Source organism: Orbicella faveolata, unplaced genomic scaffold, assembly GCF_042242905.1.
Source record: "Orbicella faveolata isolate gen_17 unplaced genomic scaffold, um_ofav_v1 contig_47, whole genome shotgun sequence".
NCBI classification, from domain to species: domain Eukaryota; kingdom Metazoa; phylum Cnidaria; class Anthozoa; order Scleractinia; family Merulinidae; genus Orbicella; species Orbicella faveolata.
This window is the reverse complement of record NW_028301577.1, coordinates 23,782,408-23,843,355: the sequence shown is the minus strand read 5'-3', so window position 1 is coordinate 23,843,355 and position 60,948 is coordinate 23,782,408. Positions and strand designations below refer to the sequence as shown.

Genomic DNA, 60,948 nt, shown 5'->3' with positions numbered 1-60,948 from the left:
GAGTTTTAACCTGGCACTTACAAGTGACTTATTTATTACTGATCTAGTTTATTTCTAGGTATTTAGTGATTTACTGATTTATTCCGCTTACTTACCGTTCAGTTATTGTTTATTTCCTTATTTTGTCTCCTTACTGCTCACCCTTTTTAAGCTTTACTGCCAACCAACTTCTTTACATAAATACAATTTAATTTCACTCAGCTCTATTAGCTTTTAAGTTATTCTAGGTGAATTTACCTAATTATCTGTTTCAATTATCTCTTTTTTGTGTTTTTGTTTTTTTATATTGGTAATAAAGAGTGTGATGTTGTATGGACATTTCATCTCATGGAGACTTAATTATGAGGAATTTATACTGAGTCTGGAAATTTCAATTGCCTCACACGTCGTTTTGCTTTATGGGTGATCTCAGCTGACTCCTTCCCAATTTTGATCTCTTCATTGATTTTGATCTCTTCATTGGTTGTTTTCCATGCCGCATGCTGAAGGACCAGATCTCATACAAGCATGCCGCATGCATATTATGAGGAGGTTTTGGGTGTAGAGTTGCATCTCCAGGGCTTTAAATAGACTCAACTTAGTTCTCAGAGCCCAGTTCTTCTCCAGTAGAGGAGGAAATATGGCGGCGGGTCAGGCTACCACAAAAACATCCACTATCGTGCCAATTCTGCATCTTGTTTTCACAATAGTCTCGATTGCGGTTCTCTCGTACAAAGTTTACCACCTTGAGAGTGAATTGTCGTTTATTCGAGACGAATTACCTACTCATGACAGAAGTGATGGCTTCACTAAGACGCTTCCACGTTCTACAGCTGAGCCAATTAGCCAGCATTCCCGCAGTGATAGCAGAAGTGGTCGAAACCGTCGACGTGACCAGCGAGACCACAAGGAAGGCGCCGCCTCTCGTCCTAACCAGAAGAAACCTGAAAGAACTTCAACAAAGCAAAATATAGACGCGGATTGTCTTCAGAAGGCGATAAAAAATTTCCAGGTATGTACAAGTCATTCTCCGCTGTTCACGATGCGTAGTTGCTGTCTATTCTGTCTAGTGTGCAAATGGTGGTCATCCAAAGTGTGGCAATTATTAAGACATTTATTAACAATCTTTATTGTGTACTTAAACTATTCTGAGGTGGTTCATGTTCTTTCTTTGTTTCTGAAGGCTAAGAACACTGCGAACGGAACTGATAGGATTGTCTGCATGAGAGGTCAGTACAGATCTATTTCTGATCCCGAGCAGGGTCAAATGACTGTCATATTTTACAAAAATCTGGTTCTGTTTCAAGAATGTCGAAAATTACTGAAATTGTGCCAAATGCTAATCACATTGAACTCTTTAAAAAAGATTCGAAGATTTGGTCGAGATATGTTCCTGACCATAGGTAGATAATAAGTTAAATAATAAATGATGTAAATAGATAGAGGTAGACGTGAGGTAAATAATAAATGGAAGGAAGGGGGTTGAGGTGTGGGGGGTAGTGGACATGCAGGATCATCTGAAAGACACTAGCCTAGCTCCCTTCCAGGTCTCCCAGACGAAGTGGCAAAGTGAAAAAAACCTTTCGCTCTCCCTAAAATCCGTTTTTGTAATATTTGTTTATTTGTTTGTTTGTTCATTCTTTTAATATTACTTTAATTATTATGATTTTTTTTTATAATGTACTAGTAAGTCAAGGTGACCCAATATTCTAAACACGGTTATTTTAGGTCCGCCGGGCCCACCCGGTGAACAAGGGTCCCGCGGACGACGTGGTCGTCCAGGGCCCTCTGGCAAAACTGGGCCACCTGGGAGAAGGGGTCCTCGAGGGCCTCCAGGAAAGAGCACCAGCGTCAACGTGACAATTATCGAGAAGCTCGCCAAACGGTTAGAGGCCTACACTGAAAGAGAAATGACGAAATCTGGTGAGTACCTGTCTAAACTGAGACCCTCGCTTGAGTACACTACAAACTAAGGGAACCGGAGGAGAGAGAACTTGAAAATATTATTATTAAAACCTGGAGTAAGTATAATCATCCTGACCGTGGCTATTCATGATCAACTTATTCCTCGTCTATTTTACTTAATGTAGTTTTATCACCTGTGGTCTACTAGAACGTTGGAGTAGTAAGTAACAACTCAATAATTTTCTTATTTTTTTTTGTTTGCTTAAAATGTCCAGGATCTTCATTCTCTTTACCCGCATGTCTTCTTGTATTGTTATAAAAGTTTAAAGAGAAAATATATAGAATTTAATCGTTCGGCCAGGCCTTGCGTGCACTTGCGCTGACTTGCGATGAGTTTCACTCACTTTCGAATTGGAAGAAGAAAAGAAAGAAACAAGGCAGGATAAAAGAGTTCGAATGTAGGCTATATTTATAAAGATGTTCCATCGGCCCTTTCTTTAACAAGCGCCATTGTTCCTTTAATGTAACCCAACCTTGTCATGAATTACTATCGTAATTGTCGAGGAATTGCTCTCGTCTGGTCTCGTAGCACGGTCGGCAGAGCAACGGTGAGCTAATTCAAAGGAAATGCATGGTTTGATTTTTCATCGCTCCAAATTACTTCAGAGTTAACATTTCGAGGTCTTGTTTCTTTTTAAGTTTTAATATGGAGAAAAGTTTGGTACATAAAAAAAAACAAATCTGACGAGTGCGCGCAGACGGGAAAAGTCAAAAGTTTCGGCGGAAACGATGTTTCTGCAACCATGTTTCCACGTGTGTGAGGGCAACGACGAGCAGTGGCGCTTATTACGTACAAACACATTTTATGTTTGTAATCACGGTGTTAGTATCAACGGAGTTTGACTGCTTAATATCATCATCTTTCAACAGCTCCTCCTCGTTTCACGTCCAAGATTCCTCCATCCATCACTCTCAGAGAAGGCACCAAGCTGTCACTCAATATCTCTGCATCCGGAAATCCCGCTCCGAAAATCACGTGGTCTTTGCAGGGTGGAAACCATGGTAACCAAAGCCGATTTAAGCTTACAAATGAAACGCTTGAGATAATGGAAGTCCGCTTTGAGGATCAGGGTATGATCACGTGTCAGGCGGAAAACGTGTTTGGTACTCGAGTGGCTCAAGTGGAACTTATTGTATTTGGTAAGTTGTTTTTTTTTTACTTTCAGTTACTTTGATGACATAACCTTTGGGAAGTCCTAAATAAAGCCATTCAGTTATATTGTCCTTTAAAGAACTAATTTAAGGAAACAGTTATGAAGAAATTTTTGTAGTGTCTGTGGTCACAAGTACGTGAGAAAAATCTACCAGATATCCTCACTCACTGACCCACTGATTCAAGGTAGAACGGATTGATAATAACCGGACTGACTTAGTGACTGACCAGCTGACTGGCTGACTGACTGACCGACCGACTACCTGCCTGCCTGCTAACCCAGGATTAGAAGTAAAGAGAAGTATAAATATTTATTGTATACAAATGTTTTGTTTTGTGTATTTTGAGATTATTCAAACTCAAAACAGAAGGCCAAACAATATACAGGAAACCTCACTGCAAAGTTACAAAACTAAAATCAAAGTTCTCGCTTAACTTGAATTATCCAGCCCAGGAGCTCCGCTTTTGGGCTTGGCTAAATCTATATATTAATGACAATCATTCTTTGGCTTTAGGACCACCAAGATTTCCCATCACGCCACCAGGACAGGTTATTGGCTTTTTCAAAAAAGCCACAATATTACAGTGTGACGTGGTTGGTCACCCTACCCCTGAGGTCAAATGGAGCAGGTCTCCCCCGTCACCATTCCCCCAGGGACGGAGTGCAGTGATAAATGACAGTCTTTATATTAACAACACTGAAGACGGCGACGGTGGAGTTTACATCTGCACTGCGACGAACAAACATGGAATGATCATTCATGGATTAAACCTGAAAGTAGAGTCTGTTGGTAAGCCATATTATAGCGGAGCTCCGGCGGCCCAAAGGGCTGCCAAGCGGAGCCCCATACTCATATAAGAAAGAAAAGGAAACCCGTGAGTTGATTTTGTCATGGTTATCATGGCTAGCGGTATTGCCCGTGGGCGCGTACGCACGAAGACGACGGTGGAGTTGCCCAACATGGCGGCCATACTCCAAATAGTAGGTTGACAGAGACATGCAGCCTTGGTTTACCGTGTACTTCCTTGATATTGGACATCCATGTTATGATCAATTGACACCTGCCAAAACAAGGTATCCGCTGACCAGCATCAGATGACCATATCGTGGGCTCAAGTTTACAGCTCCTCGAGGTCACGTGTTTTTTGAAACTGACCGCTGACCAAATGCTGGTCATCGATTGGATCGCGGGGTCATATTAGGTTAACTTGTTAGAAACAGGGCAGGGTTGTTCGGAAGCCGGTTAACGCTAACTCAGGATTAAAAGTTAACCGAATTATAACTTTTTCTTTTATACAAATGTTTTTTGCTGTTTTGTTTTGTGTATATGGTGATTATTAAAAGTCAAAACAGAAGGCCAAATAAAATACAGAAAACCTCACCGCAAAGTTACAAAACTCAAATCAAAATTCTACCTTTTTCTGGGTTAGCTTAATTGGGCTTTGAACAACCCGGCCCGGGCGCTACGCTTTTAGGCTGGCCTAAATCTATATATTATTGAGTGAATTAATATAACATTTTATTAGCATGAATTTGCCGCCACTTGGATAAACTTCTTCCCTTTAGAAGTATAACCCCCCCGTCTTTTTTAATTTTCCTCATATACTATGCTCGGATAATAACCTCTTACTAACCGAGTGCGAGGGCTGTACTGAAGATTATTGGCCCGAGGTGGTGCCAGTACGGACCGTGCGCAGTACAGCTCAAGCAAACTAACTTAGTAAGTATTTATTAAGCCGGCTTTGTATAGGTAATCATACGGTTTCGAGTTCAATTTGGAATTAATTTGCACAACAACAACAACAACAACAACAACAACAACCATTTATTTGTACTCACAATTTATAAAATAATTACAATAAACATTAAATTAGTATAGAGTACTGCCTGCCCAAAATAACCATAAGGGCTAAAAAGAATGGGCAGACATTAAGTTACATAGATTATTTATACAGTTACAGAGTGAGTTTTTCAAAAAGCTGAAATTGCACGAGCCGCTTCGGCGAGTGTAATTTCAGCTTTTTGAAAAACTCACAAGTGCAAATTAAGTCCAAATTGAACGAGAAAAACCGTATGATTACTTACTAATAATATAAACATGAAAAAATTCGCGCGGAGGAAGTGCCCGAAGGTCTTTCTTGAAGCCATTTTTTCTCATTTGAGAAAACTTTTTTCAAGGTTTTAGCACAAAATTTTCGTCATCATTTTACGTGATACCATTTTCTTAGAAAAGTTCCTATTTTCTTTCACTGAATCATAATCCAGAATTTCGATGTGTAATTTGCACTGGTGTTACACTTTTTGCACTGGTGTTACACTTGAACTGCACTGCTCTTAGCCAATCAGAATCGAGTAATTTTTTCATGTGTACTACTATAAACGAAAGCACAAAAAAATACACGGCTTATGACTTGTGCTTATATTACTTTCTCAGCACTTCCCGTCTTCTCGTCAACACCATCGTCGTCTGTCTCTGTGCCGATTATTCGACAATCGCTGCGAGTCAGGTGTTCCGCCAAAGGATCGCCTCTACCCAATGTCACGTGGTACAAGAATGACATCAGCGTGTCCGTCATAAACAAGGTCACTGCCGATGAATTTACCAGCGAGCTTGTGATTGGTGAATTTCAGGCCGCAGATGAGGCCACTTATAAATGCGTTGCTCGGAACGTTTACAACGACACAGTGGAGACAAGTACAAGAATATGTAAGTCACCATTGTATAATAGTGTTGATGAAAATTTCAGCCTGGTCAAAGGTTTTCTCTCCAACGCAGTAAAACATTCAAACGGATGTCGGTCTTTTTCTTCCTCACTCTCTCATTTTCCTTCTTCTGTTCTTCTTTTTTTATCTCTTGAAGTGATATTTTTTACGGTCGTAAAATCTGAAAATAAAGCTTTCGTTTATTTGTTAAGACTCGTTTTCATACCTTTTAGTGGGCGTATTTTCTGTTTTAGTTAACAATTAGATTAGGAGGTAGGGATTTCTATCTCTTGAGAGTAGCGTGCGTAGCGTAGCATAGAGTAGAGTAGCACAGAGTAGAGTAAAGAAGAGTAGAAACAAGTAGAGTAGAGTGGAGTAGAGAAGAGTAGAGTACAGTAGAGCGTAGTGTAGCGTAACGTGGAGTAGCGTAGGGAAGAGTAGAGTAGAGTAGAGTTTTCATAGCTTTCAGTGGGCGTATTTTCTGTTTTAGTTAACAATTAGACTAGGAGGTAAGGATTCCTACCTCTTGAGAGTAGCGTGCGTAGCGTAGCGTAGAGTAGAGTAGCATAGAGTAGAGTAGAGTAGAGAAGAGTAGAGTAGAGTAGAGTAGAGTAGAGAGGAGTAGAGTAGAGTAAAGAAGAGTAGAGTAGGGTAGAGTAGAGTAGCATAGAGTGGAGTAGAGTAGAGTAGAGTAGAGCAGAGGAGTGGAGTAGAGCAGCATAGAGTAGACTAGAGTAGAGTAGAGAAGAGAAGAGTAGAGTAGAGCAGAAAAGAGTAGAGTAGAGTAGAGTAGCATAGAGTAGTGTAGAGAAGAGTAGAGTACAGTAGAGTAGAGTAAAGAAGAGTAGAGTAGAGTAGAGTAGAGTAGAGTAGCATAGAGTAGAGTAGAGTAGAGTAGAGAGGAGTAGAGTAGAGTAGAGTAGAGTAAAGAAGAGTAGAGTAGAGTAGAGTAGCATAGAGTAGAGTAGAGTAGAGTAGGGTAGAGAAGAGTAGAGTAGAGTAGCATAGAGTAGAGTAGAGTAGAGAAGAGTAGAGTACAGTAGAGTAGAGTAAAGAAGAGTAGAGAAGAGTAGAGTAGCATAGAGTAGAGTAGAGTAGAGTAGAGTAGAGAAGAGTAGAGTACAGTAGAGTAGAGTAAAGAAGAGTAGAGTAGAGTAGAGTAGCATAGAGTAGAGTAGAGTAGAGAAGAGTAGAGTACAGTAGAGTAGAGTAGAGAAGAGTAGAGTAGAGTAGAGTTGTATAGAGTAGAGTAGAGTAGAGTAGAGTAGAGAAGAGTAGAGAAGAGTAGAGTAGAGTAGAGTAGAGTAGAGTAGAGTAGAGTAGAGAAGAGTAGAGAAGAGTAGAGTAGAGTGGAGTAGTGAATATTAGAGTAGAGTAGAGCGTAGTGTAGCGTAAAGTAGAGTAGAATAGAGAAGAGTAGAGTAGAGTAGAGTAACGTAGAGTAGAGAAGCATAAAGTATAAAAGAGTAGAGTACGGTAAAGCGTAGACTGGCGTAGAGCAGAGTAGAGTGGAGTAGAGTGGAGTAGGGTCGTGTGTAGTACACAAGCATAAAGTAGAGTAGAGTAGACTAGTGTATAGTAGACAATCATAGAGCAGAGTAGAGTAGCGTAAAGTAGAGTAGAGTAGAGTAGAGTAGCGTAGAGTGGAGTAGAGTGAAGTTGGGTAGCGCATAGTACACAAGCATAGAGTAGAGTAGAGTAGATTAGTGTATAGTAGACAAGTAGTGTATAGTATATTAGAGTAGAATAGAGTAGAGTAGAGTAAAGTAGAGGAGAAGAGAGTGGAGTAGAGTAGAGTAGAGCAGAGTAGAGTAGAGTAGAGTAACGTAGCGTAGATAGAGTATAGTAGCGTAGAGTATAGTAGAGTAGAGTAAAATAGAGTAGAGTAGAGTAGAGTAGAGTAGCGTAGAGTAGAGTAGGGTAGAGTAGAGTAGAGTAATGTAGAGTAGTGTAGAGTAGAGTAGAGTAGAGTAGAGTAGAGTGGAGTAGTGTAGAGTAGAGTAGCGTAGAGTAGAGTAGAGTAGAGTAGAGTAGAGTAGAGTAGCATAGAGTAGAGTAGAGTAGAGTAGAGTAAGGCAGAGTAGAGTAGAGTACAGTGACGTAGAGTAGAGTAGGGTAGAGTAGAGTAGAGTAGAGCAGAGTAGCGTAGAGTAGAGTAACGTAGAGTAGAGTAGAGTAGAGTAGAGTAGAGTAGAGTAGAGTAAGGCAGAGTAGAGTAGAGTAGCGTAGAGTAGAGTAGGGTAGAGTAGAGTAGAGTAGAGTAATGTAGAGTAGAGTAGAGTAGAGTAGAGTAGAGTAGAGTAGAGTAGAGTAGAGTAGAGTAGAGTGGAGTAGTGTAGAGTAGAGTAGCGTAGAGTACAGTAGAGTATAGTAGAGTAGAGTATAGTAGAGTAGAGTAGAGAAGAGTAGAGTAGCGTAGAGTAGAGTAGGGTAGAGTAGAGTAGAGTAGAGCAGAGTAGCGTAGAGTAGAGTAACGTAGAGTAGAGTAGAGTAGAGTAGAGTAAGGCAGAGTAGAGTAGAGTAGCGTAGAGTAGAGTAGGGTAGAGTAGAGTAGAGCAGAGTTGAGTAGAGTGGAGTAGTGTAGAGTAGCGTAGAGTAGAGTAGAGTAGAGTAGAGTAGAGTGGAGTAGTGTAGAGTAGAGTAACGTAGAGTAGAGTAGAGTAGAGTAAGGCAGAGTAGAGTAGAGTACAGTGACGTAGAGTAGAGTAGGGTAGAGTAGAGTAGAGCAGAGTAGCGTAGAGTAGAGTAGAGTAGAGTAGAGTGGAGTAGAGTGGAGTAGAGTAGAGTAGAGTAGCGTAGAGTAGAGTGGAGTAGAGTGGAGTAGAGTAGAGTAGAGTAGAGTGACGTAGAGTAGAGTAGAGTAGAGTAGAGTAGCATAGAGTAGAGTAGAGTAGAGTAGAGTAAGGCAGAGTAGAGTAGAGTACAGTGACGTAGAGTAGAGTAGGGTAGAGTTGAGTAGAGCAGAGTAGCGTAGAGTAGAGTAGAGTAGAGTAGAGTAGAGTAGAGTAGAGTAGAGTGGAGTAGAGTGGAGTAGAGTAGAGTAGAGTAGCGTAGAGTAGAGTGGAGTAGAGTGGAGTAGAGTAGAGTAGAGTACAGTGACGTAGAGTAGAGTAGGGTAGAGTAGAGTAGAGCAGAGTAGCGTAGAGTAGAGTAGAGTAGAGTAGAGTAGAGTAGAGTAGAGTAGAGTAGAGTAGAGTAGAGTGGAGTAGAGTGGAGTAGAGTGGAGTAGAGTAGAGTAGAGTAGAGTAGAGTGGAGTAGAGTGGAGTAGAGTAGAGTAGAGTAGAGTAGAGTAGAGTAGCGTAGAGTAGAGTAGAGTAGAGTAGCATAGAGTAGAGTAGAGTAGAGTAGAGTAGAGTAGAGTAGCATAGAGTAGAGTAGAGTAGAGTAGAGTAGAGTAGAGTAGAGTAGAGTAGAGTAGAGTAGAGTAGAGTAGAGTAGAGTAGAGTAGAGTAGAGTAGAGTAGAGTAGAGAGGAGTAGAGTGGAGTAGAGTGGAGTAGAGTAGAGTAGAGTAGAGTAGAGTAGAGTAGAGTAGAGTAGAGTGGAGTAGAGTGGAGTAGAGTAGAGTAGAGTAGAGTAGAGTAGCGTAGAGTAGAGTAGAGTAGAGTAGCATAGAGTAGAGTAGAGTAGAGTAGAGTAGAGTAGCATAGAGTAGAGTAGAGTAGAGTAGAGTAGAGTAGAGTAGAATAGAGTAGAGTAGAGTAGAGTAGAGTAGAGTAGAGTAGAGTAGAGTAGAGTAGAGTAGAGTAGAGTAGAGTAGAGTAGAGTAGAGTAGAGTAGAGTAGAGTAGAGTAGCGTAGGGTAGAGTAGAGTTACAATAGAGTAGAGCAGAGTAGAGTTAGATATGTGGTAGACATCAGCTGGTGCTAAAGTTGAGTAACCGAGTAACTGAAACGGTTCTGTCTTAATTCTTTAGTTCTGCGTAACTGCGGTCATCCAGGAAGGCCACTGTACTCAGTGCTTGTCCTCAGTGCCTACTGGGTAGGAGAGTACGCGAGATACTTCTGTAATCCGGGGTATACTATGTTTGGTCCTGCAGTCAGAAGATGCTTGCCCAGCGGTCAATGGAGCGGAAATGCAGTACAGTGTAAGAATTTGATATAAGAAGGAACTTTTCTGAACAAGATAATAAAAACAAGTTAGTTGACGTTTGTCGTTAGCCGGTTGACATGATTCTTTCCCACCCTCACCTCCCCACCCGCCCCCCCCCCCTCAAAAAGGTAATAATAAATTCAGGTATAGTACACGTCGATTTATAGAAAAACGGTGGAAGTTCCAGAGAAATGGCAAGTGTTGAAGGAACACAAGCCGTAGCCGAGTGTTTCCAAAGCTTCAAGTTATCCGAAAGTTTTAGAGGTATATTTATAACATAACAGAGCAAAAAATGCAATAAGCGTAGTCTGCAGTTACTAAGGGGGGCGGGGCGGGGGGGGGAGGTTCAGCAATTCTCGCGGAAAGGAATACGTCAACTAATTCAATTTTATACAGTTTTCTTGTTTGACTGTATGACCCGATTTCCCCTGATCTTAAACTGACTTTTTCAGGTATCTATGGACAAGAATGTGTCCATCACATTGTGATAGATGATAATTCACGACGAGTAGGCTCAACATATACTTACCTGAGATGCGACATTGGTTTACCTGAGAGCTGGTACAGGTTTATAAACGGATATCGTTTGAGCGACCAGTGTGCTAAGTACAAAGCCTGCAACGCAGCTTACCCTGGCTGGTTAGTGGGTGGACATCCCTCAGTTTCGGCGGGGAGGGTCACAAGACAAGTGTGTTTCGGCCAGAAATTATCATCCTCGTGTCCTTGCTCTTATCATACCTTTATAACGGTACGCAACTGTGGCTCGTTCTATGTTTACAAACTGAAACCCACTCCACGATGTTATCTTCGTTATTGCACCAACTAAGTATGTATAATGTAGCCATTAGCTTCACTTGATCCTCAGACTTTAGTGAAGCTGATGCCGGTGTAGGTCATAAAGCAAGTGATAACTTCATGGAATATTGAACACAAGTTGTATCTGACAAACAAATAAACGTTTACACGATGCATGCAGCGACTGTTACAACGCTAATCATAAAAATTACAATTTCCTCGATTTTGATTGGTTTAAAAAACTCCTATTTTCCACTAATTCACTTGCCAAGTTGCTATCGCACAGTTTGTTATTGGACAGTTTGTTATCGGACAGTTCAATAAGCCAATCAAATTCAAAGTTGTAGTTTAAATCAACCAATCACAGTCAAAGTTGTAGTTTAAATCAACCAATCACAACCTTAAACAATTTACGCCTCCTTTGTCCGTCTTTTAATGCAAATTTTCCCTTTCTTTCATAACTTGGTTATTCTTCCTTCCTCGGAAATTGTAGTTTTTATGATTAATTGGTAATAAGACTTCGTGTCGTCCAATTCGGTCTGTAATCATACTCGTGATAAACAAATCGGACTTCCGCTGCGCGGTCGTCCGATTTTGTTATCACTTGTATGATTACAGACCGAATTGGACTCCACTCAGTCCTATTACCATTACTAACTACTTAATAACCGAGAGTGAGGTCGTTACGGGAAAATCTCAAACTGAGGCCTTACTGTATTGACCGAGCGATAGCGAGGTCAATACGGTGGGCCGAGGTTTGAGATTTTCCCGTAACGACCGAACGGTCGAGGTTATTAAGTTACTTATTATATGGCTCACGAATTAAAGAAAAAAAAAATTATTCGAGCGGAAGTCGTCAATTTACGTCCGGCGATGCGCGCGTTTACCGATTCATTCATCGTCTCAAACCCAGGGCAAAACTACACAGTCAGTGAACTTCACTACTGTAATTCTTTACGGGAAAAATGATTGTCACAGCCCTCAAAAAGGTATTTTAGTATCGTGGAGCCACAACTTGATGAGGGAGTTTTTCTAACTTTTGTGGCGAAACGTCAACGCATATAGAAAAGACAGAAAGTGCTTCAAAATGGTCCAAACCAACGGTCTTTCGGTGAAAGAAAATACTAATGCTTCGGAATGCACTGCTCAGAATAACTCGATCTTCGCATTCGCTTTCGACAACATATCTTGGCCTTCTTCATTCTGGGACTTATGAATGAACTTTTCAAGCCTTGTGAGCGTCTAAAACTTCCTGCAGGTATCAGAAACACTGCTACCGACAGAAACCGCCCGATTGTTTACACCTGATGATCCTGGAAGCTGATTTTCACTTGCTTGTGTTGAAGCGAGGGAATCTATTTGATGAGAACTGAAACGGAGTTCAATATTTCGGTAATTATTGTGACTAAGATGATAACTTATAAGTTTCTTCGTGGTTTTCTGCTCAGGATACGTGACACATCTGCCGATGGTGTTTTCAACTTAGCGATTTTAGCTTTACTCAACACTCGGCAAACTTTGATTGTTTTTCACTAGTGCTCGCCAAGGTTACCGGTAAGTCAAAAACGACTTCTATATAAATTTTATTAAGGAAAAATCCCTAAACTTTTAGCTACTCGGAATTAAATTTACTTCTCTTACTGTTTTTAATCGGCTTTCATCGTTTCAATGCGCTTGAATTTTCCAAGCCGGGCTCTTCCTAATTTGCATAATCCGTAATCGGCCCGTGGGCATTACGGCTGCATAATGACCGCTCAGATCTCGCTCTTAGCCAATCAGAGCGCGCGTTATATCGGCCACAAGCCAAAGCCATATAATAATAATTAATACTAGATGCGTTTCGTTACACAACACACACACTTTGACGTTGTTATTACCTAAAGAACTATGCCTGTATAATTTCACTGACGAACGACAAAATGAAAACTACTTCATTATAGCAAATGGGTAAACTGAAGAATGATTCTGTGTCGTAGTGCCAGATAAAATAAAATGATGTTTGCAGTTGTGGAGCAACTAACAACGGCAAAATAAGAAATAAAATACTGATGTTTCAAAAGGATTGCAGTCTCTGATCTTTGTGATTTCGGGTACAAATGCTTTCTCATCGAGCGACAAAGCCATAAAGTCATACTTTAACAAAGTCAGTGATGGAGGCAGTTTTTCCATTGTTATTCTGTGAGGTATCTGCAAATGTTTAGCTCTTAAATATGCTTTGAACAGTCACAGATGTCGTAATCCGGCACATTCCATGTTCCACTGCCGCATCAACACTCTAGAGTTTGATTGCTTGTCTGCTTTTGTATGCATGAATCTAGATTCTCTTCGTCAGTAATAAATCTATTTCCTGAGGTTCGTCCTCTGTCATCTAACTCTTTTTCCTCTCCAAAACACTGGTCCCCGTTTTTCCTTTCCAAGAACACTACTGGCTGACCGGCGAAGCTGTTTTCTTTCTTTGACATGAGCACGGATCTCTTCGTTTCTTTGTGTCTCTTTGTTACTCTACGGAGAAAACCACAGCCAGTTACATGTGCAGTGTAGCTAACCTTTATCCTCCTAAGACCAATCGAAATTTTCAACTAATGCGGGAGCGATGTTTCACATCATTTTTATTGTTGGGACACATGGTCCTTATCCGGTCATTTCGGCAAAGCAAGGCTCTTCGAGTACCCAGGCTAACTGATGTTTAAGGACGTTTGCGCGAACTGTCTCTGCGCATCCTTACTGCGCAAGCAAATTCACCTGCCACGTCATACATTGGTGCGAAAAAATGAAGAAAATCTATCGATTAGAAGTTTGAATTTTGTGCAAAATGTACCGTCGAACTCGATTTCAAATGCCTCTTGAAGGGTTAAGTTTTGTGAAAACGTTGGCAACATTTGGAATTATTTACGCAACAGACCCACTTCTACAAAATATGACTAAGATAGTTTGCCTCCGTTGACTCACCTTCAATATTTTTAAGTATAAACCCCTGTAGACCATGCTCAATTACGTGTGGCAATTTTTCAAAATCAGGGTAGTTTTCCACACGCTTTATCTCTGAAACGAAGTCGGTGACCCCCAGTTTTTTTTTTCATTTCTGACACAAGTAACTCATTATCTGACTGCAGTAAAAATTTAAAAAAAGTCTATCGACTGGAAAATTTTCGCGCGAACGTTGCATCTGATGCATTCGGAATGCATCAGATGTTTCCGTCCACACTAAGCCGGAGAAATTTGAAAAAGCAACAACTGCCGGGCATTTTGGATTTGTGTTTGAGGAAAACTCGGACAGGAAAATCACATGATTATCGTGACGTCATCGTTTTCGAAAAGCTCCGTTTACAGAATGTTACCCTAAAGCGAAAAGCCGGCGTTTTCAAATTCCTCTAGTTTGAAGATGTCAAAACGAACCTTAACAGAAGCCAGGGCTCAACCCGTGAGGACGTTCGCGCGAAAATTTTCCAGCATTGATTTTTCTCTGAGACCGTCTTTTGCCACTGTAAGATGATGAGTTAGTTACATCAGAAATGTTCTGGAGAGAACATGCCCGGAAGAACACCCTAAAGCTGAAAAAATCGGGTTTCGTCAGCGAATAAGGCCACAGTGTTTGTAAGCCCAAAAATATTGCAATTAGATCTTTGAAGTGAAATGTTCTCTGCCAAATATTGTTTACGTGGACCTATTATGTGAATTTAATTAACTGGCGAGGTTCCTTGAAGAACAAGTTCGCATTTAGCGACCATAGTTTCACGCGCCTTGCAGCTGCAAGATGGCACGATTCGATGTCCCGTGGACAGAAATCGTGAAATTTTTTTTAACTTCCCACATTGATTTTTGTTCATTTTAGGACAATGTGGAGATAATTGTAAATAAAATCTGTTTCTGGAAACAAAAGTAGGGGTCACCGAACGTCCAAGATCTTTAAATCCACGCAAAGCTATAGCAATGGCCATCTGTCCTATCATTGTTCATTTTAGTACTTAGCGCGCGTTCAATGAATGACGTGCGTGTGAATTTGCGTGAGCAGTGAGGATGCGCAGAAACAATAAGCGCGAACGTCCTTAGGGCCACCGCGCAACCCGAATATGAAGAGCAAATAACAATTGGACACTTTCCTTACCTTTTTCACTTGGAAAGTAATCTCTTTTTCACCTAATGCAGAGCCAGTTGATTTGATGACCCCAGAACGTTCCTCGTGTTTAAGACGTTCTCCAAGCGATACCCTAAAAGAATGAATCAAAGCGAAGCTTGGTCACAAAAACGTTTACCTCTGTTTGCCGTTAAAATTTCCATACACGACTTTGAACACAAAACACGTCCCAAACACGTAACAGCCTTACAAATAGGAGAACTCATGGGGTGGCTGGTCTAAAAATTGTACCATAATAAACCATCAGTGACATACACAACTTAGCTCATGGTGTACGTAATCTGAATTGCTGACAAAAATGCTAGCTAGTAGAGAGGGTGGACCTAATAAAACTGGAAAGGCCCCAACCATTAAACCACGCTCTTAGATTCGGCCTAGTAGACAAACCTTTTCACGGGCCGAACCTAACACCTTGAACTACGTACATGACAAGTTCGGCATCTGAAGCGATGAAGAACGGCTATTTCAGTTTGGAACCGCTCATTCGTTCTTCCCGCCTGGCTCAGCCAGGGATCTCGACTCTAGGACGATTTCGGTTCAGCCACCGAGCTTTTCCTGTGCCGAACAGAACCTAAAGTATAAATCATTAGTCAGAACATATTTGACGACTTTTTGCCTCAAACTCTATCAAGTTTGGTGTCTTAAGTCTGAGGTCTGAGTATCTTAATTCGCCTCATGAAAAATTCGGCGTCTGCACTGGGCCTCACTTACTTCTTCTGTTTCGACGCTGATGCCGTTTTGGCCGACTTCACGGTTCTGAAGTTTTCGCCGGATTTCAGTTCGTAAAACTTTGGTTTGCTAGGGACGCGTTTTTCTTCGTTAGATTTAGTCTCTCGTCGCTGTCTCTTTAACTCTGCCCGCCATTCACGCTCGTCTTCGGAGCTGCTCGATTCTTCCTCCTCGCTGGGCCGACCGTCTGGTTCCTGCAAAGCAAGACGAATTCTCCAGTTAGTGACCGGTAGGGCGCTCGTTGGCAATAAATAACTGATTTAGAGGTTGGAGAAGACGTCGACGTATAACAGCAACCACTTATCCAAATCTTAGCTCCTTCGGCCTCGTCCACATTGCACCAGAGAAATTTGAAAATGGCGCTTTCACTCTGAAAACGCATCAAATGTTTTCTGTCCACACTATGCCGGAGAAATCCGAAAACGCAACAATCACCGCTCATTTTGGATTTATGTTTGTGGTCAGGGAAATCATATGATTATCGTGAAGCCATAGTTTTCGAAAAGCTTCATTTTCAAAATGTCTTTCGTCCACACTAAAACGCAAAGCCAGCGTTTTCAAATTCCTCCAGTTTGAAAAGCATTTTCCAAAAGCTCCGTTTTCGGTGCGGATTAGCGTGGACGGTAGGCCTAACCGTAGAAATAAAGCTGCGTTTTCAAATTTCTCCAGCGTAGAGTTGCTGGGGCCTTAGTGTTCGTCGAAGCACTGGTACAGAATATAGCTGCACAGTCTTGACTGGTCCTCGTTGGTCGCTTCTACACAAGAAGAAAGAGACTTCTCTTGACCAAACAGTCACAATAAAGATCGAATTCATGCATAATGGAACACAACTGCTTGAAAGCGTCTTAAATTATAACAAGAAAACTACCAAGGTTAACGGTGGCAGTAAATTTCTTTCCATTATTATTTTTCAAATATTCCTCGCATTAGGTCTAAAACCATTTAAACACTGCGTCGTTAGAAGTTTTAAGGTTCACCTCGATTTCTTCAAACTGTTCCAACAATGTTTGCTTTTTCTTCTGTCTTTTCTGCCTTTCTCTCTCGTGCTTGGACACTACTGGGTGAAGAAGTTTGTATTCCTGCAAGAAAAGTACGAAATTATTGAAACCATGCACAAGACTGAGATACAAGAACAGAAATGAACCATAGAATCCAAGAGGCTCATCAGGCCGGAGCTTATCCCGGTTACTGTAGCATGAAGCGACTAGGGGTATTTCTACTTCTCCCTGTATAGGATGCTAGTCCATCGCAGTGATACCCCCGGCATTAAGTTCGCAGGTACCCATTTATACACCTGGGTGGAGAGAAGCATTGTGAGAGTAAAGTGTCTTGCCCAAGAACACAACACAATGTCCCTGGCCAGGGCTCGAACCCAGACCGCTCGGTGCGGATTTGAGCGCACTAACCATGAGGCCACCACGCCTCTCCTTCAAGAACAGACATGAGTTATAGAAGACTACGGTTGTAATCTTTATTTGAAATCCTCATATCCTCTGCTGCAACTGTAGGTCGACATCACGGAATGCCATGCAAATTATTTGTCGAACATTGCAAATCAGCTCGTCCCAGTCCTACCTCGCTCTCCTCGTCGACCTGGAAGTCAGGGTTGGAAAACATGGCTGAAAACCTGTCATCTCCCAAAGGATTGCTGACCTCTGAAGTCTGAAGGAAAATAACAGTATGATGGTGTTATAAAACCTGTTTGCCTTGTTCTATGAAGTGTAACCCGTTGGGTTTTCATACCATGGGAGCAAAATACATGTATCTGGTCAAATCCTTTCTCAAAACTGTGGAATACAAACTAATATTAACTTACTTTGACCGCCTCTTTTCTCGCGTCTTTCTTCTCGTCTATCAATTTCTCGGCCAAACTTCGGTTCACTTTTGGAAGTTTCTGTAGAAAGACCAGAAAAATGGTGAATCGGGTATTTTAATACGTGAAAGATGTATACAGGGAGAGGGTTTCCGTTTTAAATGAAATCTGAAATATGGTATAAAATTACAAAAACCAAATTACCGGTATTTGACATAAATATGCGAACGGAAGTGTCTTCGTTAGGAAAATATTTAATAATTAGTTGTTAATCACTAAAATACTAGATCTTTCCGACAAACGCGTACAATTTTAGTTCACAGTGAAATGCTAGTGAGGTAACGTTTTTACTGAGTAACAAGAACACACGCACGAGACCCGAGCCAAAAACAAATCATGAATGATGACAACAGAGAACTACGGAATTCCAAGTCGTGTCTCTAATCAGTCCTTGTTACTCGTGTTCAAAAGAGTCAGAACTAAGTGACAACCAATCAAAAGAGCCACATGCATCTCTGCAGTGCTACGTCATCAGTAAAATCCCAGAAGTCTCTCCGAGCGCGGGATGAATTGAGCACGTGACCACAGATGTCTGTGGTTCGTCGTCCATACCTTCAGTCTGACTCTGTTAGCGCGTTCCTCTTCAATCTTGTCTTGGATTCGTTTCTTGCGATATTCTTCAAATGCAAAAGGTTCCGCTAAAGATTTGGCCTGAAAAAGAGATTCGTCTACACTTAGAAACATACGTTCGAAAAGTACTAATGCAGTAGGGATAAAAAGCTAAGAAGATGGCAAAAACAACATTGACTTCAAGACCCTGTCTTGACCATTTTGAGGCTACTGGACTATAAACTTCTATACCTTACTGTAATGTGGCATAAAAGGGTACAAAATTTTCGACTGTGTTCGATCATCGTCGACCGATATCCTCTACAAATACAACTGGTTAAATCGTGTTGTATAATACGAACATATATATGAAGCTGAAAATTGATACCACAAGCAATACAAGCTAGCAGTCAAGTGTTTACTGTGATGGAATTTCAGCGCAATAAATTGTATTGAAATGAGTTCGTCACCTTATGATAAAGTCGAATATCAATGAAGAACCCATGCATGTAGGCACGCAACAGATTTGTTCCCATCAAATGGGACAACCCTAAAAAAAAAAACAGAATGCAGTTTGATAATAAATATTAACGAGGAAGAAAACTATATCTTTTTTATGAGTTTGAATAAGAATTTCGTGTTCAAGTTCAATTTTCCGACTACAGCTGTACGTGTGACGCATTAGTCATGCAACGTTTTCGAGTGGTATATCATGGGATATCCCACGAGTCACTTGCGTTTTCTCGGTATACACACAAGCCTTTCAGGCGAGTGTGTATATCGAGAAAATGCAAGTGACAAGCGGGATATTTCATGGTATACCACGAGAGAGCGTTGCATAACTATTTTATACCATGCCATAGAAAATACAGTGGCCAGCACAATCACGCGACATACGCGCGGCGCATGATGGGAAGCTTGGACGTAATACCGTCGAATATACAACGGCTTTCCTGTATTCTGATAGGCTGAATTTTCTATGACATGGTATAAATGTTTATATCTTCCTGGACTGACATTAAACGCTTAATGAATGGTCTTGGGGGAAACAGTTAACTTTGTTTCCTGGGATCCTCAGCTCCGCCTGGGAAACATTGGGTTTCGAGGGAAACGAAATCAACTAGTTTCCTACGGTACCAGTCATTAAATGATTTGTTATATAGCACAACGAGGACATTAAAAAAATTCAAGTGCAACGGCGCTCGTCAGTCAACATTCCCGGGTAACAGTGCATTGTTATCCTCTGATGTCATACATTTTGTAACGTTGCCCGATCAGAGACTTTTGGCGGGAAACAGTTTTATTGTTAAATCTCACGTGACCTCGAAGTAGGCCAATAAAAGCCTAAGCTGTTGGGAAAAAATTCCTGCTATATAACAAAATTTGCTGTCGTTCCATTGCAGTACTGCTCACCTAAACTCTCCAGCTCTTGTTTGGTGACAAACTTGTAGTCATCGTACACTAGAAATTGAGAAGAGTTGTTTTGTTATTGTTCCGCAAATATGTCAAGTGTGGTTTAATGTATTAGCGCAGTGAAACAATGCAATCTGTCAAATGACAGCAATAACTCTGACAATGAACTGTCGATGAATTTGTGTCATGTGAACGGCAGGACGAGGGAGAGATCATTAGCAACCCTTAAAGATATGTGCGAGGAAAAATGAACGAAGTAAGGGGGTTGGGAAGGCTCGATTTCCGCTGCTCTCTCGTGTCTGGTCTACGTTGCGGCTGGTAATCGAGCCTATGGGTTGGGGTGAGGCTTTCAAGAGCCCACATCAACTTCACTAACCAGTTGGTTGTTCATCCTCTTCCAACTCCTCGGTCAGGTTATCCAGGAAGGAACACCATCTTGGAGCTGGGCCTAAGGACTATAGTAATGGTAGTGACAATAAATAACACCTCAACTTTTAGAGCGGTTTTCAATTGAGTGTCGAAAGTAATCAGGCGATTACTTTGGTTTTGGTTTTATGACACTCAATTGAAATCCGCTCTATCTAGCCTGTATATCCAGCGGAATTTCGCAAGTGAGTGCTTTGTTTCGGCGGCGGAGCAGCGAAACGTGATTACTCCCCATTTTCCTCACCGCTGTTGTCAGCCCCATCAACAGAAAAACTAGGGCGCGAAATTCCACCAGCTACGAGGGCAAAATTTTGTCCAAAACACAATCCAGTGTGCGTCTTGTATTCAGCTTTCTACATTATCGTATTTGTTATGTTACATGAAAAGTACACTACCCGCACAGTATTGCTACTTACTGGGATGTAGTAAACCAACATTTTGGGCGATTCAGTTGCCATGAACACTAAACCTGAGGAGGAAAGCAAAAACCTCCGCAATTAGCCTATAACAAGCACGTTTGTGAAGTTTATATGAAATAATTCATATATGAACTGCGGTTGTAGATGACAGTGAAGAATGATCATCGCAGTTAATTTTCCAATTTAAGCAATTGGAAAGAAGAAGCCTGAAAAAAATCAGGGCTTCAACGGGATTCGAACCCGTGACCTCCGCGATACCGACTGAGCTAACTGCGATGATCATTCTTCACTGTCATCTACAACCGCAGTTCATATATGAATTATTTCATATAAACTTCACATCATTTCACTCCTCACGGGAAGATATGAACTCAATTAATTGACCTCGCTCCCTATGTGTGGCTTCATAGCTCAGTTGGTAGAGCATCGCACCGGTATCGCGGAGGTCACGGGTTCGAATCCCGTTGAAGCCCTGATTTTTTTCAGGCTTCTTCTTTCCAATTGCTTAAATTGGAAAATTTACTGCGATGATCATTCTTCACTGTCAACAAGCACGTTTCTTTTTAAGCTGTAGAACATCAACACAACCAAGATTTGATGAACCATTAAACTGCCTTTTTGTAAAGCCCAACAGAGATGATATGCGATAAAAGTATAACTAGGAGTTAACAAAAGTGAACGCTCGGTCTCAAAGAGCAAACAAGAGCAAACAAAAGTAGTTTACGTTGTAACGTATGACGTTTTAATAGCCTTTTTTTTTACCTGAATCTGGATACAAGCACAAATCATTGATGTCAGTGGATGGTTCTATGGATGTGAAAGGTTTTCCCTGTCAAATAAATAAGAATGGATGTCACCATCATCTGAGGACTGCAAATTGATGCCAACACAAACAAACACCTTGAACAGAAAAGTTACATTTCAGTTACAATAACAATAACAATAACATTTATTATTTGTATTGCGCCTTTTCTATAAAATATTCAAAAGCGCATCACAACAGTAATTAATAACTAAAATGTTACAAATCTTTCTTTCAAAATCATAAAAAATATTTACATTAAATGGGTAAAAGTACAGCTCAAAAGCAAGTTACCAGCTCATTTCCAGAGAAATGAGACACCTCTTGAGAAAAGCAATATTGATAGAGATGTCACACTTTCCTCAATGCATGGTTCCAGGGACCATGCGGGCAGGGGGGGGGGGGGGTAGGGGGTTCAAAGCACAATTTTGAAGGAAAATTCTGAAACTAAACTGGAATTTCCTTTTGGAGGAGGGTTTGGGGGCTATACCAAAAAACGTTCCCATGGAATGGGAGGTTAGGATATTTTCTGGAACCACAGAGAAAGTGTTCCAGGACTTTCTCTTGAGAGTCCATTTTCACATGATCATAACACTTACTGTTTCTCTGTCCCAGATCTTAAGAATCTTTGAATCAGAAGATAGCACAACATCCAGCTTGTCTTGGAAAGCAATACTGTTGATTGGCAGGCCATACTGGTGATCTTTTACCAATAAGGGCTTCGTGGAGCGCAGATCATACAGCAGCACCTGGTGAAAAACACGGAATATTTTATGCTTAGATCAGAATTTGAAGAACACTATTAAGATTATCTGTTCAATTTACAGCAAGTCATGTCTGTTACTATCCATTGCTTTGAATGCCTAGACTAGACTAGACTAGACTAGACTAGACTAGAATAGACTAGAATAGACTAGACTAGAAAAGAATAGAATAGACTAGACTAGACTAACCTACACTAGACTAGACTAGACTAAACTGTGACTAGACTAGTCTATGACTAGAAATTAGTCTGCCAGTCTAGGGCACAGCATCTCTACCAAACATTCACTATTCAATGTTAACTACTTTATTGCCTTGAAACAAATTCTTATCTGTTATTCAACTCACATGTCCTGTACTGGTACCAAGCCCCATTGTAAGTCCATCCCTGAACAGTAGTGTGGTCACAGCTGGAACTTTGTCCAAACTAATGAAGAAGAAAGTGTTTATCAGGTTAAAGACACAGTTAACCTTGCACTGTTGTATAAGTTATTGAAAATCACAGGCATTTAGTCTCCTTGGAGGGTTAGTTACTGAAACTACACTGAAATTCTCCTCAAATTTTTAATTCAGATGAAAGTTTGTTGTGACTTGGATCATCATTGGAGTTGACTGCTGTCAGAGGTACTCTTGCATTATTGTGGTCAAAAGTGTTGAGAAATTAGCAAGTAGAACTTTTCCCAACTAAGAACTGTACTCCTCTGGATGAAAGAAAAAAAAAATTATGTCGATACAAAACCGCCCTACCCGACGAGTAGTGTTGAAACAAGCTTTGGTACTGTTCAATAGTTCAAACAATGGAAAGGGGGAGGAGGAAGAAACATTGAGTTAGCAAGGAGTGGACATGGGACAAATCAGGCTTGAAGGAAAAAGGTTGGGCAGTGTCTCAACTTCATTTCTTACTCATGATTGTAACTCTATATAGTTTGTAACTCTAATTGGGTTGCTACAGTGTATGAGATTTTGCAAGAAACGCAATGTTATTGTTAATGGAATATAAGAGGGTTCAAGAAATTCTCATCACTTTTGATCTGTTTCACACTAAAGCTCAGCCGTAGAGTGACATGCATTCATACTACATGTAAACTAGCCAGAGTAGATGTGAAATTTATAGTTTATTTATAGCAGGGACTTCATTATACCAGGGCGTGTTGTATGAGGGAAGCATGGTGGCCTCATAGTTAGTGTGCTCGTCTCCAGATCAAGTGGTCTGGATTCAAACCCTGGCTGGGGACATTGTGTTGTGTTCTTGGGTAAGACACTTCACTCTCACCCGTAATGCCTCTCTCCACCCAGGTGTATAAATGAGTACTGGCGACCTTAATGCTGTGGGTAACCCTGTGATGGACCAGTGTCTCATCCAGGGGGGAGTAGAAATACTCCCAGTAACTTCATGCTACAGAAACCGGGATAAACTCAGGCCTGATGGGCCCTTTGGCTCGTACGCAGACTTTACCTTTATTGCATGACATCGACAATTGATGCATTTCACAATTAGCTGAGCAGACTACAGTGTATTGTTCATTATAGATTTGTTGCATGTCTATCGAAGTTACAATGTACCTTTGGTAGTCAAGCCCACTGAGTCCGATATCTAACACACCAACACGGCTACGAGACCTGGGATCCCAACATTCTACATGGCCCTGAAACAGAAAGGAAAAGAAGACGAGTTTTTTTTTAGCAATGCAATTTGTTGGCCCTATAAGAGAGAAAGACTTGGGTAGAGACATCTACAAAGGGAAGCCGGGATGGCACTGTGGCAAGAGCACCTAACTCCCACTAGCATGGCCCAGGTTCACATCATTGACCCAGGCTCAGTATATGTGGGTTGAACTTGCTCTCTGTTCTTCCCTGGTTTTTCTGTGGGTTCTCTGTTTTCTTTTTCCCTCCACAAAAGTACACACTGTCTAAATTCCAGTTTGGCCTGGAACAGTGCTGGAGATCAGTGCCACTACTAAATCCTATCTTTAATTCTATTATTATTTAATAATCTAATTTAGAAAAATAGCCCAAAGAAAATGTGTGTGCTGAATGGTTAAACATTGTATTTCTGTAACTTGACAGAAACACAGAACTAGCACAAGCAGTTGAGGAAATTTTGATGATCAAAATAAATTTTTGCACAGTGATTTCTAAACAAAATAGAAAACATGTTCTCCATGTTACTAATACATGTAAGTTATAGAAATACTTGCGAAAGTTTGGGAGAACTTGAAAAAAGCTGTGGAAACACTCGCCTGTTGGCTCCTGTTCCCAAAGCACTTCTGGTTCTCCCAAACATTCACTTGTGTTTCTATAACTCACTAGAAACAAGGTACATTATTCTTTTTTAAAAATTATATAATCAACATGGCAGCATGTGTGTGCACAAAGAAAACCAAGTAAAGCTCTACCCCGTACCTCTGCAGTTCCAGCAGCAAAGAGCTGGTGAACTGGATTGATGTCACAAGCATTTATCTCACTGAAACAAAAGGAGCATTGGTTGATGTTAAAATGTATTGGTGACAGCCACTCACCGACAAAAAAAATTGAATTGAGAATATTGCTTAATCAGTGTAGACTTACACAGCACTGGTCTGCAGAGAGTTGAGAAATCTTCCCTGTTCAAGATTAAGTCTGTACACTTCAGAGCTATCAGTCAAAAATATAACAGTGGAAACAAACTAATGTCACAACAAGTGTTAAAGTGTTCAACAAAAAGACATCAATAGATATTTGGGGTTGATGCATAATCTTGGCACTTGCAGATTTGCAAGATTTTTCAAGTCAATGATCAGTGACGTCTACAGGTTATTTTTAAATTTGTAAAAAGTGACAACCCTTTTCAGTTTTAAATACATGTTTCGGCAGTAGCATCTGTCATTGCCAGTTACAACTGGTGGAGTGAATCTGAATATACAAGTTACATGTAATATACAAGTTTTGTACAATAGGTGCTACTTGGAGTAACTTACATAACACCAATAAAATACATACATGTAGAATTGACAGCAAAAGAACAAAAGGCAAATGCAGAAAAAAGTGTACAGGAAAATTAGTTTACCTTGCTCCTACCAGATAGAGATCACAAGATGGATAGTGATAAACTAGGTCACGCCCAAACTTGGGAATTCTGGTGCGATAATACCGTCCATACTGTAAAGAGAATTAAAAAAAAAAATTGAGATCACAATCTACATTTTAATCCTAGAATGCTTCAGGAGCGTTACTGAGTGTATACATGTAGATGATGCACAATGACATTGTACTATTTTTTGTAACGCATAATCTTATGGCAATTAAAACTGCCATAAGATCTCTAAAATGGAGCTCAGCATGTACTTTGGAATCCCATTAATCCACTCCCCACGGGCCACAAAAATAAGGCAGTATCAACAGGTGGCCATGTTAAAGGGGTTCTTTAAATAAGAAAATGACTGACTGAGCTTTGTTTGGACCAGAATAAAGCAGCCATAATAACAGTGTGACTGTATTAGCAGGGTGGCCATAAGGCAGGTTTCCACAGTGACTGTCTTTCACAATGTTAATTTGCATTGTACTGCTAATAATTAAAATTATTTTGCTACCTTGAATTCACAGACAGAAATATATTCTTTACTATTCTTTACCTGGGCATGGAACTCCACATGTCGGTCACATGTTAAAAACACCATCTGCATTGGAGAGAAAAGCACATGAATTTTCCTTGTATTAAAGACAATCTTCTGAACTGTAACACTACTTGTACATGTAGCTAACTGAAAATTTATAATGCATATTATTGAACTCGACAGAATTCCAGCCAAAATAATTTGAAAGTAGTTGAGAAAATTTTGTATTTTGTAATTGGTTCAAATTGGGTGTAGGTGCGGCAATCCCTTTGACTGGTACAGTCAGCATTAGTTCACTAAATCACAAGTTCACAAGCCATATTAGAGGAAATTTTCAGATTTAATTCTTAATATACACTGTATGTGAGATAGGAAATAATAACAACCTTTGAATAATCCTCTGACAATACGCGGAACTTCACAACTGTAAAGGAAATGATTAAGAGCAACAAATGTTAGCATACAAGGGTTCAGGATTTAGTTGTCAGCTGTTGCCTGGAATAAATTATGTCACTATTCTTCTCTACTCCTGGATGGAATACTACCATGCAGATTAAACTTGGGATTTTCGTCAGGTACACTGTATGCACATATCCAACAATTCACCACCAATTTCAGGGCTCAAAATAATTTTTGGACCGTGGCCTGTCATGTTGACCAGCCAAAGTAATTTTTAGCTCGGTCACGTCTCGTTTCTGACCGGTCAAGATAGTTTTAAAAAAAATTAAGTAATGTTGGCCTAATTAAACCCACAAATATAATTTCATTGTTCCAGTCGTTGCTAGACCGTTTAAAAGTTGGCCAAGATAGCCTTGGAAGGGCTCAGCAGCTCAATGAAGTGGCACACTGTCATTGGAAGCCAAAGAAAAAGTATTGAACGGATGCGTATTTCACGAAACTTTGAATTTTTCGATCGGTATGTTGAATTCCATGAGCTGTTGTTTTGATGTTCTACAAAGTATTTGTGTCCATCAAAACGTAAATGAAACCAAACCTGCATCAGCAGATCCTAATTTTGGGCTTCAGAAACAACTGGGTAAATAAATATAGCCAAAGAAGAAGTTTCTGTTTCCTCGATTCTCACCCGTGCAACCACACAACAAACCATCACGTTACTATGAATATGGCTACAGTTACACAACAAGTGTAGCCATATTAGAAAGAGCTTTTGTCCATGAAGAACTAATACTATTGTTTGGTAGATTTTACCACTGATAGCAGGTAGCTTTTGGTCATGTGCTAGAGTTGAGAGTGTCTTAAATTTCATTCGCGAACAAAATAACTACTGATGGGGCCTTCGGCTTTTTTGTAGGTACGTAAATATTTTCGTCCGTTTTTTGACAGCTACTTTTATCGGTTGGTTCTAAATTAGATACTGGGTTTGCGCTCAAAGTTACATTTATGGTTTGATGGAAACGAAGCAGACTGCAAAATGCCTGTTTTGATATCCTGGAGTCCCATAGTGTCTAAGTTGGGAACAACTTGACAATCAAGCAAAACGTTTTGTTTTGGCATCGTTTTCGTTGATTTCTGTGCAGTGAAAGTGAAAGAAACAACAAATATCTTGACATCTGTAGAGCAATACCTTTGAAACATACACCAACAAAGAGTGCTGCTCTGTGACAAGAGTGTGACAGTTAGGCGAATCCGGCATCATGAGAAGCTGAAACTGATTGGATTCCCTTTGCTGTACAGAAAACCTCTGCTGTTTGAAAGGCTGAATAGAATTTTTTGAATTCTGAATTGAAAATTTCTGTCCTCCTAACAGATGAAAATTTTTTCAAATGGATAGCAGCAGTTGTCTGAACAGCTGAATCTTTTTCTGAACAGATTAACCCAGCTGTTCAAAAGGCATTCCTATCAATCTTGAACGCATGACAAACAGCAAGCGGACGATTCTTAGCCGTTCGAACTGATACCTGTTGATCTATGTTTTTGTGTGAGGGGTAATAATAAAAAAGAGATTTAAAAAATCTAAGATTTACAGTTGAGGATTTGATTGATCATTCAAGAATGAACAACGTGACCATCTCAACATGACATGACAAGTCAACATGACCAGCGAGTGACGTATTTGGCTGGTCAAGTTGCCATTCTGACTGGACATTGTCCGTTGACCAGCTGTTATTTTGAGCCCTGAATTTACCACATTGTTATAAATCATAATCTCTTGGTAGAGGGAGAGGTACACATAATGTGGAGCTCATCATCATCTGCAGATTTTTTAACTTGAAACTCTACATACCCGGTGTTATAACCTTACATAACAAGGGATATGATACATGCAAGAACCTACACTGAACACGTACCAAATTTGGCAGATATTGCTGACGTACTACTGTATAACTATAGTACTGTACTCACTCTCAGAATCAAGGCATCTTTCAAACTTCATACAAAGCTCTGATGTTTCATAACAGCGAACACGAGGTTTGTATACCCCTATTAAAAAAAATTGAAAGGCACAGTGTAATTCATGAACAAGTAGCTATACATGTTCAAGGTAAAAATACTAGTGTACATACATGTAGTTACATATTTAGGTGAGAACAGAAGTAGTCATAAGATACAGTATGTACAATGATGTTTTTGAGATTGCTTTTTAATTTCTTTTTTTTTGTTAAGTTTACAGTAACATTGAGATATACTGAGATTACAAAAAAGGGTCAGTAAAGTGAGCCAAATCTCAGTTAATGGGACAAGTTAGTGTCATTTTGGCAAATCTTCATTGATACGTGACAACTTCCAGAGCACTCAAGTATTTGTGCTCTTTTGACTGGATAATAACAATATTTCTTTTAGCATTCAAGGCTCAAAGAGGAGCAGTCAGGCACACAAGAGTTCTACTCTGAAAGTTGTCACATTTTTTGTCTTGGCTCAATAAATTTAAAAACAACTTTGAGAAAAGAAACACCAGAATTTGTTAGTGCTCAATTTTGTTCAACTTAAAGCTAATATGAGTGCATCCACAGTTATTTTTTAAGTTCAGGTAGCAACAAATTTTTAGTTTTATAACAATTTACACTGACTTCATTTCCCAACTGATTTCGTACACAGTTGACAACGATGGAGGAACCTGACTTGTGGCAGCCGTGCGTAAAAATACTACCGCAAAAACAGTCCTCACCTGAAGCCATAATGTACTGTTTGTCTGCAGAAACGCATACATTGGTCGAGGCAACTGGCATCTCAAAATCTTGAAGAAGCTCAATTCTTCGTCTGACGTCTAGGAATTAAAGGGCATTGAAGGAATAAATTGAAAGAATGGTAAATATTAAAGCTTCAACAAGCTTCAGTATGTGTACCATTGAAAACAGGCTTACATAATTCAAGGTATATGCTGTTTTTCGCTTAATTCAGCTGTCTCATGCATAATAATATTAAAGTGCCACTGAAACGAAATGTTCGTACTCTCTTTTATTACCCCAATTTGTAGTTTCAAACGTGCTTAAAATGATGGTGAACTTTATTTCTGTCAAATCCTAACGGAAAGTGCTTTTTTTAGCTGCTGAAATCGACTTTTTGGAGCAAAACTGTGTCCGGGCTCTGGAACCGAATTTAAGGACCTTGTGACGTCACTGGTTGTATTCACGCAAGAAGCGCCAGAAGATTTATTCAAGTCTATTTTTCATATTGTCGATACCTGCTAGTTTTCTACCTTGTAATTTCTGTTCAGTCTTGACAGGAAATACATATCATGAACGTTGGAGGGCGCCAAAGAGTGTAGATTCACCAAAATAAATGCTACAGATTAGAACAGCTCAGTTACTTTTCGAACATTTTGAGTACTCGATTGGAGATTTCGAAGACGAGTGTGGCAACTTTTATATCACGTCCTAAAGCCTAAACACGATATTTAGTCGTCTGTTTTCAGCCTGGTTCTGAAATTTGGATTCTCACGTTTATCTAAGTTCTATTACACAAGGTTCGAATATATCCTCGGCAACTTTACTGCAGTAAAAGCCGTAAGCGCATCAGCCATCCGCATAATCACGAAGTTATTAACGGTCCACAAGCTTTGAGTCGAGTACTTCTTTGTACACAGAGGGCATCTTTTTATGATACTAATAAGTGAGAGTTCTTGTGGTAGACAAAATGTGTCTTTGAAAATTGTGATCCGCAGCAGGGTTTGCTTTATCGTCGTATACGTATCAGTGTAAACAAAGCGCGAATTTCGCTTCTCTTTTACACGTATCTCCCAATTGCAATATTTCACGGTCGATGGATTACTTTGAGTTCTTTAGCACATACTTATGTCTATGATCTTCATTTAATGGTATCCAAATTCAAAGCAATTCGTTAAAACGTCACTAGTTTACACTCCTTTCGAAGGTTTATTAAACAGAATTTGAACTAATTTGCATATATCACCTTTCGCCGTCGACATTGTCACGCTTTCTCTCGTTTCCTGAAAACATACCTGTAGGGTCATGGCAGCTTAGTTTACCTTTATAGTTTAAATTCGCTCCCTCACATAAAAGAAGAGGGTTTCTTAAATTGTTGCTGATTTGATAACTTGTAGGATGTAACAGATGCAACTGGACTAAAGGTCACTGTAGCACAATCTTGTCCGCGGTGAAACTCACAAAGCGTCCGGTTTCCTCGAAGCGAAGCGACTCGAAACTCGAAGCGTTGTTGCTGCGATTCGTGCAGCAGCAGTCCGGATAATAATTTCAAAAGCCGCTTTCTCTTGTTTTCATGTCTTTTTTACTTTATGGGTGTAGGTATTGTTTAATTGAGTGGTGGCCATTTCACCAAGAGTCCCGATCATTTTGCGATCTAAGAACTCCCACTCGTTTGCTTGCTTACATAAAATATCCTGCAAATATCCAATTAAATAGACTGAAAAGCCCCAGGATCGACTCTCCACCTCTTCTTGTCTAAGGCTACTGTGATTATCTGCTTTACAGCTCTGAGATGTCCTTAAGATGTTTTTTGGGGGGCTTCGAACAGTATTCTCTTCTCCCATAATCACTCTAAATTTTCAGCGCAGCATGAGAGTAATACAAACAGTGACGTCACTAGGCTGTTTTGGCCGCGCCAAGATGGCCGCCAATTTTGGGCTTAACCAGCCAACTTCGAACGGCTGAAAAAGCAGTTTTCGCTTACCGTATGCGAAAAAAAAGTCCGCAGTGTTTCCAAGTAAGGTTGAAACTTTATTACTAAGCAAAAATCTCACATACGAAAATTTCGTTTCAGTGGCACTTTAAGTACAGCTGAATTAAGCAAAAGAACAGCAAATACGTACTGATTCAAACCACTATCATTACAAGTACAATACTCACTGATATCATTCTTTTGCAAAGTTCGTCTCTTTCGCTCTGAAAGCCACTATGAAACAAAACAAAATTAGTTTCAAATTTTCCTTTAGATCATTATTTTACCCATGGCTGTATAAACACACGTGTTGTGTCTCACGAGCAGAGTTCTGAACCTATTCTTCCCGAAGATGCAAAAGATATAGCAATGCTCTTTGGTTCATACCTCGGGCAATGATTTTCCAGCTGATAAGTTATAAACTTTGACATTGTTCGGCTGTGAAACCTGCATCTTTGCCAAATGTTCGCAGCTAACAGAAATCACCTTTCGTCGGCCGCCATCTTTTTTTCATTCGTTTCCAGACTCTTTGGCGATATTTCAAAACTGCAGGCCCAGATCATCGAATGGTCCAATTCAATTAATTTGGCCTTTGCTCGAATTGCTCGCAAAAATTAGCTGAGTGCTCGCTCGCTCGTGCTCGCCAAATTTTTGCAACTGCTCGAATGCTTGAATTCTGGAGTCCGGTAGCATTTAGCTTCTTGTCGTCGATAGAAACTGGTTTTAGATCTCCATGAGCGTCCACCCGCTTACTGACTTGAAGCTACGTGACATAATTTGGCATCAAACAGCATCAAACAAGGCTATAATGGGCTGTAAGCTGCTGAGATTGCTTGAACCGCGATAAGATCTTAACTTGTTGCCCGCTGGGCATCCCTGAAACATGGAATCCAGAAACCGGAAACCGGAATCTCGGAATCCAAATAACTGATTTTGAGAACTGACGACAAAAACAATCTGCTTCAGCAATGCCCTTTAAGTAAGCTTCAAACACATGTTTTGAACAACCCCTAACCATTAATCTCGTATGTTGAAAAAAAACAAAACAATGTTTAGACGAGCCAAGTTAACCTTTGCATATCCAAAGAGAGAGGCGCTACTGTCGAGGTACAGCTGGCTGCCACTGACGGAAACCCTGTTCTCGATTCCATTGCTAACTTGTCATTTCAGTATCTACTAGACATGAAGGCCAAGTTGTACCTCCGGCAAATTGCAGATTACTAAAACAGAATGGCACTTATTAGCAAGTTTACTTTAATCGCTCTCGGGGTGCTTAGAAGCAAATTATGAGGCACGTTAGTTTAGATTATCATAACCATGGCCCTCACTAGAAATAACAGCGGTTGCACAAATTTCGTCAGGTGGTAATTCCTGTGTCAAAAGAGATGTAGTTTGAGGTCCTTTTCCCTATTGGCCTCTTTATTTTGACAGGCAAAATCTATGCAACGTTAGGGTTGCATCTTACAAACTGCGGCAAGGATTCGGCAGCTATGGACGTGTATGCAGAGCTAATTTTATTTGACCGCGAGAAGTTTAAATCTCCATTTTCTCGAAAAAAGATAAAGGGCAACGAAACAATGAAAAATACTATTTCCTCTATGTCAATGTTTAAGAACAACATCCTACCACTGGTTTCCATTACTCTAACACATGATGCCTGTGGAGCCGTGTGTCTTCTGAGTGTCATATGCATTTAAAAATCTATAGTTTCCACCTCTGCTTATTAATATAATTGGTCTTTTAAGTAATGACACTTTCGAACACAGCTGATCACATCGAGTCTATCATGGTCTCTTGCCGGCCTTTCTTTATGACAGCTCAAAACCATGGACGGCTGCTCCAGATTTTAAGGGGGGGGGGGGGGGTAGGGGAGGGAGTAGACATGTAAGTCCAAAAAACCGGACCTGTACAGGCCCGCAAATGATCCCGGCCTGCAAATGATCCCCGAACCGCAAATGATTCTCAAGTTGTACCACAAATGATCTGCATAAATTTTTCGTTTAGGAAACACACTGCAAAAATCTTAAATCCACTATCCAAATTCCTGAGTCCTCACATTTTCAAATTTTATGTCGGGGCGACCATTTCCGGTCCGGGATCATTTACGGTACAATCTGGGCATCATTTCCGGTCCTGGGATCATTTCCGGTGCAATTTGGGGATCATTTGCGGTAGTGGGATCATTTGCGGGCCTGTACAGAGCTCATTTTCTCTTTTTAAACTTTTATGCTTTGCACCTTCCTTTATGGCAGCTCAAAACCATGAAAGGCTACTCCAGATTTTAATGGGTGTAGAAAAAAGAGTAGATATGCAAACCTGCATATGTTCCTGCCTTCCTTCATGGCAGATCAAGACCATTAATGGTTACCACAGATTTTAGAGGGCGAAGGAGGGGAGTAGATGTGTGACCTTTGTGCTATCAAATTGAGGCCATTTATCATAATCTGAATTTTAAATTGGATATTTTGAGGGAATTAATTAGGTGAGATATTTCACGCGATCAGGTAGGTTATTCAAACTTCCGGCTGGAACTATCAGTCATGATTAAAAGGAGCTCAGTCGCGTTATTTTGAGTTATTTTGAGTTATCTTGAGTTATCTTGAGTTATTTTGGGTTAATTTGAGTTATTTTGGTCACATTACCTTTGAATTGAAAAAAAGCGAAAAATAATCTTTAAACTAATAAGACAGAAAAACACTAAAGAGATAATAATAAAGTTATAAACCATAAAGGAACAAGGACGGATGGAGAAGATTAACAGAGATTACAAACGACAAACCTGAAAAATTTAGGCTAAACTTTTCAATCCTCCGCAAAATGTGAAGCGTAGTTCCTTTACGGCCATGGTCAAACGTCAAATGATGAGTTTGTTTTGTCCGGTTTACCGCGTTTGACTTTTGCCTGTTGTATATAAAAGTCTAAAAGTTAATTAAGCGGCTTCAGTCTTCTAAAATATTCCCTGGTTTTAATTTTTTTTATTAACTGTACTAATCTGTGAAATCTAATATTCTTTTTGCCCTAAGTTTGTAATCTTCCTGATATCATTAAATTCAAAATGGGGAAGAAAATTAATGTTAAATCCTCGATCAACGGGAAGTGACCGACTGTGACCCGAAAAAAAGTAGAATAAAAAAAATGTGTGAACGTGGACCAGAAGGCTTCTTTTAGTATCGAGTTCGTAATGTGATAATATTACTCTGAAACGCACTAAAAACACACCGTCACGGGATCAATACAAAGATTTGTGTCAGTTTCGGTCCAAATTCCACTTTGTTGTTGTTTTTATTCCATTCTTTTAAGCTGAAGGCCAGTATTGAGGGGACGAGCATTTTGCTCTTTGTTGTTAATTGTTAAAAACGTTCTTTTGAGGGGGAGTAGCTAGCAACACTTAGTGATTTCAAGAATAAGGAAATGCGTTATTCCGGCCACCATGTAAGAGAAATCGTAACACAGATTCCCCGCACTGCACGCAATATCGATCAATTGTTGCACGTAGCTAAGTTTAAGTTTCACCTCGTAACACGCAACGCTGGCAGTGTTAATAAATCCCTTTATCCTGACTTGTTCCGAAAGAAATAGGATACCTAAAAGCTACGTCAATTTGCGGTAGTATCACAAGAAATTAACCTCAATATAACCTAGTCAATAGGAGAATCTTTGTTTACAATATTTGCCTAATTACCATAAGCGATACAGTTTCTGATGGAGCCACAAAGAGATTAATACTGAATATTGAAAGGGCACGGCACGATTAACTGTCCCAAGGAATTTGAGCGCGATGTATTGAATAATTTTTGTGCGACGAGGGTTTAAAAGCTCAAAATTTTACAAAGAATGTGTGAGCTCATTAGCGCTTTTGCCACACAGATATTTTGATGCTTTTGAAAGCCAATTTCGCCTCGAATATTACACCCAAAGAGCCAAAAATTTCACCACTTACTAAGTTTCACAAGTTCTTTAAGTTTTTCTAACAAAATTGTGTCTACCATGATGCCTTCTATGCGCAAAGTCGTATGTTAATGAGAAAAATGTAAACAATGACGTCAGCAAAGATTCGGCTATATATCCGAGATCATGAACAAACACATGCAGTTTTACGATAACACGAGCAAGGTACGTATAATTATATACGTATACCTTATTGAGATACAACTGACAATGTAGACACACGTGTAATTATGTCTCCTGTAGTTTTCTTGTTTTTTTTTTTCGCGTTTTCTTCCCCCTGACCCTGCCAAACCCGAGTCTACAGTTAAACTTTTTCATATTGAATTAGACAATACTTAATGTTTAAACTCCGAGTCGATACGTCTAAAGGAGAACAGAAGCCTAACCATGCAGACCCGATTCTGTAATCGGATGAGGACCGTGCAGTTTAGCATGGCAATATGAAACAACAGGGTCACTTTCTCAGGGGTCTCTAATAACTCATTTTAAAATTTCCTGAGCATGAATATGTTCAGTGTGGTTTTCAAAATATTTTCGTTAGATTTGTAAAACTAACCAAACCAGATAAGCTAACTTAACATTGACCTAACTGTGACCACTTTGCAATTTTGTGTATTTTTAATCATTCATAACAATAAGGTGCTAATGGATATTGTTTTTTTCTTTCTCCTTGTTATATTTTGCGGGTGATTAACTGCATCCCTCGTGCGGCTAGACAATCAATTGAACTCGCGGATTTGTCGATCTGCAGGAGCGATATTGCAAGGAACCGTCTGTTGCTGGTGCACGGCTTAGTTTGATCTGACCCAAAAGACATTAATTTAAGGGGCTTAAGGCAAAGACACTAAAAATCACAACAACCGGGTTTTGCTTAGCGGTTCTTTTTATTTATTATTTTTTTCGTGGTTTTAGTTTTATTACGTATCGATCCCTTTAACTGCATTCTCCAGACAATGATCAAGATACCGTTAATCTGGCTATCATTATACTGCAACGGTTTATATTCGACTATGTATACATCTTGATTTCGCGAGAAACCGACAACTTATAACTTTAATAAGATTAAATCTGTTTCTGTTAACATTACTCGCGGTGGTCTATCGGAAGAAATGCGTTACGCAGACGGTCCTATACGTCGTCCTATACGCAGTGATGTTGGCGCTGCCCCAAACTCTCTGATATTTGCTGGCAACTCTAAAATGACGTGTATTTTGAAACCGCTTTCATCTGCTTTCCCGCCCACCGTCTGGAGACACTTCAAACAGCTATAACCGCAACATTATCAATGTTTCCCGTGTGAAAAGTTGGTACATAAGCCCTTGCTGAATAGAGCTTAGTGCCCCACGCGGAAGGTGTGTGGGTGGCGTTAACGGTTCGACTCCCTCCCATTTACACAGCGCATGTATAATATATATAGAAATAAAATATAACCGTTATTTACCGTGAAAAGAAACAATTCACGTTGAACATAACATGTCATTGTTAAGAATCCCAAGTGGCCAGATCGGAGACAAACCAGTTGGCTATTTACAAGCGTGGCCGAGAATTTGAATCGAGCTGCCGTATAAGGTCTTCCCAACTAAATGGAATTCGAATGTTGACTCAAGGACTATCAATAAGAGCGTCATTCTCTGTACGCTCCAATTCTCTCATATTCTTCATTTCAGTGCACGTGACGTTTTACTTTTAGGTCAACTTAAATTATATTTCATATTTCGTTAAGTTTAAATTCTACATTGTGTTCTTAACTAACTTATTACATGAAATTTGCGCGACACGTTTATTTCGCGATTTTGAGGTGCGCATATTTCACACATTTAAATTCCGCGATTTTGCGGAAATATTGTATTTTGAATCACTTTAACTTAGCGTTTTCGAGTAACGCACAATATATTTCCTTGGCAATGTTACTTAAACATGTCCTTGAATTCAGTAAACCGACATCAAAGGTAATAATATCAAAGGTACAATAACGTCAAAAGTAACAAAAACACAACGCGGGCTGGACCGAACAGTAACGCTGAATGTGAGTTACCTAATTTTTGCGTCATGTTAACGTTATGTTCGCGACGGCATCGACAAAAGCAGGATCGGACCGGACCGGACCGGACCGGACCGGATCACGGACCGGATCACGGACCGGATCACGGACTGGATTACTGAGAGGATTACGGGTCGGATCACGGATCGGATCACGGATCGGATCACGGATCGGATCACGGATCGGATCATAGAAAAAAGAAACGTTTTAAAGAAAAAAAATTCCAAAAAGAAATCAAATTGTTTATAAGATAATAATAAATAAAAAATAAAAGTGGAAAACTAAAATATGTTAAATGAAAATAAGAATCGCGAAGATCCCGAAGATTGTTAATTACAGAGAATGACAAGAGGTCATTTAAAGAGCCACATAAGCGCCTGATTTACGACGAATTTAAATTGTAATGAACAGGCAGATGTAGTTATATTAGAAAGTTAGTTGGCCCGAACCTTGCGTGAACCTCCCGTTCTCGTTTCTGAAATTGTTGTTAGTATCAGAAGCTAATTCGTGTCATATGTGAGCGTTACAGTTGGCGTTACAGTTGGCGTTACAGTTAATGAGAAAACTTATGTACAAAAGCTCAAGGACAGGACTTGCTTTAAAAGGGCTACGTCACGGTTTGCGCATCTTGGCAAAAAACTAGGCTACTTTTTCAAGTTCATCATTTGCAGTCCTTGTTAATCTTTGCCATCTTTAACGATCCTCATTCCGCTTTGATTTTTTCTTGGCTCTTAAATGCTCTCTACCCTAGAACACGATCACTTCAAGGTTTTATTCTATTTAAAGGCAACTCTTTACGACCCTAAAAATGACTTTAAAAATCGTGACGCATCTCCTAAAATGTTGTTTATTCTCGGGTTGCGATATCGCTCAGACTATAGATGTCTCACGGTTATTCCTAGAATTTTTTGAAAAACAGCTATATTTCTTTGAAATACAAATGGTTTGTTTCGTTTTATTCCAGTGCGAAATATCGTATTCCAACCTCACATCTTGTAAAAGTATAGACTTGTCTCAAAAACGAAACTTGTTTGAAATCATCAGGTGTTTAATTTGTTTAGTGTGTTTTTAGTTTTTGTGTTTCGATTCATACGTTCGTCCTGTTATTACCATGCTGACTCGTTTTATGACAGTTTACCTTTGATATTATAAAGGAATAAAGGAATATCACACCTGAATTAAATAAAACGTTCTGCTCACAGTAGTCACTCTAGTGTAATTTACTCAGCAAAATTTTGAATTTTGAATTTTTTTTCCTTGATCCGATCCGTGATCTGGTCCGATCCAGGTTTTGTCAACGCCGTGTTCGCGACACTTACTGTTGGCGTCACTTTAAAAATCGCGAAATTAACGTGTCGCGAAAATTTCATGTAATAAGGAAACTGTGGCGCAGGGTTACGGGGTTACGCTTTTTGTAACCTGTTCAACCATTTTCAGACATCTAGATCTCATGCAGGGCAAATAATGAACATTTTGTCACTTTGATTAACGTATATATTTGTCTATGTCAGACTAGCGTTGATATTTTCGTGAAACTACCAGTCCCAAAATGGAACGAGATTTAATTTCCAAGCAACGGATTGCAGTAACTTTCTGTTCCAGTAGGTGGCCGATTCTGCCCTTTAGGATTGACTGAGATCAAGAGACCATGTCTTGCTGAGATCTGGCTGCCAAAACGGTAGTGAAATTTTCATTTGCCAGCTTGAAATATTGTCTTCAATGTGACTCGAGAACTTCACATGTTTGGTGGCCAAAAATCGACCTAAACCAAAACATGATATATCTCCAGCCTTTCGGATGATCGGATACAGCCATGTAAACCGGCCCGCACGCGGCCGCGATCGTTCGACCGCTCCCGAGAACGGGGTAGAAATCGTGTCTTTATGCAGCATCATGGATAGTAAAGAGACAATCCAGTCTCTTTACTATCCATGGCAGCATCCGCGGCGGCCTCCCATACATGTGTCATCCACGAAATTGAACTGCGATTTGCTTTGCTCACTATTACATTGACAGATTCTCTTGCAGGCTGTCGCAGTTTTATTCTCTCGACTGCACCGGAATATATTGACTATATATATCTCCATCAACCACCGGCCTTCCAGTATAAGAGTGCTATTTAACACTGCCAGAAGCACCGGCTGCTGAACACCAGGATCAGTGATTGAGCTGAGAGATTTCTACAAAAACTTTACCTATGTATGTTTCAGTTTCTCATTAACCCTCTTAACCCATCGCATCAAGATCCCCCCCTCCTCGTTTTAGCTTTCCCATGGCCCCATAGCTTCCACATAAAGTTTAGCACTGATTGCGTGCTTCCATCCCAAGAGAGTTTCTCTGGAACGCGCAGTAACCCTTATTTTTGAACTGAATTGGATCCCAGCTCAGTGAAATGAACTAAACATATTGCTTAACATTCTTGCATACCAGAGAAGCTTTCTCCACTGATGAACATGTGACCAGATTCGAAGCCTTGCACGAAACTTTAAAGATCAGCTGCAACGCAGCGAAACCCAGTGATCAGTCACAACTGGTTACCATTTTAGTTTCTTAGTGAAAACTCTTCAGTTTGGAATCAATTGTTCAAAATCGCTTGCAGTGACCCAACCTACGATTGGAAGAATCGAGAACATTGCATGTATACATCCCTTTTGTAGTTCACTGATTTTGAGAATTTCGGCGATAAATCTTGCATTTTTTGACAAAATCTTGAGTAATCCCCTGGCTGCAGGGGGCGAGACTAACATCTCCGATTCTGATCTCGTTTTAGCTGCTTAAAGTAGGATAAGCGATGTTCTAGCATTTAGCTTGTGCACGCTGCGTTGAACAAGAAGAAACCGAAAATTGTAACAGAGAGGTCCTAAAAGGCTTAAAAAGCTACGATCACAGAAATGGAAGGGGTTTTCTGGAACCATTACAGGCATATTTCTAACACTAACTCTTTTCTCCGAAAATGACTTTATTGTAAAGATCTTTCTGCGCATTAAATGCAACCATTATGAGTAGTAAATCTTTTCTAAGAATTAATCTTATCTTCGGGAGGTAAGCTTTGGAAATAGGACAACCACTCTAAGCATTACTGAAATAGCACCGATCGCCGATTGTTTATCTTAGTGTGCCGATAATTAATTTGCGTTGAAAGCCAATTAAGCTGTTGACATTTACAAATTACCATCCCGTTTATACATGGCATGGGTGGAACAATCCTCCATTGAGAGTCCCTGAACAAATTTAAACAACCGACTGACTAGCTTGCGCACAGGCTCCCGCCCCGATCGCTTTGCTCTCCGAATTCTTCTGTTTCGCACTCGCCGAAATTTTTTCCGTCCTCGCTGGGAGCCTGTTCGCAGGCTACCGACTGTCGTGTTCGGGGTATTTCAGTGCGTGCATACCAGGTGTTGCAACAATTAATTAATTGATAGGTCAATGCTTTTTAGACCGCGGTACTTTAGATATTTCTGACACCCACAAAGTTGTCTCAACATCGAATTAACAGCAAAACAAAGATTGGTGTGAAACTATAGAAACATTTCTACTCAAAAGCTCAGATCAACGGGAAACAACGTCATTAGGGTAAAATCATCTACGATTTCTCGATCATGCCGCAGAACGGAAGCATTATAAGATTTTTTAAAGTCAGTTTACATGAAAACATGGCTCTGTATAATACTCTTCAATCCTCTTTGCTTTGCTTCGTAGCGATTTCGTCATTACTTGAATATTTTGGTCTGTAAAGATTATAACTTTCTGCCTCGGGAAACGTCGTAAATCAGTCCTGCGAAGTCAGGGACCGTATTAACTCCCGATTCACTTACCACGATTTTAATTCGCTGAAAAAGGTGAAAAAAAATTCTTAGCAAGGGAATTATGCGCCCAGTTTTAGGCTGGAAAATTATGCTTTAGGGATCGGGCATAAACGTACTTCACCTATTTGCAGTGTTTGCAAAATAATAAGGACCTTGTCCCGCACGTAACTATGTGCGAATGAAGTTATTTTGTTAGTATCAGTCTAGCTACTTTCTAATTCTAGCTGAATTTCAGTGGCAGTTTTGTTAATAATACAACGAGTTCGGCATGATGGTAGTAGTTATCAGCGGTAGCACGAGTGCACTTCGAAGTGAGTTTTACTTTTATTATGTTTAATGTCCAATGTTTGTCTACCTTATTTCCCTATTTTACCTACTGTGCCCCCCCCCCCCGCCAAGAAACGGCCAAAAATTACTCAAAAGACTTCCTAAACGGAGAATAAGAAAACAAAACCAACATCACAAAATCAAATTATTTTATTTACAGGTTAAATGAATGCTTTAAAAAAAACAGCGTTCGATTTACAGCTGAGCAAGAGAGATGCAAATTATAACACAACATCCGATATTTCAATACGGGTAAATAAACAATTTTATTACACGACTAAGTTAGTTCACAGGTCCAATAACTAAAATCAACCAATCAGGTTGTTGCATTGCCAGTCCAATACCCTGAGAGTACTTTGCCAGGCACTGCCCTTATAGTTTTAATGACTTACTTTTCTACTAGAAGAAACTTACATAAAAGACATTCCTTTTATTTATTTTTCTTCAAATTTTCTTTTCCCTCATTCCAGTTGTTAGGTAAAAAGTAAGTGGGCTCCCAGCCAAAATTGCGCGCCTGAACTTCGTGATGTCGTTTTACTCCGTGATCGTGGGATTTTTGTAAACAGTCAGTCGTGCAATAATTCTCGTATGAACCAAGATTGCTCGGGACCACATAGGAGGAAATCTTTATCCAACAGTCCAGGCTGAGCCCGGTTGCTGCTGTTAACTGCTCGGGCCGATATTCTCTCCGTGCGGACCTCGCACCTGGTTCAATATTCTGGGTCTTGCCAAATTAAAATATCTCAACTATGTACAAAAGATCTACAACCTTTCTGTATTTTACATTTCGTCCTGAGCGTAAATATTGTGCAATATTTGTACAAATTTGTTTGAACAAAAAGAACGAAAATTGTTTTTTAATGGTTCTACTACAATACTAACTCTAAGAAATGACATGTGCTGATCAATGTACACTGTTTCCACCCGACAGGAAAAAAGCTAAGTGTTTCCACAAGGAATTAAACACGCATCGCGTCTGACGAGAGACAACAACAAGCAAAATTCCAGTAACACGATACTCAAAATTAATCAGTAGATCCACACGAGACCTACTTGGGCCGTGCCCAATCTTTCGTCTGTGGAATTGAATTATACACGATCTCTGTTTAAACACATTTACATTTCTAACACATTGTTTTCCTTAACGACATTGTTCAAAATACATCAATTAATGCATTATACACTTGTTCGTTGCACCTCCATTGTCCTCGAAGATTATTGTCCACCTTTTTCGCGCGCGGTATAGATTCCGTCCATACAGCACTTGTAGAACACGCCTTTGAGCTGATGTTTGATGCAGTACTTATCCAAATGGTGCATGAAACGCCGCGTTGCTCGCGAGGGTTTTCGCGATTGAAACTTCTGCTTGGCAAAGTGCTCCATGTTCCTGTATTTAGCGCTGTAAAAGGCGTCTATCATACAAAAGAACTTTCGTTTGGCAGCGCGGTAGCCGATTCTGCAACACCGCTTCTCCAGGTGCCGTCTGTTGAGCGCCTGAGGCACAGGGTTAACTTTATCAGGAAGACGTGAAGTCATGGGTGGCTGTGTTGTCGAGGTGAGATTGCCGGTTCCAAACGCCACCGATCCATTTGTGGATTCCTGCTCGTCCACTTCCGAAGCGTTCGGTTTTTCCGGATGCTTGCGATGCTTCGAACCTTTACGCATAAAGGAAAACAAAAGAATGTTTTTATTATTACGACGGATTTTGCTTTCGAACCTGCCGCATATTTTCAGGGATTTAATTTACCAATGTCTGATTCCTTGCTCACTTAGTAAAAAGTTTGAAATATTTACGCTGGATCAGTTTTAACAATGCTTGATCTTTGGACCTTTTGTGTTCACTTCCCACGTACTGCTTCAGTAGAGTTATCTGATGTTTTTGCTGTACATCACGTAGTCGAGGTTTTCTCAAGGATATTCCTTTCAATTCAACGCTTGTAGTACTTCATCTTGCCCCTAACAATTGCTACATTAAAATGCCCCAGTTTTTACACTTGGTGAATCGATAAATTAACGAGTGGACACTCTTTTGTTGTGGTTCAAGGCGGGAGAACGGAAAACCTTCGTTCAAAGATTCCGGTACAATGCTTGTGCGAATCAATGAAATTCCCTCGTAGTAAAACTGTTGATTTTCTTAACGCACTTGCAGCCAATAGAATAAAAATCAAAGCGAATTAATCCAACTAAAGCTCACCTCTTCTCGCATCACTCAATTCACACAAGCAGATGAAAGTCAGCACAACAATGATCTTCGTTACGAAATTCATGGCTTCCCTGCGCTCGAGTGCGTAGTGATTCAGCGAAGAACGGAAGATTGCTTTCGCAGTAACACTTGGTAGACTTCTGCAGTAAAGCTGTGATTCAGCTAGAACTGATCTAGTTCTTGATAGAATATGGCGCCTGATTTGAGCTGAATGTAATCACGTACTGAACTAAGTCTCATTTGCTAATCGATGATTGTCTTTCGAATTCCCTTGGCAATGTGTCTATGAAATCAGAGCTCTGTCAACTAAACACTCGCATTCGAGAGAAACCATGCGAAACATCCCACAAAAGGAAGTTCCACCGGGTGGGGTTGGGGACAATTTTTGGCGCACCTCAAAATACGTCAATACCTGGTTGGTCTTTACGGCTTTGGTGGGCTCAGCTTGAAAAACACTCGATAACCTGCGGTTGTGATACAAACGGATATTTAGGAACCAAAAGCCAAGACAACAGGAAGTTTGAGTTGCGAAGTTATGATTCTTCACCCCTCCCCTACCCCCTGGTGCAAAAACCAGTTTTCAATGATAATTGACATCCATTGTAGTCCGTGCGGAGCTTAGTTAATGATATTGTTTCAATGACTGGCTGAAGTGAATTTTAATCACGGAAAAACAATTTCTAATTTTATATGTGTTCTCGGTACGAGAGAAATAAAAGTTTGTGTTTACACACTTGCGAGGTCGAGCTATATTGCGTAAAGCGATATTAGAACGTAAAAGGAATGCCGTTATCTTCTTGGATAAATTCCGGCAGTCACATTCAAGAAAGTTGAGTTTACTTTTTTTTTTTTAGTAAGGTATGATGCACTTGCTGGCAAATTACCGCTTGCTGTGAGAAAAACAAACGATCAATGTTAGTGGTCGCATTTTTGAGTCGATTTAGGACAGGTCCGCGCTTGAGATTATCCCGATTATGCTAAACCACTGATTAACTGTTGTAATCACGGAATCACCGAAGTTCCGCAAATAACGAAGACTTGTAGACACAGGAGTGGAAAGCGAGGAAAATCACATTCCAAGAGGAAACGGGGGCAGTCATGCTGCAGTCGATCAGGATATTTTTTATTTTAACGCTTTGCTATCAGAACCTCTCGCTCGGCTAACATCTAGTACAATCTCAAAACGGAAGCAAGTAACACGATTCATGAGAGGTTCTGACTATGAGTAGCTTATTGCCGACAGTAGCAATTTATCATAGGCTTTACAGTCCAGATACGGGCAAACGGAGCTGCGAGTTGATTTCACAGTCGGCCTTACACCAGCTGCTGAATACTCCCCGGATTTGAACGTTTGACGTGGGAACACCTGACGAATTAGAAGACGATCTAATATTACTACGAAACAACGAGTCTCGCAGATTTGGAACATTGTTGCCAAGAGGAAATAATCTGGTTTCTCGTTGAACAATATCACAAGGCCAAAACAAGTTAAAATTGCCGCGACAGTTTGGAGCCATCGCCGCAAGTGAACCTACCCAACCATGGGTGACGCCCTTCCCTTTCGAAACTAATGTTGAGTCTTCAATGAAGTAAAAATAACCTGCTTACTTCCCCCCTGACTCATAGGAACCAAACACGATAGATCAGTTTAATTTGTTTGTACAAAATTCTTACAAAAGCAAGTTCAACAGCTTTGAAAAACAAACCGATGTTTCTGTTGTCACTGAAGGCCTGTTTATTCAGTTAAGCAAACTTAAAAAAATCTATTTCCAATGCACGCTATATTTAGGGGCGTTTTACAACGCTGTACTGTGTTAAATCTCATTAATAACTTCCTAGATCACTGAACGACGAACAAATAATTCAACATTGTACAATTGAATGTCTATTTCCTTCTTCCATTTCCATAAGGAAGAACATTCGACAATGATGGTATGCAAATCTTATCTATTTGAGTCCTCAAGAGCCCTTACTGTACACTGAAAAGATCGTATTATGATTTTGAAGTTCTTGTAGCTGGTGACTATAGTGGAATGATCGATCGATACGAGGTCATACCACTCTGGCGGAAACCGAAAATAAACCTGGAAGAATAAGTTTCGTTCTCAAAATAGCTCATCGAAACAGAATACGATAGAAAAATTTAAAAGGAAATTGTCAACATTGCTAGCGCTGAGACTACAATCACTGCTATTTTGGTTATTTTTCGCTGTTAAAAACTATTGTTCTTTTAACAATAGTGTCTGGCCGGCGACACAACATCGTTTAGAATGTCGCTTATTTTTCAGCATGCAAGCTAAATTGTTGAACGTGATAAAGAATACATCGATCCTTTTGCCAATAAGACTATATGAACACATGTTCACTGCAGTGCGTTTCACATAATTCTGACTCAAGTAAAAATATCGAATAATCGGTCATGCATCGCTCCATGCATATATGTATATGTTCTTATATAACCTAATGATATTTCACAGCTTGAAATATCTAGTCACGCTATGTTTATTTATTCGATCATAATTTAGAAGATACAGGTGCAAGCAGGGATTTGCACATACCCTTAAGAGTCGGCAACTTTGGGCCTTTTTATCTTGTAAACTAAATATCATTTATTCAACCTGCCCACGAAAGCAGAAATTCCTGAGAGGCAAAAAATTATTAAATTATTTCTTTGCGAGCTCAAATCTGCGAGTCATTTCACTCTAGATTCTACGGTGGAGGGGATTGTAATTGTCGCTTGACTACTTCTATCGAATAATTGCATCTCGAACTAACAGGCACTCCATATTTGCCTTCACTCCTCTAATGTACGGTGAGTGAAGTTTTGAAGTTTCGAGAAGTTGCTTTCAGCGTTTTTTCCCTTCCACTAAATGCCATAGCATTATGTAACAGCTGAAATCTAAACGTGATGGCAGCGCGTGTGAGTAGCCTTACTAAGACTAAGCCGAAATGGAGGACACCGAGATCCAAAAACCCCTTCATTACTCGTGTTTGGCGGCGGCTTTGATTTTAATTTTTATCCAATCGACTTGGCTTTTCATGTTTAAGCCCATTGAGAAACTTCTATGACTAAGGCCCAGTTCAGACGTCGTACTTCTGCCGTGCCGAACTAAATTCAGGAATTAAGTTCGACAAAAGCACGGCAGAAGCACGACGTCTGAATCAAACTTTTGAATTAAGTTCGGCAAGCAATTAAGTTCGACAAGCTCTGCCGTGCTACACGACTCTGGCACGGCAGCGATTCAAACGTCGTGCTTCTGTCGCGCCAAACTAAATCCACAAATTATGTCAATGTGTTTTGGCGAGATTTCGTTCCCTCGGGGAGTTAGGAGGAGAATTGTTACGAGGCTTCAGTAAACCCTGGATTTGATTCGACTCTAGCACGACGTCTGAATCAGAGTTGATTTCCTGCCGTGCTACAGTCGAACCAAATTGCAATTTAGTTCGGCACGGCAGAAGCACGACGTCTGAACTGGGCCTAATAGTGGACCATATTTCTGGAGGCCGTTGTAATTGATTGCAATAGATCATTAAATTTCGTTTGTTTTACTTCATGATACAAAGAATTTTAACTCAAAGCATTCGCCAAATGGCATCAATGCAGTGCTAAAAAAAAAACTAAAAATAAATAAATAAATAAAGGCTAAATCAGTGTTCACTTGTTGTATGATTTCCTTTCTTGTCAGGGCTTTACTCATGCGGTGAACAATTGAAAGCCGATTCATTCAAAATAAAAAACACTGTAAAAACAACCAGATTATGTTAAATAAATATTGCTTGTTAATAAGGTCCGACCTTCACTGATCGATTTTGACACAGCCGCGGTTATGTTATCATCAAATTTCTTTCAAGCGACTTGGGAAACACATAGAATCGTTGGAAAAGGAATCTCGACCTCGGTTTTTCGCGAACCATTAAATTCGGCATTATTCTTCTAAAATCTCTGCTGTAATGAAGTTAAGAACAGATGCTTTAATTAAAATCTGTTCGCAATTTGAGTGAAGCGTTATTTCGGCCTGAATGCACTTTTTCGAATTAATTCAAAACGTTTCGTTCCGTTTACTTTTAAGTTCTCTTTTTGCCGTTTGAATCCACTAATCGCAATCGGTTTTGCATATCGACGTGACTTTGCTTCCCTTTAAAAAGGCGTACCCCATCCCCAACCATAATTTTAAACTGAAACTCAGCTCAAATACATGTACTTCACATGAATTCCTCGGGTTGGCACATTTCTACATAGCTTATTTAGCGGAAAACCTTCTCGAACCTTACGCCTCGTGTAGGAATTAATACTAACTTCATTAAGACGGCATGAACAATATAAGCCTCAAATTTAATTTATCCGCCTCCTTCAAAGTCGCAATTGGATTAAGTTTGCTTTGTGTTCATCAGGAAAAAAAGTACTGTTATCACTACTACCACTGCGGACGCGTTCTGTTGAAGCTTCTATTAAAATCGTAATTTTGTAAAATTAATTACACTTACAATATCTAAAACCACACTGAAAAACAATCGAAAATTGTCCATAGCTGAGTAACTACTAAGGATGGCAATGCAATTGGACGGAATCAACGCGTCCACCTGTGAAGTAGGCCGTGTATAGGTTTTGAGAGATCATGCACGTTTGCAATCATATATGAATACTCTGGCACACTCTGGTTGGTGTGAGATGGGGCAAAAGTTTTTAAAATTTGCAAATTGGGCGCAACAATCTTGAAAAAAGGTCAGATTTGGGTATCAGCCGACAGCACAAGTGGCGCGGTGCTCTTTTTAAAACAGCAAACCATATGCGACATTTGGAACTCCGCAATCACCGAAGCTCGGCAGTTAATTGACTCTTAATTTAGCTAGTGTTTGAAGTCAGTCGGTAAAGTAACAGCTAAGTTAATTAAGATTTGCGATTATCTCTTCATCGTTTTAATATCACAAGACTACTCTCTGTGAGCGGCTCCATTGAAAGTAATTCTTCTTAACCCATCTGCGATTCGGTTTTCGACCTATTGTGGTAGTTCACGGGCCCGACAAGGGGGAAAGGGAGTACTCCCTGCCCTGTAATGGTATATGCGGAGAGGCTCCGTTGAGGTATATGGAAGGCTAGAGAAACCTGTCATTTAGGTACAACGTGAGCGTGAACTGAATATGGATTAATGCAGTAATACTTTTTTTTTGGTTAAGGTGGGAGTCTAACTGAATTTAAGTGCAAGTTTAGTAAGTTTAAAGAGGGACTAAAAGGAAAAAAAAGGTTATGGAACACCACCAGACAATTGAACGACCCCCGAAACGGCACCCCAGGTTAGTGGACAACTGTTTGGTGTACGTCTACCAATTTTTAACTTCAATTCTAATTTTAAAACAACACCAAATCTTCAAAATTTCCTATTTCCATAAATTTTACCAAACCTTTGAGAAAAACTATTAACCCCATATATACCCAAAAATCACCAAAAAAATTTACAAAACAGCCCAAGACATAGATATGTGGGATGAGCAGAGAGCTTCTTGACTGCTTGTAACGTGAACGAGATATTTGCGTTAAAACCATAATACCCAGCAAAATACGGCCTTCATGTAGACCCCCGCCTTGATATGATCTTCTGGTAATGTTTGATGTTCTCGTAATATTGTTCATCAACTTCATTCCAATAGTTTAGAAAAGGGGTACAGTGTGTTTCCAAGTAATGTATGTGAAAGCGGTACTTTTTTTTTTTTCAATAAACGGTATAAACGAAAGGGGTAGCTTTACACAAAAGGGTAGCTAAAGGGATTGGACCTCAGGGCGGCTCCCAGTCTAAATTTTGTAGAGTACTTCTCCGATCCGGGCTCACACATAAGCCAGTTATGGTTGTTGCGAGTGGTTTAGGCTTAGCTGATATCAAAGAGCTACTTACGTCAATCTATATGCAAGACAAGTTTACAAAAAATGTGTCAGTTATTGCACATGGGTAGTAAATGACTAAAAATCAGTTGGGTTTAAGGTCCGTTGCATTGCAATTCCTTCTTGAATCAATAAGCATGTTACAATAAGCTATGCGATATATCTCACCGAAAGATAGGTAGCTAAAGATATAAATATTAATTTGTGATGCAAAAGGATCAGTTGCATGCTTCGTGGCACAGTAAACAGTTCAAAAGTTGTAAATAGTAATAATTGAGTGCCAAATTAAACTCAAGGTTTCGGGTCTAGCCCTTTCTCGTGATCAGTGCTAAGTTTAGTTTTGAATGGAACACGTCGTTGAATAAATAAACAGCTGAAAAAGAGAAAGATATATCCTGATAATGAAGAGAGCAGGTTTTGATAACCTTTTGCGTCAATTGATAAGCCTTCAGATATATGTGCAGTATTTCTGGTATGTGAGTGGATACTATTGTTAAGGCAAAACGCATGATGTTTCCCGACTTGAAATTCTTTGACCGGCCATTCCCACCGCAGTAAGTCAAAGTCCACTGCCGTTATGACAACAGATTAATTGTTGTCAACATTTTAATTAAAATTCCCACATCCTTCAGTGACACGTAACAAACTTTCACCCTGCCACCTTGCGCCTAAGCTAGAAAAGCAATTAATTTTCTGACAACATCGATTTTCATTCACATTAAGGCCTATGCGAGGGCTCTTCGGTTTAGTCCATGACAATTAGCTTGAACTCCCCGCATACCGAGGGTTATTTTATCCAGTAATCCAATTTAATAATATAAATTAGACTTCCTAAATTTTTTTATCGTTAATTTAACACTGTAGTACGTGTGGTAGAAAAAGTGAAACAAAATGTTGAGTTTGTTGAAATCACTGAAAGCTTACGATGGATAAAATGGTTTTGTTTCTTCCTTTATCGAATTAGTCGATACCAAGTAATTGCGAACAAGCCGCTAAACCGAAACTTTTCATCTTTAGACAAAAACGCAACCACTGACAAGTTTCATTCTGAAGTTGTACAAACTTCCTTCTTTTGATCTCCAATTTAATGAAATCTAAAATATACGGCTGCTAGCGATAAAGGGAAGCTCGCACTACTGCATACTGTTCCATAGTCCCTTCCCAGTTCCAATAATTTCTTGATCAATACATATCGCCAAAGATCTCTCCTCCTCGCTTGATGAGTTAGAATGCCAAAGATGATGTAAATCTGACGTTTCAAGGATTACAATTAATTTCGAAGCTTTTTTTTGGAAACAAAAAATTCTTGCAAACGAAGCGTTATGCTTTAAGTTCGCATCCGAGACATTAACAATTAAAATTACCAGCAGCCACCATATCAGTTCAAAGGTGACTTAAAAAAATACATATTTTCCAAAGTTTAATTTAAGGTCCTAGGAAAATCCAGAAATGTTGCATAACTAGTTATAGCCGTTGTACCAGCTTATATACTAGGCAATGAAACTCCCTTTGTTGTGTCGTTTCATCCTAATACAGACTGAACGACCGAAACATGCAGCGAAGTAACTCAGTAGAGAATTCATTAATGGCCTTTACAGTCTGGTTCTCATATGCCGCCGACATACCTGGGTCACCGTTACAGCATATGTGAACATTTATCGCCGAATCATAATCTATCCCAAGCATTGACCGCCGGCTTGCCTGCGAAGTTGAGCTGAGTTCAACTTCGCAGGCAAGCCGGCGGTTGTCGGCGATGAAAATATTTTATGTGAACATTATCTGGACCATCTGCGGACGCAACGTATGACGTATCAACGCGAGTTTTCCTACAATCTCTTACTTTACAGATGGAATGGTTGAAAAGTGCGCCAATTCGATTTGCATTTCGCGCGAATTTGAGTACGTCGGTGATCCATCGCAGATGCGCCTGGTACCCACCAGAACAGGTCGCTGAACGTTGTCACTTGCAACCGGCGACTAACGTTGTAGGTAGGTCGGCGGCATGTGAGAATCAGGCTTAAATGTCATTCGTTAAATTCCCTCTTGAAGGTTACGAAAACAGTTTTATTCCTGAATATGAGATATATTTTACATTGCATGGGGGTCTGTTTTTCGAGGTCTTCCGTGTGATGACACTAATACAATCTCAGAAAAGTGACAACTTTGTTTTGAATTGAAAATAGAAATTATAATTCTATGAATATCAAATGTTAAAGAAAAAAAAATTGAGATCGTTATAAAACTACGCCTAAGCTTGCACCTCCCCTCCCTCCTCGACGTTCTTCGCAAAATCTTTCAACTGGAGAGGAATAACATGAAAAGGAGAAAGTAAATCTGTGTGACATAAAAAAGAGAAATGATGGACTCTTTGCCCGCAGAAAATAGCAAGAGGTAACTGTGATCGTTATTTTCCATGGACTTCTTGTTATCAAAAACATAATATGCAGATTCATAGCAGAGAGGGTTATGTGTGTATGTGGGGAAAAGGGGCAGGGGGGGGGGGGCATAGGGCGGGGGGCTATAATAAGCAGAGGAAATAACAGCGTCATAACGATATTAAACTATTTTGTGCAGTCGTGTTCGCCTGGTTGGGCAAAAGCTAGGTAAATGAATAAATGCAGGTTTGTCAGCAACTCTAACTAAAGGTTAAATATGTTAATCCTTCCTTCCTATTATCTTCCAGTTTTTAAAGACAGAACCGAAAGACCTGAAATGTTCCATGATGAGAAAGACAGGAAGAGCTTGGAACACGTACAAAAATATTCCGAGAAACCGAGATACGATTTTGATGTCCGCCGAGATGGCTGAAGAATCGATTGGGAGAGATCACGACAGCTGATAAAAAAAAGAACTAAACAGGAAGAAGCCGATCTGTTTCAACGATCTTATCACACGGTGTTTAGGTTTCAAACTGCATGTTATTTGTGATTAACTTAAAAATTAATATCTTGATCTTATTAAAATGAGATAATTAACATAATCGAATTAATTCAACTTTGTGTCGTGTTTATTATTTTTTTTAGCGGGAAATTTACAAGTGAAGTCAAATAGCGCACTTAACATCTATTGACGTATTTTAATGCGTCAAATCTGACACAGACATGTACCTCAAGGCTGGAATTTGGTGAGTCACGCAATAGACAACCAACTTAGAAGCGGTTGCGTGACGACTTGTTTTCTGTCCCTGACATAAACATAAATATGTAAAATATCTTTGGCTTTTTTGCTTTAAATTTAATCTATAATATTGTAAATTTATAATATTGTAACGTTGACGAACCGATGATTTTAGGGCGGGAAAATGTTTCTTTGCCGAAAGTTTCGGGCATTCGCAAAACGCTTTCGATAGGCCGCCGCACACTAGCCGATAAAATATCGGCTAGACTATGCAAAAGATTATTCAACAGCAAAAGCGGAGTGCTTGTGCGAAATTGTAAAAAAAAAACTGTGGAATGGAATTTTTCCAATCTTGAAATTTCTATTGTTTTTAATTTAAGCATAATTTTTCTAATTTTCCCTGTTTCTTCTTATGTGTGTAATAAAAAGATTTATATATATATGTAAACATATGGGGTCACCGGCTTAGTTTTTAAAATAGATGCAATTGACGGTAAAAAGTGTGTCAACAGAACAGTGCAACCTCAATTTAACTTAAACACAATTAGAGGTACAGTGGAGAGTTACCTTAAAAAAATAGCATAGTCATTCAAAACAGTACAGTTCCAAGCCTGAAAAATCACACCTAGTTTTAAAAGTTAAAAAAAGAAAATACAGAAAACTGTTTTGAGCCACCTTAAGAACGACTGTGGCCTGACGGATTAGGGTAGCATGTGATAATAATGATTCGATTTTCTCCCCAGGCGCCATTTCATGCTTTGTTTATCCCAGTACCAATCGGACTCTGCTCTAACAAGAACGTAGTGGTCATCTGGGGACGAAGCCGGTAGATACTCACGTTTACAACCGTAACACTTCCTCGCATTTCCCCAAATTGTTCCTTTTCTCTTCCTTTGTCCGCCATTCTGAATTCTCAGGCGGGTTACCGCTGTACACTCGTTCCCAGACTCCCAGTCCCGATTCCCGGTTCCCCGTTCACCGTTTACCGTTACCAGTTACCAGTTTTAGTAACATCCGACAAATAGGCGGGCGGAAATTTTGTTATAGATACGATTAATAACCAAATTTGTACTCAAATATGATGACTCGTATCTAACGCTTGTTCAATAATAACCGATATTTCATTGCCCAGGCCTTTTTTTGTGTTGTGATCTGAGTAGTAATATATTCGAGACCTTGTTCACAATTAAACTGTGAAACGAATTACTCTTTTATTTTTTTACCTGTAAACTTGATGGTACTTTGTTTGATTTTGCAAAATTGCACTTTGCATTGATAAAAAGTTATAAAGTAGACTGGTCATTATAATATATACAAAATGTACACGCGTTATGGTACATTTATGGTACATAAATATAAGAAATAAAAACTACAACACACGGGTTATATGTTAAAAGCATTTGGGTATGTTGAAAACTTTAAAAAGGTAATTATCAACATTGTGTATAACTTTAAAAATGTAAAACGTACTCTCGCATTAAGAAAACAACTTGGCTGGTTTAAAGATCACTAAGCAGTTGCCCGCAGTGCAGTTCGAAAAATGAAATAAATATATATTATACTTTTTAAAACAGCGGCTACCTGAGCTGATGTTGTCAAAGTAATTCCAAAACTACTTTTAAAATCTCTCTATCTAAATGAAATATGCTAATTAATTCCAAACGCTTTAAAATCAAACTGCTGTCCATGATATTACAGGCCATTCAGTTACCTTCAAGGGTCCAGCTGAAATAGTAACTGACCATAGTAAAAACCGATTTTGAACATCGTTATTTCAGGTTTGTATAAAAGTTCAGCGTCAAATAAATAAATCAATATATACAACAGGTAAAACGTTTTCGATGTTTTATATTGCCTCCGTAATAATTTTCGTCTAGCTACAGCAATGAATAGAAAATCAGTAATGAAGACATTTCACCATCAAGTTATCTTTCAACAGAATTTTCTGCTCAAAGTTCATAAACTTGCGACATAAATTAGTCTTCGTCTTTTTAGGGCGTGGTCTATTAACGCGCAAACTTCGCTGGCGCAACCCCACGATAACGTAACCCCTGAACCGCCATGTCCATAATTGTGTAGAACAGAGGAACACACAGGGTCCCACTCCAAGCAGATGTCACCTCTACGAGCTGGCCGCAGTCCCACTAGTACTTCTTCCACGTCATCGTCTCCATAGTTACGCAGCGGTGGATAAAACTCCTTGATGTTGTCAAACATTGTTCTGATTGGTGCATAATCGAGCGTGAGATTTCTGTCCCATTGGTTGGGTTGTCCCAAACCGCCTAACCATAGTGTGTCGTCATTTCTTGGTAAAATATATACAAAGTCTACATCTCCCTGTTGAAGTTTGTCGGTCATGGATGAGATACACATGGAGTGTGTCAACTTAGGCATCAAACTGCCATCGTTCCGAACTTTCAATATCGCCCCTGAAAATAGTATAAAAGATATATGTCTGGGCTTATGAAAACAGTGTTAAAGAAATCGCGCCCTGCTCAAGCGTTTTTTTTTTCTTGCCAGAGACTCCAAAGTAGACGATATAAAAATTAAAAGGAATTTCAGTCTTTTTTATCCTTCCGCTCTCTTATCTTCCTTTGCTTGCTCTCCTCTCTCTCTCTCTCTCTTTTTTTTTTTATCACTTGGAGTGATTTTAAGGCCTTTTGGAGTTGTGAAACCAAAGTGCATATGGCTGTTTTGTTGCGAAGTATTGACGCGGTTTCCTTAAATCCAGTCATATGTATATAATTGGATGACTCGTTACTTTCAAAGTGAAGTCTACGTTTGAGCTCAGTGGCCCATACATCAGGCTGTCGCTAATCTCCAATTTCCGAAAAACATTAAGCGATTAGGAATTTTTCTACCACCCCATGGATGCATGGATGGTATAACAGACCATCAGAGAGTTAATTACCCAAAGCGTTAACTTCACCGGTACCCGTTTATGCATCTGGGTAGGGAGAGATCGTGGTACTAAGACAACAATGAATCTTGCCCAAGAACACAACATAATGATACCGGAATCCGGTGCGCTAAGCATTAGGCCATGGAGCCTGCCATTTACCTTCAAGTATGGTCAAGATCTGCTTTCTCCTTGCAATATAGGAAAAAAAACACCGACAGGGGTACCGACAGTTAGCTATCTCTGGTATCTGTAATATAAGGATTCGGATAACGCGTTTTCATTTTTGTGGCCACCCAGTTCAGATCACTTGATGATTCAATTGGGAGGTTTACAATTGTTCTGTTTATACATGTCCTCATGCTCTCAGTTGTGTTTTGCAAATTGCACATTTGTAACCTCCCAAATGAATCATCACGTGGTCTGAATTGGCTGGCAACAAGGATGTAAAGACGTTAGATAAATCCTCTACGTAGTGAATGCTATTGTATAACTACCAGTCTCACCTCTTGACGGGTAAACGTTTTCATCCCCTGCCAGTTCTCTAGCACTGAGGCCAGAGCAATTGACGATCAACTGGGATTTGTATTTAATCTTCAACTCTTCTGCCTGGTCTCTTAATAGTCCGTGGATGTCATCTTGTACAAAGCGACAGCCGCGCTGGTGACACTGCTGGTAAAGCCACTGCATGAAGACAGCTGTGTCAATCATAGGTGCCATGTGTTGGTACGCGTCCACAACACCAAACGCCGGGTTCACGGCTGAGAAAAACAATAAATGCGTTAGTGCCACTGGCTCTGCTGAGCCTAATGGTCGGTTCGTTCGACTCTGCATTGAGCGGCTCCGGTTCGAGTCCTGGCTGATCTCGTTACCTTGTGTTTTTTGGGCAGGACACTCTACTTAAAGCATCCCTCGGCCGTACCGAAGGAGTATAGATGAGATATAAGGCTCAAGAGGCTCTTAAAAGTGTCAAATATTCGCTGGTAATCAAGGAGTATAAATGAGTTCCTGCAAATTGTTAGGAGGTAATCTTATACCAAAATACAACGATATAGGAGTGAAAGGGGGAGAGCTTAACTGACAGTACAATGGTTGACTCGAGTGGTTTAGGGCACTGGATTTAAAATCTGGAGGTCCCTGGTTCAAACACTCCACCCTACTACTATGCTGGTGAATTTGTTCTCGGTAGTCCCGAATTCATCTCCTCGACCGCTCTGTGTAAATAGTCAACTGGTCAACCTCCCACTAGTTGGGATTCTTAATAGTTTATGTTTCATTTCAAATATTTGTTTACTCGTTTACAGTGTCCCCAATTACATAGACAGCAACAAAACCGACAAAAGCTCGTATTGCATCAGATTTCCGCGACTTACCGGTCTCTTCAATGAGGTTCTTTTCATGTTGAAAACCCGGGAGATGACTTATCTCATTCATTTTCTCCAAATGAGCGGGGATATCTTCGACTTTGTCCTTGAAGTAGAACACAGACTGTTTCATAAACACTCCTGTTTCTTCTGCGCTCATGGCCATCTCTACGAACTTAGTGTAGCTGTCCATGCACCAAACCTTGGCCCGATCTAACGAATCCTCGGTTACGTGACTTCCACATACTGCAGGGGGCCATTCCCACAAGGCGCCGGCTATCTCGGACGTAATGCGTTTTCCAGAGACTGGAGAAGCGAACTCTTTCGCTATGACTGTCACTCTGTAACTGATTTAACAGGGAGCACTTTTAACAAACAGCCATATGCATCATAATTACACCTTTGCCAAATAACAGCAGAACGCAAAACACAGTTCAAAGAAAAAGTTAACGTTCGATAATAAATCTCGTGTTAGGTATTGTATTGTGCAGTAGGTGACCTCTATATTTTTACTCGCCATTTGTATTGTGACTCAGTCTACGGAATGGCCAAAATACCACAAGACTCGTAAAATCGTTGCGTTGCAACACACTAAAATGTCTCACAGGAAGTGTATATCGCTTTATTTCTCAATATTGCCTATTATGTTTGGCTCCGGCAAGAATCCGGTTGTCGAATTTACATCAAGACAGTCAATTGACCTCGTCAAGGCTGAGACAACTAAACGGGAAACAACTGTTAAGTGACGAGGAAATGACATTGCAAATTTATTTTCCGTTGCGTGGCAGAAAGAGAAACAAAATAAAAGTTGTATTATTATAGCGCTGTAAAAACCACAGAACTTGCGCGAGCTCTTGACTACGGTAATACATGATCTCACTAGTAAAGACAATTTAACAAACTGACGTCAGTTTTTTTATGCGTCTGTCCTCTTATTGATGATAAATTGCGTCATAACATTGTCAAAGTGGCTGTGGAACCACGAGCCGCAGGCGAGTGGTTCCGGAGTAAACTTTGACAATGTTATGATGAAATTTATCATCAATAAGAGGACAGACGCATAAAAAACTGAAGTCAATTTGTTTTTTACAATAACAAGACCCCAAAATGCTCAAATGCAGGGAATAAATGAGGGGAAAAGACGCCGTAAACTTGCCGTAAACAGAGATAAGTGAATTTTAAAAATATATAACAAACAGCGGTGATAAACATTTTAAAAAGATGCATTTTATGAACTTGACGTTTCGTATGCCAGTCAACATGAATTTTCAAAAGTGTAACCGTTAAAATTTTTGGAAAGCTATTTATACTGAATATATTTTTAATCAAGCTAAGATGGCCGAAGACCAAGAGTGTAAGTGAATTTTACTCAACATGACGTGAACATTGTCAATAGCTTTTCTCGCTAATTGATTGGCTACTTAAAAAAAGTCAATAAAATCCCATTGGTTAAAACGTTGACAGTTTGACATCTGAAAGTTGAACTTGAAAGCTAGCATAAATTAAAATTTTATCCGTCTGATAAAAATGAGCCAATCAGCCCGCGAGAAATTAGACAGTTATTGTAAACTAAGTTATATTTTGATAATCTCGAGGGAGTTTTTTCTTTCTTTTCGTCTCATTGTATTTTTCTAAAAGAAATATAATACATTTTCTTTGCGTTTCTTGGAGTTATAGAAACATTCGTGGGCATTTGAGAGAACTTTACGAACTAGCGAAACACTCGCCTTCGGCTCACTTTCCACCAGCATTTCTTCAGTCTCCCAAACTTCCACTTGAATTTTGCTTTTTTTAAATTTCAGCTTATCATATTAAGTGTGACTTACCCACGCTCCAAAAGTTGTAATGCAGTTGTCATTCCAATTACTCCTGCGCCAACAATTAGAATACGAGGAGTCCTTCGACGCTAAAAACAAAAGAGAACGTTTAACATATACATTCTCGTTATTATTCCCATACTTATTTACTGTGCCAGTTGGGAGAAATTGCCGATTGAAGACTTTAGATTGAAAACGTCTATTAGTACCTCGTAAGGAGAGGTAGTTTTTGTTTTGAATTAACATCAGAGGTTGTCAAGACAAAATTGAATAAAGATTTTTTCCGCCTTGAAACTAAGTCGTTATATGGTGTTCTAATTCTACAGCTAAAGGAAAACTATTCGTGGTTTTTCGTTTTTAAATCCTAAATTTTAACTTTTTTTGGAAAATTTACTGCGATCATTCTCCACTTTCATCTACAACTGCAGTTGAAATGTGAATTATTTCATATATACTCCACATCATTTCACTCCTCACGGGAAGATATGAACTCAATTAATTGACGTTGCTCCCAACGTGTGGCTTCATAGCTCAGTTGGTAGAGCATCGCATATTCGGTATTCGCGGAGGTCACGGGTTCGAATCCCGTTGAAGTCCTGATTTTTTTCAGGCTTCTTCTTTCCAATTGCTTAAATTGGAAAATTTACTGCGATGATCATTCTTCACTTTCAACATAGGTCTTTCTCGATTATTAGTTTCAACTGGGAAATCTTATTCTTTTTAGAAACAGTCCTGAAAGTTCTAGTCAGTTTCCTTCACGATTCAGGTTTTGTTGGTGAATTTTACATGCTTTCCTTACTTTATTAGTTAGAGAATTTTACTCTCTTTCGTATCTTTCAACCGGATAACAATTAATTGTAACTTTTCATGTTATCATGTTTATAGTTGATTCATCATCTTATTTCTCTTGTTTTGCCTACTGATTCTGCTACCAATTTAAGAAATTTAAGAATATTTCCAGCGATATATCATTGGCGTCCATCTTTCAATATGCGTGGCAGTAGTTTATTTAATTGATTGAAACTTGACTGAAATGTGTTACAACTGAACTTGGATTTACCACCACTATCAAGGGAAAAGAAACATAGATTTAAAAACTCTCGTGTATATTCGTAAAAGAAAATTAAATTCATTTTTCAGCTGGTTGCATGCTGATCGAACGAAATTATTAGTACAGGGCCGTATAAAAGTTGGTCTGTTCCTATAAATACGAAATACGTAAAACATTTTACATGAAATATATACAGCAACAATAAAAAAACTTACTATCAAAGTTTTTGAATAACTTGGCATCGCGGCTAGTTGCAAGTCCATTTTCCTCGGAGTTACTGATTTGAGAAGACGACTGAACAAGTACAATTAGGCTAGCTATATTTTGCTTACAAAATTAAACAAAGTTCGTCTCTCAGGTCCGTTCAATTTGTGATAATGGAACAAAAGTTGCCGCTTCATGTATATGACGCACTTGAAATATAAATCGTAGAGTTACAGCACAGTACGTGAGTTAATGCTTCAAAAATGTAACACTGATTTGATTGGTTCTACCACCAGGAATGAATTTTTGATCACGTATGAAGGCGGTCCAATACCCAGTGGAGCGATAAAAGATCCGGCATATACTGATCTACAACGCAAAATATCAGAAGATAAATGAGATAAATGTTGTCGCGCGGCTAAAGTAATCATGGAAACGGTTCTCTTGTCATGTTGTAAACTTTCAACTTTGGCATTAACAATACGTGCGCCTTATTACAACACGTACGCACACTGATCCAGAACAAACATTTCCGGGAATGAAAAGTCTCTTAAATTTCCATAAAAATCACCTCACACGTAATCTTCGCTTGAACTTAGTCTCTTGATCGGTCGCATCGTTTACTTGTCGACCTAAAAATTGCCATTCAGCACTCTGCGTTCGAGACCATGGAATTGATTGACGCAATTTTTTTAAAAAAAAGAATTTGCCTCAAGATTGCGTTTTAAAATAAATTACTTTGTGTTTGTGGGATATAAGGCGAAACGAAATCACCAAGCGGAGCTTTTTTCTAGGATGTGATCCGGAAATATGACGTGGTCAAAAAGCCGATCTCAAAAGGAAAGTAACGATAAAAGAACGAGAGATCTTGTCCTTTATCCCAGTGGCATTTATCCCTTCCTTTCTTTCCTGAAAAATTTACGCATTCAATACTACAACATGTAGAGACGAGCAGGGACTGGTTGAACTCCGTTGCAGGAGTAAGCGGGGACGGAATAGGGGAGCGAAAAACCAGGGCCCCCTCGCCCTTTCTCCGTTTTACGCTTGATACACAGACTAGCCCCAGCATTACGAACTTAACAGTTGGCAACATGAGATGACTAATTATTATTATTTTTTTAAATTCTTTTTTAAATAATAAACTTAGTCAGAGGAAAGAAAACGGCCTCATGAATGTATATCCATTCGATGCCACGTGATTTTAATCATGTCAACGAACTAGAATACCCGTAGCATTATTGACCGGAAAAAAGCCGGTTCCGTTCGTCTCCGAGAGAATCGAAAAAATTTAAAGCATGCAAGAGTGAAGCGTTTCGTGAGTCGAGAAAGAAAACGTGATGCGTTAGTCGTTCGGTTTAATGAAAATATGTAGACTGGATTTTGGCCAGTGACTGCTCAGTAGAAATTGTTATTGAGCTTAAGGCGAAAGCAATGATCATTGCAAAGGATATGCACTGTTAATTTGCTCCGAATCTTGTCAAGAAGGCTGAGACGTATTCAAGCACATCATTCTACGATCCGACCAATTCTTTCAAAAAATTGACCCTTGGAAACGTGGACATCGGAATGGAATTAAAAAAAAAACAAACATTAAAATGTAGTCCCCATTGACCTTACGTGTGATTTGAGAAATCGGCCGGATCTGAACTTTTGAATAAATCCTTAAGGCAACATTTATCGCAATCCAGGGGAGATTTATATTTCGCCAATCTAATGTAGCGTGCCTAAAAGTTTTTGAGACGTCAAACTCCAGAACACTTTAATTTGATTAGTGGCCGACATCACGTCTTAGGTCAATTGAATAGGATTTG

The 60,948-nt window shown here is 39.7% G+C and overlaps 4 protein-coding genes and 1 long non-coding RNA gene across 8 annotated transcripts; 2 read left to right on the top strand and 3 right to left on the bottom strand.

The window, feature by feature from the left end:
- Nucleotides 1–416: 416 nt before the first annotated feature.
- On the top strand, nucleotides 417–12,746 carry LOC110061113 (uncharacterized). Its single transcript, XM_089280546.1, has 8 exons — nucleotides 417–991; nucleotides 1,163–1,208; nucleotides 1,708–1,902; nucleotides 2,815–3,084; nucleotides 3,613–3,888; nucleotides 5,533–5,805; nucleotides 9,717–9,887; nucleotides 10,345–12,746. The coding sequence occupies exons 1-8, from the start codon at nucleotides 620–622 to the stop codon at nucleotides 10,716–10,718; spliced, it is 1,977 nt and encodes a 658-aa protein (XP_089136672.1). The 5' UTR covers nucleotides 417–619; the 3' UTR covers nucleotides 10,719–12,746.
- Nucleotides 12,555–33,389, bottom strand: LOC110061042 (nucleolar protein 10-like). Of its 3 annotated transcripts, none has more exons than XM_089280545.1 (24): nucleotides 33,265–33,389; nucleotides 30,674–30,719; nucleotides 28,516–28,614; nucleotides 27,753–27,830; nucleotides 25,775–25,812; nucleotides 25,407–25,451; nucleotides 24,842–24,933; nucleotides 24,364–24,429; nucleotides 24,199–24,259; nucleotides 23,359–23,441; nucleotides 22,144–22,225; nucleotides 21,633–21,782; nucleotides 20,994–21,060; nucleotides 20,229–20,281; nucleotides 19,763–19,841; nucleotides 19,387–19,434; nucleotides 18,444–18,523; nucleotides 17,977–18,075; nucleotides 17,368–17,445; nucleotides 17,127–17,213; nucleotides 16,529–16,630; nucleotides 15,534–15,745; nucleotides 14,793–14,895; nucleotides 12,555–13,189 (listed from the first exon to the last, which is right to left on the bottom strand). In XM_089280545.1, the coding sequence occupies exons 3-24, from the start codon at nucleotides 28,574–28,576 to the stop codon at nucleotides 13,052–13,054; spliced, it is 1,902 nt and encodes a 633-aa protein (XP_089136671.1). In that variant the 5' UTR covers nucleotides 28,577–28,614; nucleotides 30,674–30,719; nucleotides 33,265–33,389; the 3' UTR covers nucleotides 12,555–13,051. The 3 variants fall into 3 exon arrangements, with proteins under 3 accessions (XP_089136671.1, XP_089136669.1, XP_089136670.1); XM_089280543.1 differs by lacking the exon at nucleotides 33,265–33,389 and adding an exon at nucleotides 30,873–31,470; XM_089280544.1 differs by lacking the exon at nucleotides 33,265–33,389 and adding an exon at nucleotides 30,873–31,470 and having other exon boundaries at nucleotides 22,144–22,222.
- Nucleotides 33,390–40,739: 7,350 nt separating this feature from the next.
- LOC110061114 (uncharacterized) lies at nucleotides 40,740–43,118 on the bottom strand. Its single transcript, XM_020767948.2, has 2 exons — nucleotides 42,802–43,118; nucleotides 40,740–42,262 (listed from the first exon to the last, which is right to left on the bottom strand). Exons 1-2 carry the CDS (start codon nucleotides 42,872–42,874, stop codon nucleotides 41,823–41,825), a joined length of 513 nt encoding a protein of 170 aa, XP_020623607.1. The 5' UTR covers nucleotides 42,875–43,118; the 3' UTR covers nucleotides 40,740–41,822.
- Nucleotides 43,119–50,300: 7,182 nt separating this feature from the next.
- Nucleotides 50,301–51,679, top strand: LOC110061115 (uncharacterized). Of its 2 annotated transcripts, none has more exons than XR_016204225.1 (2): nucleotides 50,301–50,674; nucleotides 51,369–51,679. It is a non-coding gene; the product is annotated as an uncharacterized LOC110061115 (long non-coding RNA). The 2 variants fall into 2 exon arrangements; XR_016204224.1 differs by lacking the exon at nucleotides 50,301–50,674 and adding an exon at nucleotides 50,685–51,076.
- Nucleotides 51,680–52,994: 1,315 nt separating this feature from the next.
- LOC110061041 (D-amino-acid oxidase-like) lies at nucleotides 52,995–59,355 on the bottom strand. Its single transcript, XM_089279768.1, has 5 exons — nucleotides 59,149–59,355; nucleotides 57,892–57,971; nucleotides 56,075–56,412; nucleotides 55,208–55,462; nucleotides 52,995–54,231 (listed from the first exon to the last, which is right to left on the bottom strand). The coding sequence occupies exons 1-5, from the start codon at nucleotides 59,194–59,196 to the stop codon at nucleotides 53,759–53,761; spliced, it is 1,194 nt and encodes a 397-aa protein (XP_089135894.1). The 5' UTR covers nucleotides 59,197–59,355; the 3' UTR covers nucleotides 52,995–53,758.
- Between the last annotated feature and the right edge of the window lie 1,593 nt (nucleotides 59,356–60,948).

Bases quoted from the DNA above. Each gene is read 5' to 3' on its own strand.
- LOC110061113 (XM_089280546.1), top strand. From the start codon at position 620: ATGGCGGCGGGTCAGGCTACCACAAAAACATCCACTATCGTGCCAATT. The intron at 3,889-5,532 runs GTAAGCCATATT...TTACTTTCTCAG, and splicing joins CCTGAAAGTAGAGTCTGTTG to CACTTCCCGTCTTCTCGTCA. The intron at 5,806-9,716 runs GTAAGTCACCAT...TTAATTCTTTAG, and splicing joins GGAGACAAGTACAAGAATAT to TTCTGCGTAACTGCGGTCAT.
- LOC110061042 (XM_089280543.1), bottom strand. From the start codon at position 30,938: ATGCAGGTTTCACAGCCGAACAATGTCAAAGTTTATAACTTATCAGCT. The intron at 19,435-19,762 runs GTTAGTGAAGTT...CTCAATTTCTAG, and splicing joins AGAGGATGAACAACCAACTG to TGTACGATGACTACAAGTTT. The intron at 18,524-19,386 runs GTGAGCAGTACT...TTTTTTTTTTAG, and splicing joins ACAAGAGCTGGAGAGTTTAG to GGTTGTCCCATTTGATGGGA.
- LOC110061114 (XM_020767948.2), bottom strand. From the start codon at position 42,874: ATGAATTTCGTAACGAAGATCATTGTTGTGCTGACTTTCATCTGCTTG. The intron at 42,263-42,801 runs GTGAGCTTTAGT...TTATGCGTAAAG, and splicing joins ATTGAGTGATGCGAGAAGAG to GTTCGAAGCATCGCAAGCAT.
- LOC110061041 (XM_089279768.1), bottom strand. From the start codon at position 59,196: ATGGACTTGCAACTAGCCGCGATGCCAAGTTATTCAAAAACTTTGATA. The intron at 57,972-59,148 runs GTAAGTTTTTTT...TTTTGTTTTTAG, and splicing joins GTTATTCAAAAACTTTGATA to CGTCGAAGGACTCCTCGTAT. The intron at 56,413-57,891 runs GTAAGTCACACT...CTGTTAAATCAG, and splicing joins TTACAACTTTTGGAGCGTGG to TTACAGAGTGACAGTCATAG.